Consider the following 72,089-nt stretch of genomic DNA (forward strand, 5'->3'; position numbering starts at 1 on the left):
TAATTAATAATAAATAACCTCATGCTGTGACCCCACACTAACACACACCACAACTCGTTATAGTCTCAGAGATGAAATTGAAATAAGTACAAGTCTTTGAATCCAGCATTTAAAAGTTATTACAACCCAAAATGATTACTTGATAAATTTACAGTTAATTGCCATTATCTACCACAAGTTATAATTATACATAATTTGATTTTCAAAAGTAGATGGTCTGAACTACAATAGATCTACCTCGGCAGCTATAGCAGCTACAACATCATCGGGAAGACGCGGGACGCTTCCCACGCGCTTGCGCTGGGTCTGCTGGACTCTGGCCATCTCTCCTAACTGTTGTTGTGTGATGAAGAAATAAAGCAAGAGTGAGCCTTACAGCTCGCAAGATAATACATAGTGATAACAATAATATAAGTATCTAAATGGATACTTACTAGAATCTTTATCGTAAGTAAGGTAATTACTTACTGGATATAAGTTTTAAAAGAAGATGAAGTTACCAATTACTTCACTATACTTATACCATTTTTTTTAAATCTACTTGAACTACTACTGTTCGAAGTATAATAAGATTCACGAGGTCATCCCATAGATGAGACCACAAATAAAACTTGAAAATATTTGATCTTTGAAATATTTTGAAAAGAGATGAAGTTACGAGATACTTCATTCAATGGATACACCAGTAAAAATGTTTGACCCTGTCAATGCTTCGGCAACCACCCATTAGTAGCCTTTCAATCGAAATGCTACGGGTAGTGTTGCAGAATTATCCAAATGGATGATGAACTCATTACGGGAGTTTACCGCGCCAGGAAGACCACTTACGATGATCAGTCGTAGTAGTACAACCCCACCATTTTCTACATGTAGAGGAGAACCTGTCGGATTTACTTGTCAACCGAACACTGAACTCCTAAGGAATGGACCGCCTTAGCGGAACTTCCAGGCCATTTGGGCCAATATGATAAGGCTGGGCCGGCGCTACTCGACCACTTACGCCACTCCTAGTTCAGATGAAATCCATGACTCTGAAACGTAAAGCTCGTTCCCCCTTTCCCCAAGTAGAAACTTGTTGATACGGCTTCACCAAGAAGTCGTATCTAGTTGGAAAGGAAAACTCACCGATATTTCCCAGGCGATGCCTGTTAATGGATTAACTTGTTCCAAGAATTTTACTTCCCGAATATTGGGTAAGTAATCAAAAACTCTTTTACAAAGACATCAACCTTGTTGTGAATATAAAATACACCACAGAGCCGGATTCCCCAGGTTTTGAGCGAGTATTTAAATCCCCTTAAAAAGGAAGATCTTAAATATAAAAATGAGTTTTGGGATCCGCTCTAACTTTTAAAAATCATTTTGAAGACTCGAAAACACTTTAAAGAGTGTTTGGAGTAAAACTGATTTAATGAAGTAAATCAGTCCCCAGTATATTTAGAAAATGTCTGAATATTATTATTTAAATAATATTCCCACAAAGAATTATCTTTATAAAAATAATTGAAGTAGAAGTATTAAAACTTATACTTGAAACGAGTATTAAATAATCAAAGATATACTTATATGAAAGTATTATCTTTATTTGAATAATCGAAAATAAGTTTGATTATTGACACCTTATTCTTTAATAAAATAAAGAATATATTGCAGTAATAAGCGGAGTCATAATACCTCGAATGAATATTATAAATAATATTCATAAAATAAAGGAGTCATACATCCTCAAATGAATATCCAAGTAATATCCAGTAATAATATAAAAGAGTCATAAGCCCTCGAATGAATATTCAAAATAATATTCAATAATAAAATAAAGGAGTCATAAGTCCTCAGATGAATATTCAAAATAATATTCAATAATAAAATAAAGGAGTCATAAGTCCTCGGATGAATATTCGAAATAATATTCAATAATAAAATAAAGTTAAAGTTATCGAATAAACCTTATTCGATTAATAGTTTGGAAAACTATAACCATATATATATATATAAATATATATATATATATATATCCATATCCATATATACAAAATCTACTCGGGATCCTCGACTCCCGGTTTTAGAAAATATTTTCACCTTTGGGTCCCTATACTAAGGGTATATGCAAGTTACCGCTATCCTCTAGCATAGGTATTATCAACTGAACCAACAGATATATATATGGAAAGAATGCGAAACAGGCATGCATATATATATACCATAGCAGCATGCTTCAATATATTGCATCATTTGCTAATTAACCAACATGCATCTATCGCAAGATAATGCAAATACATATATTCATCACAACTACAGTTATAACGGGTAGAAAACTTGCCTGAGCGACTTGGGGTGATAAAAGGCTCGGGACGAGTCTGGTAAACTATAAACAACAAGTAAGTTGGAATTAAACCAAAATCACTTGTAAATCTATACTTTAACTAACTTAGACTCTAACGCTTGTTTTGCGCTCACTGATTCGCTTAAGTCACTCGGGTACCCTCGGCTCCACCATTTTTAATAATTTAACCTTTACGAGTTTTAAGGCGATTCCTTCGCGGGTGTCTTACCAACTGCCTAACACACTTACCATAAACCGTGCATCGGAATCGAACAAACTACATATCAAAACGAAGCTCGTAACATGAGCTATCTAATCATGGCAGTGGTCATAATCTAGCAGGGGGTTCTCGGGTCCTAATGCTATGCACAAAAACAGTCCAAAGAAAATCGGACGTTACGACGGCTATGTTTACGCGATTTCCAATATTTTAAACCATTCAAAACCATCCCAAATCAACCTCAAATACAACATACAACCAACATCCATCCTTATCACATCATAACAACCCCAACCAATTCAATTTAATCAATCATACTTATGCCTAAACTTAACTTTAATCATACTTAAGTTCTTTTAATCAAAACCACAACATTTACCATTCCATTTCACTACCATTCCAAATCCCAAACTCTAAATCACCACAACAAGCTACAATATCATCCTACTAATTAAAATCATCTTATAATACATAGGGATCTAGGGTTTGGAGATGGTATACCTTCCTTGAAGTGGTGGGAGGAGCTAGGAAGCCTTAAGAAGCTTTGAGAAGTCTTAGGAAAGCTTGGATCTTCAAGAAAAACAAGAAAACTTCAAGTTAAAAAACTTGAAAACACTATTCATAGTCTTCTTCTTTGATTAAATGAAGAAGATTGAGAAGGAATTAATGGCTTAAACTCATGATATAGCCCTAACTAAGCATGAAGATGGTTAGGGAATTATCTTACCAATTTAGGAAGCTTGGATCTTTGATTTTGAATTTTTCTTGCCTTTTGAATAGTGAAAAGCCGTGAGCAATGAAGAACTAATGCCTTGGTTCTTTTTGATTTTTGATGAAGAATGAATTTACTTGGCTTGGTTGCTTGGTTTTTGTATTTGCTTTAGTCAATTACCTTCTTGCCCTTGAATTTGTGTGGTTCTCATTCAACCACACCTCCTTCCTTCCCTTGTCATGCTTGTGTCATCCTCATGATGTCATCCTCCCTTCCTTGTCCTCTTTCTATTGGTTGGATGACATCATTCCCACTAATCCCTTTGATTAACTTCCTAATCGTTTGCCTAATGACCGCTGATCTGTTATACGGTTCGCTTAACTTTCGTTCTCGTTTATCGTTTGAAGGATCATACCCGGGATCTTATTACTTAGGTTCCCTTAACCTTTCTCAATACATTATATTCCTTTTTATGATCCTCTATTATAATCCTTTAATTTAAATCCTTTTTATCATGTTACCTTATACTCAATTCTCTCCGTATCTTGTGGATTTCCGGGAAAAACCAAAGTGTTCGGAATTGGATTCTGACGATCTTTACATACACTTATATACTACATAGAGTACTAATAATATCCCAGAATATCCATAACAGAACCCCTACATAGTGTGGCGTGAAAAGTTTTCTCATTCAGCTAAAACACTATTCACAAGGGTTACAAAAAGTTGAAAATTTTGGGGTTATTACATAGTCCTCCTGTTTTTCTTGATTGCATCAGTTCCCTGACACCTTGTTTCCAAAGCATCCTATATCTCCTTTGTAGTCTTGCATTGAATTACCCTGTTTGACATGACATTATCAATGACACTATGCATCAAATGCCTTACCTTTGCATCCTTGGCAATAGATGAGATATCTTCAGCTATGTATTCACTTTTCTCCTTTGGTATGGTCTTTGCTGGCTGATCTGCAACTACAACAGAGAGCTTCGTTGGCTTATGCGGTCGTTAATAAATTCTGTCAAGGTATTCTGGATCTGTAGCTTCCAGAAACATAGCCATCTTCACTTTCCATATGGGATACTCAGAAGGTCTCAACATGGGAACCCTGATAGTCTCTTATCGACTGTGGGTTTGAGTCTTTGGAGTTTCTTCAGTTTTGGCGGGCTTGGTTGGATTTTCTGCTTCCTCAGACATGATTATTTTGGATCTTTACTGTATGTGTGTTAAAGATAGGCTCTGATACCACTTGTTAGGTCACACAACACTGTAGAAGGGGGTTGAATACATTGTAGAAAATAATCAAATCGATTTAGAATACAAGTAACAGAAAACAGATGTATTCGATATAATAAACTCTGTTACAATGGAACTGTTCTCTCTCATTGATGAACAAATATCACGAGAGATTCTAGGTTACAATGTATGATCTTCTCGATGATCATAACACATATAGTGTAAACCTATGTCTGTGTTTATATAGACACACAGTTACAAGATAACTTCTAATTGATATGGAATATAATTTTGTCTCCTAAAATATATCAATCAGATATCTTATACAAATCTTCTAGTCCTCTAACTCTTTCCATGCATATCTTCTTCTGTATTAGTCTCGATCTTCTTTCCTGTAAATCAGCTTCCTTCCTTAACTGTTATTCCTCCAGTACTTAAGTTCTGATATCCATCTTCTGATATTATCTTATGATAATCTAAGTCCTGATATCCTTAAGTCCTGACTTCCAGTAAGTCTTGATTCCAGTAAGAACTAATATTTCCTGTTTGTTAAGATCTGAAAACTAAACATGAAACATATTAGCCATGATATCTCAAATATATCCAACAAGATAAATACCAACAGCAAAGATTTACAGAGAAGCTCAGACACCTTGAATATTCGTTTAACTTCTCACCGGAGAAATGTTATAATGCCCGGTTTAACTCTTGTATATTCATAGGGGCATTATACTCGTTATCCGATAATTAAATCCTTAGACAAACAAAAGCTAGTTCATTGTATAGGATGTAATTTGTTGATTTTTGTAGAAGCTAGGAATTTTGTTGTTCTTAGATTGTAGCCGGTTAATTTATTTACCGGAGTGTAGCAACACCCCTCACGGATTTATATATGAATATATACTTCCCCGAATATCTTGTGTTCCTCATTTTATTTTTCCAAACACTATTCACCTCAAGAATATAAAACCACTAACCGAACACTAAAATTTATATCCGCAAAAGATTCGAAAGAATTTTTTAATTTAGTGAGTATTGTATTCAACCCCCCCTTCTACAATACTTCGGGACCTAACAGGCTTCTTGCAATCAAAAGTCCTATGACCCATTTTATCACAGTTGTAGCACTTTCCTTCAAATTTCAACTTCAAAATCCCTCACTTGGGTGTCAGTTTTTCCCTTTACCAGAAGTGGTCTTCTTGGGCTTGGAGCTTTTAACATGCTCCACCATGTTTGCCTTCTCAGTTGCAACATTCACTTTGTTCTCAGATCCTCAATTGTCTTCTTCAATACAAAGTCTGAGAATCAGATCCTCCATAGTCATCTCCTTTCGCTTGTGCTTAAGGTAGTTCTTGAACATTTTTCATGCAGGTGGTAGCTTTTCAATCACAGAAGCAACTTGGAAAGATTCACTAATGACCATTCCCTAAACATGAATTTCATGAATGATCCCCTGCAGTTCTTGCATCTGACTGGCCACGGTCTTAGAGTCTTCCATCTTATAGTCAAGAAAGCGGCCAATAATCCACTTTTTTGCCCCAACATCCTCGGTTTTATACTTATGGTCAAGTGACTCCAATAAGGACTCAGCTGTTGGCTTCGAGCTATACACCTTATACAACGAGTCAGGAAAGCAGTTGATCACATAATTATGACATTTGTAGTCGGAGTGCTTCCAAGCATATAGAGTCTGCGTGTTACTCTCATCAGTGAGTTATGACACCTCTTCCTTCAGGAAGCGATCCAGTTGTAACTTGGTCAAATAAAACTGCATCTTTTGCTTCCAACATTTGAAGTTCATTTCGAACTTCTTGGGTTTATCAGCGTGTACAGCAGGTATAACTGGCATAGCAGGTGCAACATGCACCGCATGTATGACAGTCGGTACGTGCGTCTATACTATAGGTGTATGTACACCAGTAGGCACCGCAGGTACAGTCGGAGGAACGAATGTTGCCGACGTATGTGCAAAAGGCACACTAAACTGTCTAATGACAGTATATCCCCCAGGCATATATCCCGAAGGCACATGTCCAACAGGTGTCTGACCCCCATCAGATACTGCAATTTATGCATTAGGGTTAGGCACATGCTGATGAACCCCATCAGATCCGATGATCTGTGTGTTGGGATCAGCTGTTGTGTTCATCTTATTGTTCACAGTATTATTCTCCATAGATCTATTACTCAACAAACAGGCAAAGACAGATGTATGAGTCACAAATAATATATGATAATAGCTTAAGATTGTTATCAATCTGCGATTAATACATATAATATAAGTATGTGCGAATAACCGAAATCAACAAAAGGATATGAGAAGAAGTTCTCGAGTCCAGTCATATAACTGTCTCCTTAAAGCTATAACGACCCTCACCGTGTGTGCGAGTCGTTAGCCTCCCAGGATAAAACGAGAAGACATCAATGTTACGAGAACAACACCTTCGGCGAACTAGAACGAAGCAATGGCAATGTGCTTGATGTCAATGTGCTTGGTTCTTGAGTGCTGCACCGGATTTTCAGTAATGGCAATGGCACTTGTGTTGTCACAGAATATAGGAATTTTGTCAACTGTTAGTCCATAGTCAAATAGTTGATTCCTCATCCATAGTATCTGTGCACAGCAACTACCAGCAGCAATGTACTCAGCTTCAGCTGTTGATGTAGAAACAGAATTTTGCTTCTTGCTGAACCATGACACAAGCTTGTTCCCTAGAAATTGACAGGTGCCAGTTGTGCTTTTCCTGTCTATTTTGCAGCCTGCATAATCTGCATCTGAGTAGTCAATTAGATCAAAACCAGACTCTCTAGGGTACCAAATTCCTAGATTTGGAGTCCCTTTGAGATATCTGAAGATTCTTTTAATAGCCATTAAGTGAGATTCTTTAGGGTCAGCTTGAAATCTAGCACAGAGACATGTAGAAAACATTATATCAGGTCTACTAGCAGTTAAATATAAAAGTGAGCCAACCATGCCTCTATAACTTGAAATGTCCACAGACTTTTCAGCCTTGTTTAATTCAAGCTTGGTGGCAGTGGCCATGGGAGTTTTTGCAGATGAACAGTCCATTAAGTCAAACTTCTTTGAAAGATCATAAATATATTTAGTTTGACTAATGAAAATTCCACCACTAACTTGTTTAACTTGTAAACCAAGAAAATAAGTTAGCTCTCCCATCATGCTCATTTCATACTTACTTTGCATTAACATAGCAAACTTTTTACAAAGCTTATCATTTGTAGATCCAAATATAATATCATCTACATAAATTTGAACAAGTATTGTAGAGCCATTAACATTTCTAAAGAAAAGAGTTTTGTCAACAGTACCTCTTGTGAAGTGATTATCTAGAAGAAATTTTGACAAAGTCTCATACCAGGTTCTAGGTGCTTGCTTTAGTCCATAGAGTGCTTTCAACAGATAATACACATAGTCTGGAAAGTTTGGACCTTCAAATCCTGGAGGTTGGCTTACATAAACTTCTTCCTCCAATTCCCCATTTAGAAATGCACTCTTGACATCCATTTGATAGACTTTGAAATTGGCATGGGCTGCATAGGCTAGAAAGATTCTGATGGCTTCAAGTCTGGCAACTGGAGCAAATGTTTCATCAAAATCTATTCTCTCTTGTTGAGAATAGCCTTTAGCAACCAATCTGGCTTTATTCCTTATGACAATGCCATTTTCATCCATCTTGTTTCTGAATACCCATTTTGTGTCAATAGAACTCTTGTTCTTTGGCTTGGGTACCAGCTTCCGGACTTTGTTCCTCTCAAATTGGTTTAGCTCCTCTTGCATTGCTAAAATCCAATCTGGATCCAATAGAGCTTCTTCTACTCTCTTAGGTTCCACCTGTGATAGAAAGCTACTACACAGACATTCATCTTGAGTAGCCCTTCTAGTTTGCACTTTAGATGTAGCATCACCAATGATCAGTTCAAAAGGGTGATTCTTGGTCCATTTCCTTTGAGGTGGTAGATTAGCTCTAGATGAGGTTGCCTCAGTATTGTCATGATGTGTGATAGAATGTTGATTGGTTGAAACTCCCCCTGAGTTGCTGATCCTTTGAAAGGAATTGGGAGCTCTATCAACTGATGAAGTGAATTGATTATCCGTTGATAGACTGTGATCAACGAATGCTTCATTATAAACTTTAACGGATGATGCACTTTGTCTTTCAACGGATGCTGCATTGCTTCTTTCAACGGAAGCTGAATTATGACTTTCAACGGATGTAGCATTCTGTGCATTATCCAAAGGCAGATTTTGAATTCTTCTTGAGATGCCTTCTTCATCATTCTCATCTTCACTATCATCACAATATATCTCAATATTGTCAAATTTGAGTCCTTCATGATGTCCCTCATCTGTTAGTCCATCAATCTTTTTATCATCAAACACAACATGCACAGATTCCATGACAATGTTGGCTCTTAGATTGTAGACCCTATATGTTTTTCCAGCAGAATAACCAACAAATATTCCTTCATCAGCCTTTGCATCAAACTTCCCTTTGTGATCAGATTGATTCCTTAAGATGTAACATTTGCAACCAAAAGACATGTAGAAAGTTTAAAGTTGGTTTTTTTCTCTTGAATAATTGATAAGGAGTCATGCCTTTTGCCTGATTGATTAGAGAAATATTCTGAGGGTAACATGCACAGTTAACAGCCTCAGCCCAAAAGTAAGTTGAGAGTTTTGACTCTTCAAGCATTGTCCTTGCAGCTTCAATTAGTGATTTGTTCTTCCTTTCCACCACACCATTTTGTTGTGGGGTCCTTGGATCTGAGAACTCATGCATGATCCCATTTTCTTCACAGAACAACTTCATGGTTGAATTCTTGAACTCAGTTCCATTGTCACTCTTAATATTCCTTACTATGAAATCAGGATGATTGTTGACTTGCTTGATATGATTGATAATGATTTCACTAGCTTCATCCTTTGATCCAAGAAAATAAACCCATGAAAACTTTGAGAAATCATCGACAATCACTAGGCAATATCTTTTCCTTGAAATTGACAATACATTGACTGGTCCAAAAAGATCCATGTGTAGCAGTTGTAATGGTTCATCAATTGCAGATTCAAGCTTCTTACTGAATGATACTTTCTTTTGCTTTCCTTTCTGACAAGCATCACACAGTCCATCCCTTGTGAATTCTACTAGAGGCATTCCTCTAACTAAGTCCTTTTTGACTAGATCATTCATTGTCTTGAAATTCAAATGGGACAACTTCTTGTGCCATAGCCAACTTTCAACTGAACTTGCTTTGCTGAGAAGACAAGTAATAGATTCTACATCTGTAGAGTTGAAGTCAGCTAAATACACATTCCCTTTTCTAACTCCAGTTAGAACCACTTTATTGTCCTTCTTACTTGTGACAATACAGGCTTCAGAATTGAAGGAAACTGTATTCCCTCTGTCACATAATTGACTGATGCTCAATAAGTTGTGTTTGAGACCATCAACCAATGCAACTTCATCAATAATGACATTTTCTTTTAAAATCAAGCCATATCCCATAGTGAATCCTTTGCTGTCATCTCCAAAGGTTATGCTAGGGCCAGCTCTCTTCTTAAACTCTGTAAGCAGGGTGAAATCTCCTGTCATGTGTCTTGAACAGCCACTGTCCAAGTACCATAGATTCCTTCTTTTTCCCTGCACACAACAAAATCAATCAAGTTGATTTTGGTACCCAAGTTTCCTTGGGTCCAGCCTTGTTAGTCTTTTTCCTAGACTTCATTCCTCCTGCATCTTTTGACTTAGGTAACTTTGGGTCAATCTTGGTCTCAGATGTAGTTGGTTGAAGTGTAGGGTTAGTCACAGAATCATTTAGCACATTTGATTGAATTTGATAAGGCATAGATTGTGCAAACATGTTATTCCACATAGGCATATTGTATGGCATTTGAGGCATACCGAATGCAGTAAAATAAGGATTATTAATATATGGCATGTTTGCAAAATGTGCATGGGGATTCTGATGAGACATAACAGGCATGGCATGCAGAGGTGACATAGACATGTTAGGCATGGAGGGATTTGAAGGCATGGGAGCATTCTTAACAGATTTGCAGTTATCAGATAGATGATTAACTCTTTTACAATGCACACAGCTTTTTCTAGGAGCATACCTATCAGGTGTGTAATTGTTATGTTTATTAATCCCTACCTTCCCATTTCTCTTAGATTTTCTTTTAGTTTCCTTTTTATCCTCAACCAACTTAAGCCTATTTTTCAGCTGATCTAAAGTCATGTGTCCTATATTCACCTTACTGGCATCTTTGGATGTGCTAGCTCCTTCTTTGACAAAGTTCTTGAAAGTTGAACCATCCTTCTTATTGAGATTTTTATTTTTAAAATTACTTGCCTGTTTTAATTGATGAGCCTTCAACGGATGCTCTTTTTCTTCCTTCAACGGATAACTTTCATCATCCGTTGATTCCACATCCGTTGACAATCCATCAATTAATTCTAACTCCTTTTTGTTTTTCTTCCAGGCATCCTCACAGAATGATTCAATTCCCTGAACCTTGGAAATATGAACACTAACATCCCTAGATGTTTTCCAGGCCTTGATTACCTCTTGCTCACTCTCTAACTGTTTAGAAAGAATTTCTACTTTCTTAACAGCTTCTTCTAGTTCACTCTCAACAGTCAATCATTTAAGTTTAATCTTTTCAAGCTTAATTACCTGATCCTCTAACACAGCATTCCTATCACTTAAAAACACATTATTCTCTTTGATCCTAGTGTTTTCTTTGGCTAGTGATTTAAGGGAAACTCGCAAATGATATAATTCATTGGACATATCATTTATGGCTTCATTGCATTCATTTTTAGAAAGATGAGAGAGATCAGTAGTAATTACCTGGTTGCTTGATGAACTAGTTTCATTTTCATCAGAATTAGCCATCAGGGCTAGGTTGACATATTCCATATCATCATCTTCATTGACTCCATCTGCTGCCCAATCATCTTGAGTGAGAAAAGCTCTTTCCTTTTGTTTGAGCAAATCAAAATACTTCTTTTTGTAATCAACTTGCTCAAATTTCTTCTTATCAGAGGTTGGCTTCCTACACTCACTTGCAAAGTGTCCACTAATGCCACAGTTATAACATTTGAACTTGGATTTGTCCACATGTTTTTGTTTGGCTTAGTGAATTTTGTATTTTTCCTAAACTTCATCTTTGCAAACCTCCTGGACAGAAAAGCCAGATGTTCATCAACATCATCAGAGTCATCCTGACTGGAATTGTCTTCATCCTCAGCTACTTGCTCTTTACCCTTGCTTGATTCTGATTTGCTTGTGCCAATTTTGAGACTTGGCATTGTCTTCTCCTCATTCCTAGCTTCAATTTTCTCACTGTCAGCTACGAGTGCAACTGTTCCTCCTTTTCTCTTTCCCTTTTCCAGCAGCTCATCCTGCTCCATTTCAAGTACATAAGTCTTCAAAATTCTATATAATCTTTGAAGTGTGAAGTTCTTATAATCTTGAGAATTTCTTAGAGAGACAGTCATAGGCTTCCATTCCTTTGGTAGAGACCTCAGAAATTTTAAGTTGGAATCCTTGACTTGGTACACTCTACCATACAACTTCAATCCATTTAACAGTTTCTGAAATCTGTTGAAGGTATCATTTAATGATTCTCCTTCTTCAAAGTGAAAATATTCATACTGTTGAATAAGAAGCTGCATCTTGTTCTCTCTAACCTGCTCAGTACCTTCACAGATGATTTGTACGGTATCCCAAACTTCCTTTGCAGTTTGGCTATTGATGAGATTATCAAACATATCTTGATCTAAGCCATTAAACAAAATGTTCATGGCTTTCTTGTCCTTGCGGATTTCTTCCATGTCTTCAATAGTCCATACTGCTTTTGGCTTGGGAATGGACTGTCCAACAGCAACTATTGCAGTAGCAGCTGTGGCCACTTTGTGAGGGATGTGAGGACCATTTTCAATACAGTTAATGTAGCTTTCATCTTGAGAAAGAAGATGTAAATGCATCTTCACTTTCCAGTGATGATAGTTATCTTTTTCCAGGACTGGAATCCTTATACCAATATCCTTCCTAGCAGGAGGATTCTTCTGTGCACTCATGATGTTAGCAGAATAGATCTTTAAAATCTTTGTATGTTAAGAGCTTGCTCTGATACCAATTGTTATTCCCAGTGGACTAACAATGAGATTTACAGAAGGGGGGTTGAATGTAAATCTCAAAACTTTTTCAAGTTTTGAGCAGTTTCTAAGGCTAAGTGTTTTAGTGAGCAAATGTGTGTAAATTGCTTGAGGCTAATATAGACAGATATATATTCAAACACAAATGTAAAGAACACAAAGAACTTAAAAACTTTTCTGGTGGATTTGTTGTTCCACCAGAGATGTGTTATTTCAGAAAATCTGTGATTCAAAGAATTAAATCACAGCTGCTTCCTAGTACAAACTAGATGATTTTCTCTCTGGATTTTTCTAAACAGCTCTTGAAAATTCACACCTAATTACTAGCTGCTACTTGGTTTATATATCACCAAGTTTACAAGTGAAGACAAAACTGTAAAATACAATTAAAAAGGCTCTTCACATGTTTCTTCTTCATTTCTCTATCCAATGCAATTTGGGTTTAGCTGTTAATCTTTGAATACTCCCTTGTTTGCACCAGAATGGAAATGCTGCATTTTCTTGATTCCTCCTAGAGGCTGCCACATTCCAGTTTATCTCTGTCAACCCATGTGCCTCTGTCAGCTTATGAATTGTCACTATCAACTGCTATTGAACTAAGCATCCGTTGAAGCTTTCATCCGTTGATGCCTTATCCGTTGAGGCTTTATCCGTTGAAACTTTATCTGTTGATGCATTAACAGTTGAAGTCTTATCCGTTGATGGATATTATCCGTTGAAGCTTTAGAGACATCCGTTGAAGCTTTGTTTCTTATCCGTTGAAGGTCTTCAATATCAGTTGATACTTCTTTACTTATACAAAATTACAAGGCATGAAATATTTACAATTAGTCCTCCTATTTGCATATCCACTAGTAGTCAACATGACTGATAATTTCCTACAATATCTAAGAATTATAACTTGAATCCAGAGAATGAAATGTGCTACAATACTTAACTTATTGCTAAGTAAAGCTACTCCTTCAACGGATAGCAAAGATGGTCTTATCCGTTGAGGCTACAAACACTAGATTTCTACTTAAGTGTTTTGTTTAACTTATCATCAAACTAATACACATATTCCTAACACTTTCATTATTGTTCCCATATTATTGATTGATCTTTTGAGCAAATACCCACTCTTTCGGGTTATTTACGAACCCTGGAATTGGGATGTTTTGAAATTAAAATGATTTGACATCAAAATACTCTACGGGTTGCATAGTTATTATGAGGACCAGTGATGAGCTGGATCCTATGGGCCGGGGATGGACCGGACCCTTAGGCTATAGTGCCTGGGTACCCTATATGTTGGTGGGTCTATACAGTTGGGTATAGATCTGCACTGTATCCTGACTGATTAGCAGGGTATAGTGCATATGTTGGTTCTAGTTTCCAGTCCAATTTATTATTGATCGCCATTAACAGCATTTTCTCTCGAAAAGTTTTATGCTAACAAAACTGGACAGAACCATGATTCAGGAGATGAATCTGTAATTTGCTCGTCACTTCTGTTTTATAACTCACGGCTGGTAACATCCAATGTTTATTCGCTCTATTACCTCAAATAAATAGAATTGTCTATAATTATTTCAAGATTTTGTCCGAAAAAATTCTTTTGATATTGATACTTGGAAATCACGTATATACTTGCTGGGCATTTTAGGCTCACTCTTGCTTTGTAAATTCTTATTTCTTTCAGAAACAAATGAGGATAAAAGTTAATAGCTTTTAATAGATAGCAGAAGTTAGAAAGATCACCGCTGCAAGAGAATGAAGATGTTAGAAAAATTAGACAAGATAATTAGTGCAAAGGTATTTAAACTTGTATCTTCATTTTGTGAATTGTAGATGGTTAGATTTTTGTTTCATACCAGAACTTGTAAAAGATCCGTAGTTAAGGGGTTATTTGTATATTCTTTTATTTTATGTAAAGATTGTTTAGTGACACCAAATCTTGACCCCGGATTTGGGTTGTTACCAGTTGGCATCAGAGCAACAGGTTATTGGTCCCTGAAATAAGAATAGGTGAGAGTAAGATATGAGTGATAGGCCGTATAAGATAGGAAAGATCTAGGCATACTCATGTTAAGTTTGAGTTGAGTACGAATTAAGGTTAGCAGATTTGACATGGAATTAGCAAGATAGGATTGTTGAGAAAAGTGTAAGGCGAATACAGCAACGCTATAGATATATTGAGTTCTCCGATCCTATAGTAATGAGTAGTCGACAGTTCGACGGCGATTGGGTATGTTACCCTACTTTTCAAGTGGTTTTAAAGAAAAATGCGATTGATGCTTGTGAGAGCTTTGTGTAAATAAAGCTAGGTGAGTTTTAGTATGATTTAACTTAGAATTATGTAGTAGGACGAGCTCCACGTTGGAGGCAACAAGTTGATAGATGCTGATGAAGAGCCAAAGTGCGGGTTGCAAAGGCACCACCATTGTGAAAAGATTCTTATCACTTATCGGGCGCTGCGTGAGGAATGATATCTACCTTATTAGGTATAGGAAAGACTAGCAAGAAGATGCGACCTTATCTGCAGACATGTTAGTCCCTAACAATGCAACAAGAATTACAGAAGGGGGGTTGAATGGAATTTTTGAAACTTTTTCAAAAACAAAAAGTGTTCTAACTTAAATATATATATATATATATATCAGTGTGAACTGATTTGCAGAATGCGGAATAATAACTTGAAATGAATCAAAACACAAGTAATTAAAAACACAGGTCTTTAAAAACTTTCTGGTGGATTTGAATGTATCCATCAGAGATATATAATATATCAAGAGAACTCTGTGTAGTAATTAGCTCACAGCTGCTTACAAATTCTAACAACTAAGATTGCAGAGAAATGCTAAAACTACAGCTTACAAATGTTTCTCTCTTGGTTGCTTAGTTACTTGTTCTATTTGCTACTTCTTGGTTTATATATCACCAAGATTACAAAGTAATAAGACAAGATAATAAACAAAAACTATCAAGTCTAATACTATGCTACTCCATTACTCTTTTCTAGCATCTTTGAATATCTTCATAATAACATGGAAATGACAATGCTTCTTTGTTCTCTAAAACCCAGTTGAATAGGCTTCCACATTCCATTTGCATACACTCGACGCATGTGACTGTGTTGTCACTGTCAACTGATGTTTGAATTCTTTATCCATCGGGTTCATGAACATCCGTCGAGTTCATGATCATCCATTGGGTTGTCTTGTTGATCATCTGTCGAATGGCATTGTTATTTATCCGTCGGGTAACAATCTGACACTTGACTTCATTTCATTTATGCAGAATTACAAGACATCATCTATGTACAATTAATCAACCTATTCTGCATATCTAGTTAAAGTCAACATGACTTGAGTACTACTTACATAATCTAAACAATGTGTATGCAGAAATGTGCTACAGACTTATTATTACATAAGCTACTCATTCGATGGATAATAAATCATCATCCGTCGGGACTATATTGAGTCATCCATCGGGACTATAATCCTTATCCGTCGAGTGCTACATTTTTCACTAAGTAAAATCTACCAAGGTGTTTTGTTAATGAAATCATCAAGTACACAACATATTCACAACAATCTCCCCCAATTTATGTCTACTGGAATTGTAGCCATAAATTAAGAGAAACTTGATGATAACAAAACACCCTAAAAATACAACTTTGAAAGTAAGTAGATAAAACTGTAAAGTTCTTCTATTAACAAAATGTACAAAGTTTTAGCTCACAGTCATTTTCAAGATGCTCCTCTAGCTTGAACAGATTTATCTAGTTTCTTGAAGGTCTGGATCTCTTTCCAAGCTTTCTGTTGTTTTCTTCTATCTGATTTTGGAGCTTTCTGTGGAATTCCAGTTCATCAGATTCTGAGAGATTTAGCTTTTCTTGCATCTCCAAAAGAGTCTCATTGCTAGAGATTCTCAATTGGTCTTCTAATCTGAAAAATCTTCTAACTCCTTTGTCATCCATGAACTCCATCAGCCAGTAGGGCCTTAGATGCACTCTTCTCCCTGTATAAGGAATAATTAGAGTATTTGGGAGTGCATCTTTACCTCTAATACTCCTCAGTTCTTCAATCTTTTTTAAAACCAGTCCTCTTGCAGTTACATTGAACCCAAAGTTCTTCTTGAAAGATGAATAAACCTTTATCAGTACAGCTTAGCTTTCTTTAAGGATCCTGTGAAGTGGCCATTGAATCTCCTTTCCTCCCTTGTACTTGAAAACTAACCTTTCATGTAGATTTCTGTATGCATCAATCCCTCTCATTTTTTCTAGTTCATCTAGATAGAGATTTAGATCAGAGAATTCATTGATGTCACACAAGTACATGTAATCTCCTTTGTTGACTTTAGATTGAGCTTTGACTAGAGATTTGGATTTGAGAGGTGACAACTTCACTTTCTTGACTGCTCTTGACTTTGTTCTCTTTGGCTTGTTAAGGATTGGCAGATTGAAGTCAGGAATTGGTAGGCTCTCCCAGTCTTTTGGTTCATCCTTAGGCGTAATAGGTTCACCATGAATATTCCTTTAAGGATCCACCACCTTGATGTCTTCAAATACCATAGAGGGTTTTGATGCTTGAGTTGTAGTTGGAGTGGATTCCTTAGGAAACTGATCCTCCAATTCCTTGCCAACAAAGTTCAATTTCCTTTTGGTTCTTTTGGCCAATTTCTTGTATCTCTGAGATTTCTTCTGTTGTGGTTCAAATTGCTTCTTTAGATCTTGAGATTCAGTGATTTCAGATGGCTGAGCAGGAATTTGTTGTGTTGATTTCAAAGCTTGTAGCTTGGCCAAGATAGCAGCTTGCTCTCTCTTTTGTTTAGCCTTTTTAGCATCTAGAATAGCTTGCTTCTTTTCCTGCTTTAATTTGGCCTTTTCTTCTCTCTTTGCTTGAGCAAATTGAGGATGTCCAGCCACCACACAAATTTCTTTCCCATTCCTGAAAACTTTAGCAATCCACTTTTTTAAAGCTGAATCAGCTGGATCCTTGTAGAAGGCAATTGATCTTGACAGAAGCTTCTTCTCATCAGGCTTAGGTGTCTCATACACTGTATCCAAAGGGTTCTTTAATGATGATTTTGGATAGTTTACCCTTGGCTTCAGAATTATTTTAGCCTTTGGAGATTTGATGCAGGATGGCTATCCGCTTTCCAGAAAGTTCATGCTCATTTCATTCACAGAGATTTGTCTGACTTGAGAGTGATGAATGGCTGACTTTTCTGGCTTCTTTACTAGCCCAAACTTCTTCTGAATGTCCTCATCAATCTTCTCCCAGTTGATTGGCTTCAACTGCTCTTAAATTGGCTGCTACTTCATTGATCAAATCAATACTGTCTATAACTGGTGGCTTGGTAAAAGCAATTGTAGGCACACTTACTTTACTGATTTGAATATGAAGCTTCTCCCCTTCACTTGGTCCTTTCTCCCCCTTTTTGTTATCATCAAGTTGAGTAGAGGAGGAGGTTTGTGCAGCCACCAGTTTCTGAAGCAAGTCTGTCTGTTGAGCTTGATGCAGATGAATGGCTGTTAGAGATGCTTCCATAGCTGTCATCCTTGTATCCAAGGCATCTATCTTTGTGGCAATATCAGAATTTTTCCTGAGTTGTCTCTTGATGTTAAGCATTGTAGCTTCTGAAAGCTTAGAGTCCATTTTGTCATAAATAGCCTTCTTCATCTCATCAATATCTTCTTTGATGGTGTTGACATCTCTAGCATGTTGGAAGCCTTGAATTTATTATAGTTGCAGAGAAGCAAGATGTACTTGAAGGAGCTTCTTGGTGTTGGCATTTGTAGTGGTTTGAAGAGCAGAATTTGTCTGATTTATGAGTTGGATCAGGGTTTTCTTGAAATAGTGTTCATCACAATGTTTTGAAAATGCCCATGATGGCATGCCTGATCTTGAACTGGAACCTACTTCTCCCCTATGTCCAATGGCTCTTCTTCACTATCTTCACCTTCATCCCCAAAGAAATCTGATGAACCACCAGTCTCATAATCAACATCACCAGCTGTAGAGGGCAAAGCTTTGATGGCATCCTTAGCTCTTAGCATTGACTGAGTGGTATGCACCAAATTGAGCATCCTTTCTGCATTGTCATTACCCGGTTCAGCTAGAAGTTGATAAGCTGGAACAAGGTGAGTAAATGCCTCAGCATCAAGGGAGGTGGAGTCTATAACAGCTTGAGGATGCTGAGATTGTCCCTCCCTGTCTGCATCCTGGACATTCATTAACTCACTAGCAATGACATCCATCCTTATAGCTCCTGTACCTGCATTTCTCTCTTGTTCTCTCTTTTGTTGCATCAGGGTCTCACCCTGTCTCCCCACCCTCACACCCTCACCTTCACCATCTAAGGTGGGACTCCTCTCACTCTTTTTTGCCAATCCTGAAGAAATGGATTGCATATTTTCACTCTTTTCCTCTCCTTTTTCCTGGGGGAAACCCAGACTCTCACTCATGATACTCTCTTCCCTCAATCCTAAGAGTGACTGGACAACCACTAAGTCTTCTGTACTAGAGATAATGGATGAAATTTGAAGTTGTGCAGAGACACCCGACGGATGAGGAATATCCATCGGGTTAGCAGTTTGAGTATCCGACGGATAAATGCTGTTAAGCTTATCTGTCGGGATACAATCACTACTCGACGGATGAGCAATATCAATCGAGAGAGTAGAAATGAATGAACTTGGAATTGAAACTATTGTGGACTCTGTGCTGATTGATGAGATTTTGGGCACAGATGTTTCAACAGTTCCTGAAAGAATTGGCAAGTGAGCCAATAAATCATCCAAAAGATTATGCTCACTTGCACTAGATTTTGGCTTCCCCAACAAAGTTAAAGAATGGGAATCAGGAATTGATGTGTTGATCATATCCACATCCAGAGAGTTTGTGGGAGAATTTGGTGTTTGAGGTGCTTCTATAACTAATGATTTTGGCTGTGACTCCACATTTATTGGAGCCACATCAAGCTGAATTTGTGAAGGTGCAGTGATTGTATCTTTAGCACCAGTTTGCACAGTGTGTGAACCTTGTGCATCCCCAAGGGTTTTTGATTTCTTCTTTCTGGCATAAGTTTGGGGTGAGTTAGTGTCCCTTACCCTTTTGGCCTGTGCTCTTGGTTCAGAGCTTTGTTCAATAGTCACATCCTTTTGGGAGGATGCAACTAGAAATGAGCTTTTGTCCTTATTAATCACTGCAGTTTGTTGTGAAACTGCAGTGTGGCTAGGCTGGGAACCACTCAACTCTCCATCCATATTCTCAGGGTTTCTTTTATGTTCACACTGTCCCTCACTTACCTTACCCACCTTCACACTCCCCTCTTTGATTTTGGTAGATTTTTCAACTGGCATCTTTTAAAAGATACCAGAGGGGGCTTTCTTTGACTTGGATTTAGAAATTTTGGATTTGGTAGCTTGGGTAGGCAACTGTTGGGTCATTGACACAGTTGCCATAGCTATACTAGAATTTAAAGAAATTTGTGAGGTTGGAATAGTATAGACAGATGAACTTACCTCACTTACCTGAGGTGCTTCCATTATAGGGAAATAGAAGAGTGGCACCTCTCTATGATGATTTGCCCTGTTCAAATCTGCAATAATTCTTCTCTCTTGAACCCAACAATCTAATTTGTTGTTTGGGTTCTCAAGTAAAATTTCCTCAGAGAGGTGGTTAGCTAACATCATGAAAAATCTAGCATGACAAATTTTTTTACCCCTCTTATTTAACTCTCCTAATTTAAATCCCAACTCAAACAAAGTAAGATCAATAAAATTAAAGAACTTATCTGTAACTAGCATGTAAAGCATGTTAAGCATGGAAATAATGACAGAATCAAAATTACTGATTTTACCGGAAAAGACCTTGGTCACTACATCACACATGAAACTCCATTCCTTTCTAAGACCCAATCTCCTAATGTCACTTAACTTAGAAGTAGAGAGAGCATATTTCATGGAATTAAGCATATTAACTATATAAATGTCTGTGTATGGTGAGGTCACAATATTATCAGGAATCTTGAAATATGCTTTGATAACATCACTATTAATACAGAATTCCTTACCTTTAATGGTGAGTGTGATGGTCTTATCTGTCGAGTTGTATGAAGAAGTAGTCAACATCTCTTCAACAACCTCACAGAAGATGGTGGGTGATTCTAGCATTGCATAGCTGAGTTTGCAGTTCTTTACAAAGTCCATCATTTTGTGGTAGTCACTTGAATGTTGAATCCCCTTGTTTACTAGAGCTGTGAAGTTGTTCTTCTCATAGATGTATCCAGTTTGTGACATGATCTTGAGTACTGGTGCCATTGTCAAAGAGTGGAAATTGCAGAGATAGAGATGCTAATTGCTTTTGAGAAAGAGAGAATTTAGAGCAGAAAATTTGAGAATGATAAAAAACAAGCAATGGAAATGAAATAAGCTTTTATACTATCTCAAAAATAACTGTCAAAAATAATAAAGTAAAATAAAGTAACTAATGAAAATTGCCTAAAATAGCCGTTTAAAAATAAACTGTAAAAATTCCATCAATTATCGTTGTGTTATGCTTACAAACTGTATGTATACTCGATGGATAATGTTCAGGAAATTAATGGCTAAGATTAAGACAATTCGACGGATGAGGATAAATTGTTATCCGTCGAGTTATAAAATATTTCAGAAAAATAATTGATTTTTATTTACAAACAGTATTCCGACGGATGATCAAACTCGATGGATAAAGATCATCCATCGAGATGTAAATTTTGACTTAGCCAAAATTCCATCTAAGACTGAAAAATCAATTAAATTTTTGGCTGCATAACAACTTGCAAATTATCTGAAAAGATTTAAGAAAAATTTAGCATACCTAACTCACTTACCAATCTTGAAAAGGTGGATTCATCCAGTGGCTTGGTAAATATATCTACAAGCTGCTTTTCACTTGGAACAAAATGTAGTTCTACAGTACCATTCATTATATGTTCCCTTATGAAGTGGTACTTGATGTCTATGTGCTTTGTTCTTGAATGTTGTACTAGATTTTCAGTGATGACAATTGCACTTGTGTTATAACAGAAAATGGGAATTCTTTCCACTTGCAGACCATAGTCTAGCAGTTGGTTTTTCATCCACAAAATATGTGCACAACAACTTCCAGCAACAATATATCCAGCTTCAGCTGTAGAAGTGGAAACTGAATTTTGCTATTTACTGAACCATGTCACAAGCTTGTTTCCTAGAAATTGACAGGTTCCTGTTGTACTTTTTCTATCAATTCTACAACCTGCATAATCTGCATCTGAATAACCAGTTAGATCAAAACCAGAATCTCTAGGGTACCAAATGCCAAGTTTTGGTGTTCCCTTGAGATATCTGAAAATTCTCTTAATAGCTACTAAGTGAGATTCTCTAGGATCAGCCTGAAATCTAGCACACAAATATGTAGTAAACATTATATTTGGCCTACTAGCTGTTAAGTACAGAAGTGAGCCAACCATGCCCCTATAACTTGAAATATCCACAGACTTTTTAGTAGTGTTTAACTCAAGCTTAGTTGCAGTGGCCATGTGAGTTTTTACAGATGTGCAATCCATTAGATCAAACTTCTTTAAAAGATCATAAATGTATTTAGTTTGACTAATGAATATTCCATCACTAACTTGCTTAACTTGCAAACAAAGAAAGTAAGTTAGTTCTCCCATCATACTCATTTCATACTTACTTTGCATTAATTTGGCAAACGTTTTGCAAAGTTTTTCATCTGTAGAGCCAAAAATAATGTCATCTACATAAATTTGAACAAGTATACTAGAGCCATTAACATTTCTAAAGAAAAAAGTTTTATCTACAATACCTCTTGTGAAGTAATTTTCAAAAAGGAACTTTGATAAAGTGTCATACCAGGCTCTAGATGCTTGCTTCAGTCCATAAAGTGCTTTCAAAAGATAGTAGACATATTCTGGAAAATTTGGATCTTCAAAACCAGGAGGCTGACTGACATAGACTTCCTCCTCCAAATCTCCATTCAGAAAGGCACTTTTGACATCCATTTGATAGACTTTGAAATTGGCATGGGCTGCATAGGCTAAGAAAATTCTGATGGCTTCAAGTCTTGCAATAGGAGCAAATGTTTCATCAAAATCTATTCCTTCTTGTTGACAATAGCCCTTAGCAACCAATATAGCTTTGTTCCTGACTACTATGCCATTTTCATCCATCTTTTTTCTGAATACCCATTTGGTGTCAATTGGATTCTTTCCTCTAGACTTGGGCACCAGCTTCCATACCTTATTCCTCTCAAATTGGTTTAGCTCCTTCTGCATAGCTAAAATCCAATCAGGATCCAACAAAGGTTTTTCTACCTTCTTTGGTTCTTCCTTAGAAAGAAAGCTGCTGTACATACATTCTTCTTGAGTTGCTCTCCTTGTTTGAACTCTAGAAGATACATCACCAATGATGAGCTCAAAGGGGTGATCTTTTGTCCATTTTCTTTGTTAAGGTAGATTAGCTCTAGATGAAGAGGCTTCATTGTTGTCTTGATGTGTGATTGAGTTTTGTTTATTAGAAACTCCCCCTGAGTTAATGGATCTTTGATTTGAGAAGGGAGAGCTTTCTGTAGGTGATCTATTCTGACTTCCAGCTTCTTTTGATGACTCGACGGATGATGAATTTTGAGTACCGACGGATGAGGCTGGTTGTCTCCCGACGGATAAGGCAGATTGTCTCCCGAAGGATGAAGCATTTTGCAACTCGATAGATGTTGAATTTTGTGCTTCATTGGTAGTGGATTTTTCTGCATTATCCTTTGACACTGTATCTTGATCACTTTCATCATCACTGTCATCACTAACCATCTCCACATTGTCAAATTTGAGGCTCTCATGGTAATCTCCATCTTGCAGTCCTTCAATCTTTTTATCATCAAACACAATATGTATTGATTCCACAACAATGTTGGTTCTTAGATTGTAGACTCTATATGCTTTACCAACAGCATATCCAACAAAAATTCCTTCATCTGCTTTAGCATCAAACTTCCCATTCTGATCAGTTTGATTTCTCAAGATATAGCATTTGCAGCCAAAGACATGAAGAAAATTAAGAGTTGGATTCTTGTTCTTGAACAATTGATAGGGAGTCATGCATCTTGCTTGATTAACCAGATAAATATTCTGAGTGTAGCATGCAGTATTTACAGCTTCAGCCCAGAAATATGTCGGTAGTTTAGATTCTTCAAGCATTGTCTTTGTAGCTTCAATAAGTGATCTGTTCTTCCTTTCTACTACTCCATTTTGTTGTGGAGTTCTTGCTGCTGAAAACTCATACAAAATCCCATTTTCTTCACAAAATGCTCTCATGACAGAATTCTTGAACTCAGTTCCATTGTCACTCCTGATTCTTCTAACTTTAAAATCAGGATGATTATTGACTTGCCTTATGTGATTGATGATGATTTCACTAGCCTCATCTTTAGAATTTAGGAAATATGTCCAAGAGAACCTTGAGAAATCATCTACAATTACTAGGCAATATCTTTTCCTTGAGATGGACAACACATTGACTGGTCCAAACAAATCCATGTGTAGCAGTTGCAAGGGTTCTTCAATTGTTGAATCAAGCTTCTTTCTGAATGATGCTTTGATCTGCTTTCTTTTTTGGCAGGTATCACACAATCCATCCTTAGAAAACTCCACTTGAGGAATGCCTCTAACCAGTTCTTTCTTTACTGGTTCATTCATGGTCTTGAAGTTTAGATGGGATAGCTTCTTGTGCTATATCCAACTTTCATCCTGACTTGTTTTGCTGAGAAGACAAGTAACAGATTCTGCATTTGATGAGTTGAAGTCAGCTAGGTACACATTTCCTTTTCTCACACCAGTGAGAACCACTTTGTTTCTCCTCTTGTTAGTCACAACACAGGCTTCTGAGTTGACGGTTACTGGATTGCCTTTATCACAAAGCTGGCTGATACTCAACAAATTATGATTGAGACCATCCACTAAGGCAACCTCTTCAATGATGACATTATATTTTGAAATCAAGCCATATCCCACAGTATAACCCTTGCTGTCATCTCCAAAAGTAATACTTGGGCCAGCTCTCACCTTGAACTCTGTGAGCAGGGTAGAATCATCAGTCATGTGTCTTGAACAACCACTATCCAAGTACCATAAATTCTTTATGTTTCCCTGCACACATCAAAATCAAATCAAGTTGATTTTGGTACCCAAGTTTCCTTGGGTCCTGCCTTATTAGCTTTCTTTTTCTGTTTCTTAGGCTTTATCTCATTTGTTACGACCGGTACTTTCGTGTAATATTATTTGTGGATTTGGTACAATAATAAAGCCGAATAAAATATATTCAATGATTGTACGTTTGTGTGAGTGAAAATTTCTGCACTATAAATTTGCTTTATGTAGTATATGATTTTTCAAAGCAAGAGTTTATTTAATTTCTTTATTTTTGATTTATAAGGAATATTCTAAGCCTTGGAAAATTTTCTTTTAAAAAGTATTTTGTTCACAAATTGTGAAAATGATTTTAAAAAGTCTCTAAAAATCCAAGTTATTTTATGGTATAAATTTTATAATTTTTGAACTTGTATTTTATTTTATAAAAATAAATCTTTACAAATTTTATTTGTTATAATCAGCAAATTACATAGCTATCCTTGCATGCAAATACTCTTCCATTTAACTTAGGGGCAAGGAAGACATTTCCAACCCCACTCACTTTCATTCTACTAACCAAGTTACCACTTTGTCCTTGCATGCAAATCTACCTAACTTTAGCTAGAAGGATACTTGTGTCATTTCTTAAATCCACTCACTTGGGGTCAAATCAAAAGCATAAAAACCAAACAAATATGATTACCACTTCATTTTTCACTCCACCATTCCACACCTCCCTCCTTCTTTTTCCCCTCCTCTCGGCTCTCCCCTCTCACTCTCGGCTAAAAGCAGAAACCCCCTCCCCATTTTTTTTTCTTCAATCCTCAACCAAGCTTCCACTCTTTACACAAGTAAATGTTACTTCTCATACCATGATCACTCATATTTCAAAGAGTTTTGAGTAGAAAGTTTAAGTTTAAAAGGTTGCATGTAAAGGTTACTTCCCATACCATGATCACTCATTTGGAAAGATTTTGTTAGAGAGCCTTAATTTCAGTAGGAATAATGTGTTAATATTGATTTATGCTTCTTGTTGCATGGTAATAATTCGTGGTTATCTTTTATAAAAAAATATATACCTTGTTGTTTCAAAAGCATGAAAATTTGTGAGTTGTGAAGTGTAGTTTCTTTTGTTTTGCCATAATTGTACCTTAGGTAAGGATGATCTCACCCAAGGGTATTTTGAGAATAAGGGAGTTAGTTCAGTACATTACCATGTATAAGTCTTGGTTTAAGTATTGAGTTGTTGTTAGTTGAGTTTGTCAAGTCAAAAACCTTGGAAAATGAGAGTTATAGTTTCTGCAGAAAATCAGTTTAGTACCCTGAGGTTTAGAGTGAGTTTTGACCATATCATTGATGTGCACTTTGAGGCCCAAGCTACCAGAAGTTATTATTGGGAGTATATAAAAGGTTTTAGGAGTTGGTTGGAGGTTTGCATGTCATTTGGTTAGGTGCCCAAGTAGAATAACAAAATCTGTCCAGCAGGGGACAGTTTTGTTGCAACTTAGAAATAGGAAGATTTGACCATGTCAAGGGTAGGACCTCATTAGGCCCTATTAGGCCTTAGTTAGAGGGAGTGTCAGAGAAGTTTTTCCAACCATAGTTCATAGGATATGAGTTAGAACCATGTGTCACAAGTTAATTCAAGTCAGGGCGTTTTCTGCCCAGAAAAATAGGGGAACCTTGGACTTTTAGCTTAGGCCCAAGAAGGCCCAAGCCAGGCCCTTGAGCCACCTCAAGTTTGTGAGATGACCTTAGGTCAGGAGAGTCTTGTGTAAAAGTTTTGAAGGAAAAATTATATTTTAAGAGTGTCTAATGCACTCAAGAAACTATAGTTGTCATTCTGAAATTTGCACCAGTGAGCACTTTCACTTATCACATAGTTTTAGAACACTTAGAAGTGAGTATTAGGTCGACCACCATAGTTGTAAGATAGTAGAAGGTCAGTAGAGCAAAAGGCACAAGTGAGGGTCAATAGGTTTTGGATAATTTAGGAAAGGCACATCGAGTTAGGAAGCCAAAATTAGAAGACCTTGTCTAGTTCAGCGACCAAGTGACTTAAGATGTGAGTCAAGATCATCCAAGCCTAGTGTTGCATTATGGTATATATGGTGTTATTTGGTGTTAATATATGATATGTGAATATGTGGCTATGTGTATACTTTTGTAATTTAAAAGTGAATATAAAATTAAGTGCGTATAGGCCTAAGTTCCATCCGTGTTTAATTTCGGAGTGTAAATAGGTTAAGTTACTGAGAATATATTATAATGAGGATTATTATTTATGTAGGATCTCGAGACGAGGGAAAACTTGCCATAAAGGTCGAGTGAAGCTCCAGTTGTTGCTCCTACCAGTCAGACCAGACCAGCCTTTCTCAAGGCAAGTGATTCAACTTGACCTTCGTATTTACTGTAAATAGTTCATATATATCAATGCAATTGTCCTGAGTCATTTGATATGTTTTAAATCAAGCGTATCTTTCGTTTATCTTTGAATTATATAGAAATTCCATGAACCCTCGAGTATGTATTGCAAGTAGTTCAAAAGCCTTTTCATGATAGTTAAATGCCATGATAAAATGAAGAGTTGATATATTACTTGATTGATCCTCTTGATTAACATGCTGATGATTCCTAAGTATTGATATCTCATCCTGATACTTGAATCCCTATAGAACCTTACCTTGAACCCTGAAAGTCAAAAACTTATCAAAGTGATCTCTCATTGATTGATACCCCTCTTTCTTATCCTAAAGCTTGACAACTCTGATATATCCTGAGCTAAAGAATCATTTCTTCATACCATAACACCCATAGTATTCATGAAACTTATCTTCTTAATGATCCAACACATGTACCTTGACGATAATCCATTGCTTTAAGCCCAATTTGGCACTTCCTTTCATAATATCCAATAGCCTCAATAAATTCCCTTGTCCAAACCTTGATACATGAAAACCATTCAGATACCCTAATAGAGTATAGTTTTGTGAATCGTGGCCCTGAGATTTCGTACCATATTTCCCGTGTTTCGAGTTGATCTATAATCCCTTAATAAAAACAAATATTTACTGTTAAAAGAGATTTTGTTATAATTCGGCATCAGTTTTTGAAATAAATTAAATATGGGTTTTCAGTCCCAAAGGGGGATAAATGTTTTCCTTGAATAGTGGATCTGGACTGAGACGCGAGTCCTTTCCACACTTATATTAGGCTTAAAAGTTGCCTAGGGATTCCCGTTAATGTTTTAGAACCCAGCGAGGTTTGGGATTACTTCGCGGCTGATCACCGGCTGTAATCTGTAGCGTCATAAAATGATTTTGATTAAGACATGATTTTAAAATTGTTTGATACAAGCAAAATGATGCCATCTCACATAGATTTATCTCTCGTTATCAATGGTTATGTCTTTCCATTGTCATTCTTAAAGGTATATCTCGATTTATGTTTGTATCGTACTATTAGCACTTGTTGAGCATTTGGCTCACTTCTTGCTTTACCCTGATATTACAGCTAGCAGCTATGGTTAGATTCAAGCAGACTGCCCGTAAGATCTGTGATGCTGATGCTTATGTTCGAGCTCAGGTAGAATAAGTAATAATAGTTTGTGTGAGGACTCGGTAATTGTAATCATATGTAATAGATGGTAGTGTTGGGCTGTTCCAAACCCTAAACTGTAAGATCTTGGAGTTGGTTGTGTATTCTTTCCTTAAAATGTCGTAATAGCTATATTTATTTTGCTGTTTAAGTTGGGAGTGTGACAGGTTTTGGTATTAGAGCTACGGTTTAGAGTCCCTGGACAGCCCTAATAGGTTATAGGATATGTGTGTAGGTTATGGATAATATGCGAGAGAGTAGGTTAAGTAAATTATTATTAATACTCCTCTTATTGGTTGTCAGCAAAGGGCGCATTCCTCGTCATCCTCTGGGTCAGACGACACTATTGCTTTCACAGTGTATGTTGAGTTGAGGCGCGAGTTCGACATGCTTCAGGGCAAGTACGACCGACTGATAGACCGACTGAAGAACGTGTATCCGGACAGCCGAAACTACGAAGGGAAGCCCAAGGAGCAGATGACTGCGAGACTTGAGACCTTGGTTCAGTACGTCAATACTAAGCTTGAGGAGATGCCAGCGCACCGGGACCGTACCAGCCAGTATGTCATTCAGATGGTGGCGGATGAGCTCCAGAGCATTGTGAAGACGCTTCGAGAGGAAAAGACTACAAAGCCCCATTCAGATGGAGTGGAGCCTTAGTTCTTTCCATTTACCTTTCATGTTGTTGTACTGTCAGACTCTGTGGAATCCCCAGTTGTTTCCGTTTTTCCTTTAAATAAGCCTGTTATTCCTAGAAATAGACTATGTCCCAATCCTATGTACTGTGACCCTTAAAATTTCAATAATTATGTTCTATTGTTCCATTTGCTCTCAACTGTTATTTTACATTTTTATATGCATCATCATATCTGCTTAATTTGGAAACTTGACCCCATATGTAAATAAGAATGCCATGCGAAACCCTCGAATCATTTTATCATTCATATCTATTTTGACATAACTCTTATTTCAGGATTATGCCTCCCAAAAAGAAGAACCCAACAACCACATCCACCACAGACCCAAACATTCTTCGATTACTGGAAACCTTGCAACAGCAGACCAATGCTATAGCTCAACAACAACTAACTCTTCTACAACGAATTGAAAACCAAGATAACCGAGAGCCACACCAACCACCTGAACCACTAGTACCACCTAGACAAATTGTCACTTTCAAGGCTTTTCAGAATGTGAATCCACCTGTATTTCATGATACCACTGATCCAGTGATAGCTAACACATGGATCAAGGAGATGGAAAGGGCTTTTGAGTTGGTACAGTTAGGAGACGATCAGAAGACGACGTATGCCACTTACTTCTTGAAGGGAGAAGTCATCTATTGGTGCGAATTAGTAAAAGCTATGGAAGTCACTCAGCAGGTTTCTTGGGAGAGATTTAAGAAGTTATTTCTGGACAAGTATTACCCTAAGTACATGCAGAATCAGATGGAGCTAAAATTTCTTGAGTTGAAGCAAGGGAACATGACTGTATTGGAGTATGAGAAGAAGTTCACTGAGTTGTCAAGGTTTGTGATAAAGTATACCAGCACTGAGGAGGAAAAAGCAAAGAAATTTCAGCAAGGATTGGAGCCTTGGATCAGAGATAGGGTGGCTATGTTTGAGCTTGAAACTTATGCGGGAGTAGTACATAAAGCTGCTCTGATTGAGAATAATAGGATGCAGTCAAGGAAAGAGAGGGATAACAAGAAGAGGAAGGTTCCATTTTGTGGAGAAAAGTATGAAGCCGGAAGTTCACAAGATCGAAATGTAAAAAGGATTGGTTTCCAGAAGGGCGGAAATTTTCAAAAGAAAGGAAATTTGGGTAAAAGGCAAGAATCGAAGGGGAACAATCAGGCAAGCCAAGGGCAAGTTGGAGAAAACAGGTTCCAGAGGCCAGAATGCAAGCACTGCGGAAGAGGGCACCCCAGAGTGTGTAATAAGCTGAGCATGACATGCTACGTGTGCAATCAGAAGGGACATTTGGCGAATGAGTGCAAGATGCCGAAGCCAGGAGTCACGTGTTACAAGTTTGGGAAGACTGGACACATAGCTAGGGAGTGCAAGGCAACCGGACCAGTCAAAGCTCTGATGAATGTGGAAAATACTAGTGCGAGCGTGCCAACTGAGGTATTGGCATTACCTCCACCACCTACACCAACCCCGTAAGCAACAGCAAGGACATTTGATTTGAAGATGAAGGATGCTGTACAGAATTCGGAGGTGATAGCAGGTACACTTTTACTCAATAATGTCAAAGCTAAAGTATTGATTGATTCGAGAGAAACAAGATCTTTCATATCAGAATCTTTTGTTGATAAGCTCCAATGTGATAAAATGGTTATGAGTGAGGTAGTAAATGTGGTAATTGCGAACCAAGAGAAGATTCCTGTGAATCAATTTTTTCCAAAGTGTGAGATTAATATTTCGGGGTATAAGTTTTCAGCCGACTTGATACTCTTCAAGTTGGGAGAGTTTGACATAATTTTAGGAATGGATTGGTTAGGAGAGAATAACGCTCAGATTAATTGTAAGACCAAGAAAGTGTATTTAAAGACGAAGAGTGGAGAGAAGGTAGTATTTAAGGGGCAGAGGTAAGAGCAACTATTTCTTACAATTGTTCAGGCTAAGAAGCTACTTAGAAAAGGTTGTGAGTCGTTCCTAGCTTATGTAGTGGATTCAGAAAAAGGCAGCCCCAACATGGAAGATATTCCTGTAGTTAGCGAGTTCCCGGATGTGTTTCCTGACGAACTACCAGGCTTACCACCAGATCAACAAATCGAGTTCGAAATCAACCTTGCTCCAGGAACGGAACCAGTTTCAAAGGCCTCATATAGGATGGCACCAGCAGAAATGAAAGAGTTGGCTAGCCAGCTACAAGAATTGTTAGATAAGGGAGTGATACGGCCAAGTGCGTCGCCATGGGGAGCACATGTTCTGTTTGTAAAGAAGAAAGATGGGAGTATGCGTCTATGCATAGATTATCGGGAGTTGAATAAGGTAACGATCAAGAACCGCTACCCGCTACCAAGGATAGATGACCTTTTTGATCAGTTGAAGGGAGCAAAATGCTTTTTGAAGATTGATTTGAGATCGGGATACCATCAATTAAAGATCAAAGAAGAAGATGTTCCCAAGACCGCATTCAGGACCAAATATGGGCATTATGAATTCGTAGTAATGCCGTTTGGATTGACCAACGCTCCGGCCGCATTTATGGATCTGATGAATAGGGTATTTAAGAAGAATTTGGACAAATTTATCGTGGTATTCATTGATGACATCCTTATTTATTCTAAATCGGAAGAAGAACATAAGCAGCACCTCTGGATAGCATTGGAGATACTCCGACAAGAGAAGTTGTATGCCAAGTTTACCAAATGTGAGTTTTGGTTAAAGGAAGTTCAATTTTTGGGGCATGTCATTGGAAATGAGGGAGTTAAAGTGGATCCGGCAAAGATTGAGGCAGTTATGAGTTGGGAGAGGCCAAAGACTCCTACGGAAGTGCGAAGTTTTCTAGGATTGGCCGGATACTATAGAAGATTCGTCAAGGATTTCTCGAAGATCGCCACGCCATTGACCAAGTTAACCAGAAAGAATCAAAAGTTTGAATGGAGTGCAGAATGTGAAGATAGCTTTCAAGAGTTGAAGCAGAAGTTGGTAACAGCTCCGGTGTTGGTACTTCCAGATGATCAAGGGAACTTTGTAATATTCAGCGATGCTTCACATAAGGGTTTGGGTTGTGTGTTGATGCAACACAGTAAAGTGATCGCGTATGCGTCAAGACAGTTGAAACCGCATGAGTTAAAGTACCCGACGCATGACTTGGAACTAGCCGCCATAGTGTTCACACTTAAGATTTGGAGACATTACCTCTACGGAGAGAAGTGTGAAATCTACACGGATCACAAGAGTTTAAAGTACATTTTTACTGAGAAAGAGCTCAATATGAGGCATAGGAGATGGCTGGAATTGATCAAGGACTATGACTGTTCGATAAATTACCATCCTGGAAAGGCGAATGTAGTGGCCGATGCTCTGAGTAGGAAGGAGAGACTGAATATGATGATAACATCAAAAGAGTTATCTGAAGAAATCGAAAGATTGGAACTGGAACTTTGTGCTTATGGAAAAGTCGAGGAAGTTTGTCGTGCAATGACCTTTCAGCCAACACTAGTGGAAAAGATAAAGAAGTGCAATGACCTTTCAGCCAACACTAGTGGAAAAGATAAAGAAGTGTCAAGAAGAAGTAATGGAGAAAGAGAAGAATCAGTTATCTGGAGAGGAGATTAATACTCAAAGGGATGAGCAAAGGATACTAAGGTTTTCATCCAGAATATGGATTCCTCATGTACTTGAATTAAAGAATGAGATCCTCCATGAAGCCCACAATTCGAAATTTTTAATCCACCCGGGAAGCACCAAGATGTATCGAGACTTAAAGAACTTTTGGTGGCCAAATATGAAGCGAGACGTGGCAGAATGGGTTGCGAAGTGTTATACTTGTCAGAAAGTGAAGGCAGAACATCAATGACCAAGCGGATTAATTCAGCCCCTGAAGATTCTAGAATGGAAATGGGAAAATATCTCTATGGACTTTATAGTAGGACTACCGTGAACGAAATCCGGACATAACGCAATATGGGTTATAGTTGATCGTCTTACGAAGTCGGCGCATTTCCTTCCAATAAATGAGAAGTCGTCACTGGATAAGTTGGTTCATCTGTATGTGCGCGAAATCGTACTAAGGCATGGAGTACCCGTATCAATAGTTTCAGACAGAGATCCCCGATTAAATTCGAGATTTTGGAAGCAATTTCAGGAATGTCTTGGCACGAAGTTGAATATGAGCACGGCGTACCACCCACAGAATGATGGCCAGAGTGAAAGGACAATTCAAACAATTGAAGATATGTTGCGCAGTTATGCAATTGATTTTGCAGGAAGTTGGGACGATCATTTTCCGTTGATTGAATTCTCTTACAACAACAGCTATCATTCCAGTATCGGCATGCCACCATACGAAGCTTTGTACGGGCGAAAATGTAGATCACCAACAAATTGGGATGAAGTAGGGGAAGGAAGAATTCTCGGCTCGGAATTGGTACAACAGTTGCATGACTCGGTCAAGTTAATTCAGAAAAGGTTGCTTGCTGCTCAAGATAGACAGAGGAAGTATGCGGATCCAGCGCGTAAGGATGTTCAATTCCAAATTGGCGAAGCTGTGTTGCTGAAGGTGTCACCTAGAAAAGGGTTGATGAGATTTAGCAAGAAAGGGAAGTTTGCACCTAGATACATAGGTCCTTTTGAGATATTGAGTCAAGTGGGAAAGGTGGCCTATGAGTTGGCCTTACCACCTCAGTATCAGCATGTGCATAATGTGTTCCATGTGTCGTTACTTAAGAAGTACAATCTTGACGCTAACCATGTGATAAAATATGAACCTGTAGAAATTCAGGCAGACCTGTCATTTGTGGAGCAACCGGTTTCAATACTCGACTGGCAAGTAAAGAGTCTTAGGAATAAGTCAGTAAAGTTAGTGAAAGTACTTTGGAGGAACCCTAAGGTCGAAGAGTCGACTTGGGAGTTAGAGTCTGATATGCGTTTCCGGTATCCTCATCTGTTCTCTTAGATTCTGGGGACAGAATCCCTTAAGGGGGAGAGGATGTTACAACTGGTACTTTTGTGTAATATTATTTGTGGATTTGGTATAATAATAAAGCCGAATAAAATATATTCAATGATTGTACGTTTGTGTGTGTGAAAATTTCTGCACTATAAATTTGCTTTATGTAGTATATGATTTTTCAAAGCAAGAGTTTATTTAATTTCTTTATTTTTGATTTATAAGGAATATTCTAAGCCTTGGAAAATTTTCTTTTAAAAAGTATTTTGTTCACAAATTGTGAAAATGATTTTAAAAAGTCTCTAAAACTCCAAGTTATTTTATGGTATAAATTTTATAATTTTTGAACTTGTATTTTATTTTATAAAAAAAAATCTTTACAAATTTTATTTGTTATAATTAACAAATTACATAGCTATCCTTACATGCAAATACTCTTCCATTTAACTAAGGGGCAAGGAAGACATTTCTAACCCCACTCACTTTCATTCTACTAACCAAGTTACCACTTTGTCCTTGCATGCAAATCTACCTAACTTTAGCTAGAAGGATACTTGTGTCATTTCTTAAATCCACTCACTTGGGGTCAAATCAAAAGCATAAAAACCAAACAAATATGATTGCCACTTCATTTTTCACTCCACCATTCCACACCTCCCTCCTTCTTTTTCCCCTCCTCTCGGCTCTCCCCTCTCACTCTCGGCTAAAAGCCGAAACCCTCTCCCCATTTTTTTTCTTCAATCCTCAACCAAGCTTCCACTCTTTACACAAGTAAATGTTACTTCCCATACCATGATCACTCATATTTCAAAGAGTTTTGAGTAGAAAGTTTAAGTTTAAAAGGTTGCATGTAAAGGTTTTAGTGAAACTCAAAATATAATCTTGATTCATAAAAGGTTTTAGTATTGGGAGTATATAAAAGGTTTTAGGAGTTGGTTGGAGGTTTTCATGTCATTTGGTTAGGTGCCCAAGTAGAATAACAAAATCTGTCCAGCAGGGGACAGTTTTGTTGCAACTTAGAAATAGGAAGATTTGACCATGTCAAGGGTAGGACCTCATTAGGCCCTATTGGGCCTTAGTTAGAGGGAGTGTCAGAGAAGTTTTTCCAACCATATTTCATAGGATATGAGTTAGAACCATGTGTCACAAGTTAATTCAATTCAGGGCGTTTTCTGCCCACAAAAACAGGGGAACCTTGGACTTTTAGCTTAGGCCCAAGAAGGCCCAAGCCAGGCCCTTGAGCCACCTCAAGTTTGTGAGATGCCCTTAGGTCAGGAGAGTCTTGTGTAAAAGTTTTGAAGGAAAACTTGTATTTTAAGAGTGTCTAATGCACTCAAGAAACTATAGTTGTCATTCTGAAATTTGCACCAGTGAGCACTTTCACTTATCACATAGTTTTAGAACACTTAGAAGTGAGTATTAGGTCGACCACCATAGTTGTAAGATAGTATAAGGTCAGTAGAGCAAAAGGCACAAGTGAGGGTCAATAGGTTTTGGATAATTTAGGAAAGGCACATCGAGTTAGGAAGCTAAAATTAGAAGACCTTGTTTAGTTCAGCGACCAAGTGACTTAAGATGTGAGCCGAGATCATCCAAGCCTAGTGTTGCATTATGGTATATATGGTGTTATTTGGTGTTAATATATGATATGTGAATATGTGGATATGTGTATACTTTTGTAATTTAAAAGTGAATATAAAATTAAGTGCGTATAGGCCTAAGTGCCATCCGTGTTTAATTTCGGGGTGTAAATAGGTTAAGTTAGTGAGAATATATTATAATGAGGATTATTATTTATGTAGGATCTCGAGACGAGGGAAAAATTGTCATAAAGGTCGAGTGAAGCTCCAGTTGTTGCTCCTACCAGTCAGACCAGACCAGCCTTTCTCAAGGCAAGTGATTCAACTTGACCTTCATATTTACTGTAAACAGTTCATGTATATCAATGCAATTGTCCTGAGTCATTTGATATGTTTTAGATCAAGCGTATCTTTCGTTTATCTTTGAATTATATAGAAATGCCATGAACCCTCGAGTATGTATTGCAAGTAGTTCAAAAGCCTTTTCATGATAGTTAAATGCCATGATAAAATGAAAGTTGATATATTACTTGATTGATCCTCTTGATTAACATGCTGATGATTCCTAATTATTGATATCTCATCCTGATACTTGAATCCCTATAGAACCTTACCTTGAACCCTGAAAGTCAGAAACTTATCAAAGTGATCTCTCATTGATTGATACCCCTCTTTCTTATCCTAAAGCTTGACAACTCTGATATATCCTGAGCTAAAGAATCATTTCTTCATACCTTAACACCCATAGTATTCATGAAGCTTATCTTCTTAATGATCCAACACATGTACCTTGACGAGAATCCATTGCTTTAAGCCCAATTTGGCACTTCCTTTCATAATATCCAATAGCCTCACTAAATTCCCTTGTCCAAACCTTGATACATGAAAACCATTCAGATACCCTAATAGAGTATAGTTTTGTGAATCGTGGCCCTGAGATTTCGTACCATATTTCCCGTGTTTCGAGTTGATCTATAATCCCTTAATAAAAAAAAATGTTTACTGTTAAAAGAGATTTTGTTATAATTCGGCATCAGTTTTTGAAATAAATCAAATATGGGTTTTCAATCCCAAAGGGGGATAAATGTTTTCCTTGACTAGTGGATCTGGACTGAGACGCGAGTCCTTTCCACACTTATATTAGGCTTAAAAGTTGCCTAGGGATTCCCGTTAATGTTTTAGAACCCAGCGAGGTTCGGGATTACTTCGCGGCTGATCACCGGCTGTAATCCGTAGCATCATAAAATGATTTTGATTAAGACATGATTTTAAAATTGTTTGATACAAGCAAAACGATGCCATCTCACATAGATTTATCTCTCGTTATCAATGGTTATGTCTTTAAATTGTCATTCTTAAAGGTATATCTCGATTTATGTTTGTATCGTACTGATAGCATTTGTTGAGCATTTGGCTCACTTCTTCCTTTACCCTGATATTACAGCTAGCAGCTATGGTTAGATTCAAGCAGACTGCCCGTAAGACCTGTGATGCTGATGCTTATGTTCGAGCTCAGGTAGAATAAGTAATAATAGTTTATGTGAGGACTCGGTAATTGTAATCAGATGTAATAGATGGTAGTGTTGGGCTGTTCCAAACCCTAAACTGTAAGATCTTGGAGTTGGTTGTGTATTCTTTCCTTAAAATGTTGTAATAGCTATATTTATTTTGTTGTTTAAGTTGGGGGTGTGACATCATTTGACTTAGGGATTTCAGATTCATCCTTAGTCATTCGGGTTGGGCCTTTGAAACCATTCATTACAACATAATTGTCATGCATATTTTGATTAACAGGGAATGGCATGCTATTAGTAAAATGTTATTCCAGTAAGGCATGCTAAATGGCATTTGTGGCATACTAAATGCATCATAATAAGGATTAGGTGCAAAATGGCATATTAACAAATTGTGCATTCATATTCTGTGTAGACATAGCATTCATAGGCACATAAGGCATGGCATTCACTGTAATAACCCCAATTTTTGGAATTTTTTTGAAACCCTTATGAATAGTGATTTTGCTGATTATGCTGAATAAGAAAACTTTTCATACCACACTTTGTAGAGGTTCTTTTATTGTTATTCTGAGATCTTATTAGTACTCTATATGGTATATAAGTGTATGTAAAGATCGTCAGAATCCAAATTCGAACACTTTGATTTTTCCCGAAAATCCACCATATACCGAAAGAATTGAGTATAAGGTAACATGATTAAAAGAATTTAAATTCAAGGATTATGAGAGAGGATCATAAAAGGAATATAATGTATTGAGAAAGGTTAAGGGAACCCAAGTAATAAGATTCCCGGTATGATCCCTCAAACGATAAACGAAAACGAAAGTTTAGCGAACCGTATAACAGATCAGCGGTCATTAGCCAAATAATTAAAAGCTAATGAAAGAGATTAGTGGGGATGATGTCATCAAACCAATGAGAAGAGTACAAAGGAGGGAGGGTGACATCACATGGTGACATAAGCATGACCAAGTAAGTGTATTGTTGGATGATTGTGAGCCACGCAATATTTACCATGGTAATAACCTAATTAACAAGCAAAACAAACACAAAAAATCTAAAGCAACCAAAACAAAAACATTTTCTTCTTCCCCCACTCTTTGCTCTCGGCTTTTCCATGAAAAGCAAAGGAGAAAATTTCAAAAATCAAGCTACACACCTTCATAATTCAAGAGGTTTGTTTTTTTAGCTTCCATAATTCATAACTAAGATGAGCCATAAGTTTAATCTCAAGATTCCATGTTTAACATAGCTAATCAATTCATCTAAGTTCTTGGTGAATAGTGTTTTCAGGAAACTAACTTTGTGTTTTCTTATGTTTTCTTCAAGATCCAAGCTTAGTAAAGATAGTTAGTGGTTATTTAAGGCTTCCTAAGTGATTCTCCACTCTCCAAGGAAAGTATAACCCCTCCAAACCCTAACTATATTTGAGTATTAGGTTTGGTTTTGTTTGTTATAGTTCATGAGAGCATGATTCTTGTATGTTTAGAGTTTGGATGGAATTATAATGATTTTGGGTTATAAATCTTGGTTGTTGGTTGATGAACCTTAAGTATAATTAGTAGCTCTTGTTTGAGATTGAATAAGTTGGAAAAATCATGAGGTTATGGACTGAGTTAGTAAGGTTTGGATAAAGTTTGGTGGTATTGGTGGTTATGGGTTGATTTGTGGTTGATTGTGGTTGATTGGAGTAGTTTAAAATTTGGTAATCGCGTAAACATAGCCGTCGTAATGTCCGATTTACTTTAGACTATTTTTGCTCTTAACATTAGGACCCGTGAACTCACTGCTAGGTTTTGACCATTGCCATGATTAGATAGTTCATGTTACGAGCTTCATTTTGATATGTGGTTCGTTTGATTCTGATGTACGGTTTAGGAGAAACGACCGTTTTAAGTAACGGCGTTTCGCGAACGAACCATTACCCCTCGCCTTACTTTGAAACATAGGTTAAAGACCTTAAATGACTAATCGGAGTATGAAACATTTATGTAAAGTGTATTAGGCAGTTGGTAAGGCACTCGCGAAAGAATCTCCTTAAAACCCTTATTGGTTAATTTATTAAAAATGGTGGAGCCGAGGGTACTCGAGCGACTTAAGTGAATCGTTAAGCGCAAAAGCGAACGTTAGGGTCTAATTGGTTAAAGTATAGATTCATAAGCGACTTTGGTTTAATTCCAACTTATATGTTGTTTATAGGTTACCAGACTCGTCCCAAGCCATTTGTAACCCCCAGTCGCTCAGGCAAGTTTTCTACCCGTATAACTGTTGTTGTGATGTATATGTGTATATGCATGATCTTGTGATAAATACATATTTGTTATTAGCAAATTCTTGCGATATATTGGAGCATGTGATATGGTATATATGCATGCCTGTTTCGTATTCTTGATTTATATATCTGTTGGTTCAAATGCTTATTAGTTGCATAATACCTATGCTAGAGATAAGCAGTAGTTGCGTATACCCTGAGGATAGGGGACCCAAAGGTGAACCCTTTTCTAAAACCGGGAGTAGATGTTTTCGTATATATGATATATATATATATTTATATATATATATATATATATTGATATAGTTTTCAAAACTATTAATCGAATAAGGTTTATTCGATAAGTTTATATTATTTAATGAATATTACTTGAATATTCATTCGAGGACTTATGACTCAGTTTATATTATTTAATGAATATTATTTGAATATTCATTTGAGGACCTATGACTCCGATTATTTACTGAATAATATTCTTTATTTTATTAAAGAATAATGTGTCGATAATCAAACTTACTTTTGATTATTCAAATAAAGATATTACTTTCGTATAAGTATATCTTTGGTTATTTAATATTCATTTCAAGTATAAGTTTTACAACTTCTACTTCAATTATTTTTATAAAGATTATTCTTTATGGGAATATTATTTAAATAATAATATTCATATATTTTCTAATATATCGGGACTGATTTATTTCATTAAATCAGCATTACCCCAAACATTCTTAAAAATGTTTTCGAGTCTTCAAAATGATTTTAAAAGTTAGAGCGGATCCCAAAACTCATTTGTATAGTTAAGATCTTCCTTTCGAAGGGGATTTAAATACTCGCTCAAAACTTGAGGGATCCGGCTCGGTGGTGTATTTTACATTCGCAACGAGGTTGCTGTTTTGATAAATGAATTGATTACTTACCCAACGTTCGGGAAGTAAGTCCATCTATTGAGTCGGCATAAGCAACATGGGCTCAGTGGGCGTCCATGAAAGTGTAAGTGGCTCAGTGGGAGTCCATCAAATGCATAAGTGGCTGAGTGGCAGTCCAGCATAAGGTCCTATTGCGGCCAGGGTGATGACCAGTGGGGAATTCGTCCATCTACTAGTAGAAAAGGTTACTTATTGGTATCTTTGCCTGATCAGCAAGATATCAGGTTTATGCCAAGGTTTTCTCCTTTCCAAATTCATTGGATATTGCAACTCTGTTTATAATTTTCATAACAGAGGTTTTCAAGGAGTGTATGAAATGTATATATATATATAGGTGTATATATATATATCGGGACTTAATGAAGTATCTCGTAACTTCATTATTTATAACGATATTCAAAGATTGAATCTATTCAAATCTTGTCTTGTAGTCTCATCTATGTGATGAACTTTTGAAACTGATTATAACTTGAACGGTGGTAGTTCAAGTAGTATTTGGGAAAGATATAAGTATATTGGGGTATCTTGTAACTTCATCTTTTTAACTTATATCTGGTTATTGATTATCTTATGCATGACAAAGATTTTCAGAAAAACGTTGAGACAAGGTTAGATATATGAGATCACCTTGCAACGATATTTTTATACAGTTATAAACTGGAACTCTGTGTATATTATACAGGTCAGAGGATTTCAAAGATTGTGAAAAGTATATATGTATATATACTGAATATTTTGCGATTTGGTCGCATAAGAGATCAAACTTGGTTCATTTCTTTTGACCAAGACTTTCATAAGTACTATGAGAATGCTCATATATTATTAATTATTCTACATATTATTTTGGTGGGCTTGTTGCTCACCCTTGCTTTCTTCTTTCATCACACAACAACGGATAGACAAGATGAACAAGATCGAGCTCCCAAGTCGCGAGCGAATAGGAAATGTTCCGCAGTTTCCTGTAGGCGTTGATGCCATTGTAGCTGAGGTAGGATCTACCAATAGGCTAGGCTTTCAACTTTTGATGTACCAGACTTATGTATATTTATGAATTGTAATAATGGCAAAGAAATGTAAATTTATTCAGAAACCCTTTTAAGGTGTATTGGCATATAATTTTGGAATAAAATGACTCGTGTTATTTTTGGATATTCATCTCTGAGACTATAACTTGTGGTGTGTGTGTTTATTGTGGGGTCACAGTACAGAGTAGTTGATTGTTTATTTAGATTGGGTGTTATTAAGGGAAATGGAACTCGTGACAACCCGGATCCCCGACCCCGGATTTGGGGGTGTTATAGAAATGGTATCAGAGCTAAGCGTTATAAACCTCAGAGATGAAGTGACGTTAAAATAATAAGTTCACTAAGATAAATAAGAACTCTTGCCAAGTTCATAGTCGGACTACCTAATGTAGTACTGACAGTTAAAACCCTTAGGGGAACCCTTATAAATATCGTGATAGAGGCGTAGTTCGTTATCATATATGGTAGCGGGACTCCGAACCCTGAGGTTGAGGAGCAACAACGCGATGATATTTTATTAGGTATTGGAGATCAGATTGTGGATCCGATAGAGCGTCCTAACACGGGACCAGATGATGTTCATATTGAGGATGTAGCGGTTGAGGATGTTGTCCTAGAAGGGATTATTGTTGAGAAGGATATCGTGAAGGATCCTGACAAGAATGAATAAAGGACCACTGAGGAATTGATGACCATGGTTAGGGCGACTACCAGAGGTAGGATTGGTCGGTCACTACCGGAGGTTCGTTTAAGTTTGTAAAGATAGTAGCCCCTTTAACGCGGCTTACTCGTAAGACTGAGAAGTTCGAATGGACAGAGAAATACGAGAAAAGATTTTAACAACTAAAGCAAAGGTTGGTGGCGGCCCCTATGTTGGCGTTGCCGGATGAAAAAGGAGATTTTGTGAATTGTAGTGACGCTTCGCATAAGGAATTAGGGTGCTTCTTATACAGCACAGCAAGGTAATCGCGTACGCGTCGAGATAATTAAGGGAATATAAAGTTCGATATCCCCACCCATGAGCTTGGGCTCGTGGCAATAGTTTTGCCCTAAAGATTGAAGGCACTACTTGTATGGAGAGAAGTGCGAGATTTACACAAGCCATAAGTGCTCTAGTGCATTTTCACGTAGAAAGAGCTCAGCATACGCCAGAGGAGGAGGTTAGAGCTAATCAAGAATTATGATTGGGAGATTCTTTATCATTCGGGGAAAGCCAATGTGGTGGCTGATGCCCTTAGTAAAAAGGAGAGACTCAAGATGAAAATGTCTTTGGGAGAGTTGACAAGAGATTTTGAGAAAATGGAAATACAAGTGAAGGTAACCGGAGCCGGTACCGAAAAGCTGTTTGAGATTGCAATACAGCCCGAATTATTGGAGAAAATCATATTGTGCCAAGAAAAAGTGATGAATGAAGGCAGAGAGCCAATGACTGGAGAAGAGATTAATACCGAGAAAGATGATAAGGGAATAATAAGGTATTCCTACCGAATTTGGGTTCCAAACATTTAAGAGCGTAAGGACTGGATCTTAGACGAAATCCATAGCTCGAGGAATAAGATTTAGGGCAAACCCCGAATGTGATAGTCAGGGAGGTTGCCATTAAGAAAGGAGGAGCCCATAACATAATGAAGTGGAAAATAAGGATTTTAACGTATAAGATAACCCCAAGTATGGGAGAAGGATGAAACATTTCATACTAAGGAAACAGAAAGTCGAGTAAGGAAAGGAGACCTGAGACGGTACTCCTATACGACAATTCATGGACCTGTCTAAAGAGAACTTAGACTATTATCCCCAACCACCACCTTGAGGAAACAATGCGGTAGGAAATCTTTTAGGACCTTTAAGTCACTAAGCTCTCGGAGTTCCAAGGAACAAGTGAACCCAGTCGAGGCAAGAGCCTGGCTAAAGGAAATATAGGAATCATTTGAGATTCTAAATGATTAACGAATCACAAAAGACTGTTTTGTCACTTACCCTCCTAAGAGAGAGGCCACCCGCTGGTGAAAGGCCAAGGAAGGCACAGAGCAAGAGATTATAATAAACTGGTTTAATTTCAGTCAATTGTTTTCAGGAAAGTACTTCCCAAGGTTATGGAGATAGTGTAAAAGCTTTAGAGCTAGAACAAAGGCAGACGAGTATGATGAATTATGAATCTAAGTTGTAAAAGTTATCAAGATTCGTTTTGAAGACACGAATCAAGAATGATGGGATGTTTGAAATCAATGCTTATGTTGTGTTGGTTCATGAAATAATGATAAGAGAAAGAAAAGTATGCATTCGTCAGGATGAGGGTGATTCACCATGAGTTAAAATTGATGGTTGAAGGCATAAGAGATACATATATTTTATCCCCTGTAAGTTGGGAGGATTCGAGGAAACCTTGAGATAATTCGAAGGATAAATAATGAGACGCGGATAGACTGAGGAGACAAGGAAGTAAGAAATTAGGAAAATTTGATGAAGGAAGTGACCTTCAAGAATGTGAAGTGTAAGACCGGTGGCTCGATACCTAGAAAGGGAGACGCCAGGTATGAAAGATATCCCAACATTGAGGTGACTGTAATAACCCCAATTTTTGGAAATTTTTGAAACCCTTATGAATAGTGTTTTTGCTGGATGAGAAAACTTTTCATGCCACGCTATGTAGGGGTTCTATTATTGATCTTATGGGATATTATTAGTACTCTATGTAGTATATAAGTGTATGTAAAGATCGTCAGAATCCAATTCCGAACACTTGGATTTTTCCCGGAAATCCACTAGATACGGAAAGAATTGAGAAAAAGGTAACAGGATAAAAAGGATTTAAATTAAAGGATTATAGGAGAGGATCATAAAAGGAATATAATATATTGAGAAAGGTTAAGGGAACCTAAGTAATAAGATCCCGGGTATGATCCCTCAAACGATAAACGAAAACGAAAGTTAAGCGAACCGTATAACAGATCAGCGGTCATTAGGCAAACAATTAGGAGGTTAATCAAGAAGGTTAGGGATGATGAGGTCATCCAACCAATAAGGAGAGGACAAAGGGGGGAGGATGACATCATGAGCATGACATAAGCATGACATAAAGGGAAGGAGATGTGGTTAGTTTATAACCACACAAAATCAAGGTTAAATTGGTCATTAACCAAAAACAAACAACAAAAATCAACCAAGCTAAGCCAAACAAATCAAAAAACACAAAATCATTTCATTCTCATCATCTTGCTCTCGGCTTTTCATCTTTTTCAAAGGAAGAAAAATCAAAAATCAAGTTCCAAGCATTGTTAAATCACAAGGTAATTATCTAAGCTTCCTTGTACATAGATATGGATATGCTATAAGTTTAAGCTCCAAATTCCTTCACAATCTCTTCCAATAAATCAAGGAAGAAGATGGTGAATAGTAACCTTCAAGAAATAACTTTAGTTTTCTTGAATTTTTATGAAAGATTAAGGTTATACAAGCAAGGATCAAGGTTCTTTAGGCATTCAAAGCTCTTGTGTTGTGTTAAAAAGCTTCAAGGAAGGTATAATCTCTTAACCAAGCTTTGTTATTGAATGTTAAGAGCATAATATGAGTATTATAGTTCATGAGAGGCTTGATGGTTGTGTATGTAGAGATTAGTGGGTTTTGGGATGTTTTTGGAGTTGTAAATCTTGGTTGTTGATTAATGAACTTAAGTGTAGTTTAAATTCATGATAAAGAATAGTATAAATTGTTAATGTTGAGTTGTTGGGGCTGTTATGATAAAGTATGGATGGAGTTTGGATTGGGTTGTGATTGTGGGTTGATTGTGAGATGATTTGGAGTTGTTTAAAATTGGGAAATCGCGTAAACATAGCCGTCGTAACGTCCGATTTTCTTTGGACTGTTTTTGTGCATAGCATTAGGACCCGAGAACCCCCTGCTAGATTATGACCACTGCCATGTTTAGATAGCTCATGTTACGAGCTTCGTTTTGATATGTAGTTCGTTCGATTCCGATGCACGGTTTAGGAGAAACGACCGTTTCAAGTAACGGCGTTTCGCGAACGAAACTTTTCCCCTCGCCTTACTTTGAAACATAGGTTAAAGACCAAAAAGGGTTAATTAATGTATGAAACATTTATGGTAAGTGTGTTAGGCAGTTGGTAAAACACCCGCGAAGGAATCGCCTTAAAACTCGTAAAGGTTAAATTATTAAAAATGGTGGAGCCGAGAGTACTCGAGTGACTTAAGCAAATCAGTGAGCGCAAAATGAGCGTTAGAGTCTAAGTTAGTTAAAGTATAGATTTACAAGTGATTTTGGTTTAATTCCAACTTACTTGTTGTTTATAGGTTACCAGACTCGTCCCGAGCCTTTTATCACCCCAAGTCGCTCAGGCAAGTATTCTATCCGTTATACTGTTGTTGTGATGAATATATGTATTTGCATTATCTTGCGATATATGCATGTTGGATAATTAGCAAATGATGCGATATATTGTAGCATGTGATATGGTATATATGCATGCCTGTTTCATATTCTTGGAATATATATCTGTTGGTTCAGTTGATAATACCTATGCTAGAGGATAGCGGTAACTTGCATATACCCTTAGTATAGGGACCCAAAGGTGAAATTATTTTCTAAAACCGGGAGTCGAGGATCCCGAGTACATTTTGTATATATGGATATGGATATATATATATATATATATATATATATATATTTATATATATATATGGTTATAGTTTTTCCAAACTATTAATCGAATAAGGTTTATTCGATAACTTTAAACTTTATTTTATTATTGAATATTATTTCGAATATTATTCGAAGGCGTATGACTCCTTTTATTTATTTATCTGAATATTATTTGAATATTCATTCGAAGGCTTATGACTCTTTTATATTATTTATTGAATATTATTTGAATATTCATTCGAAGGCTTATGACTCAGTTTATATTATTTAATGAATATTATTTGAATATTCATTTGAGGATCTATGACTCCGATTATTTGCTGAGGTATATTCTTTATTTTATTAAAGAATAAGGTGTCAATAATCAAACTTATTTTCGATTATTCAACTAAAGATAATACTTTCATATAAGTATATCTTTGGTTATTTAATACTCGTTTCAAGTATAAGTTTTAATACTTCTACTTCAATTATTTTTATAAAGATTATTCTTTATGGGAATATTATTTAAATAATAATATTCAGTCATTTTCTAAATATTCTGGGGACTGATTTACTTCATTAAATCAGTTTTACTCCAAACACTCTTTAAAGTGTTTTCGAGTCTTTAAAATGATTTTCAAAAGTTAGAGCGGATCCCAAAACTATTTTTATATTTAAGATCTTCCTTTTAAAAAGGGGATTTAAATACTCGCTCAAAACCTGGGGGATCCGGCTCGGTGGTGTGTTTTATATTCGCAACAAGGTTGTTGTCTTGGTAAAAGAGTTTTTGATTACTTACCCAATATTCGGGAAGTAAAATTCTTGGAACAAGTTAATCCATTAACAGGCATCGCCTGGGAAATATCGGTGAGTTTTCCTTTCCAACTAGATACGACTTCTTGGTGGAGCCGTATCAACAAGTTTCTACTTGGGGAAAGGGGGAAACGAGCTTTACGTTTCAGAGTCATGGATTTCATCTGAACTAGGAGTGGCGTAAGTGGTCGAGTAGCGCCGGCCCAGCCTTATTATATTGGCCCAAATGGCCTGGAAGTTCCGCTAAGGCGGTCCATTCCCTAGGAGTTCAGTGTTCGGTTGACAAGTAAATCCGACAGGTTCTCCTCTACATGTAGAAAATGGTGGGGTTGTACTACTACGACTGATCATCGTAAGTGGTCTTCCTGGCGCGGTAAACTCCCGTAATGAGTTCATCATCCATTTGGATAATTCTGCAACACTACCCGTAGCATTTCGATTGAAAGGCTACTAATGGGTGGTTGCCGAAGCATTGACAGGGTCAAACATTTTTACTGGTGTATCCATTGAATGAAGTATCTCGTAACTTCATCTCTTTTCAAAATATTTCAAAGATCAAATATTTTCAAGTTTTATTTGTGGTCTCATCTATGGGATGACCTCGTGAATTTTATTATACTTTGAACAGTGGTAGTTCAAGTAGCTTTATCAATGATATAAGTATAGTGAAGTATTTGGTAACTTCATCCCTTGTTTTAAAACTTATATCCAGTAAGTAATTACCTTACTCACGATAAAGATTCTAGTAAGTATCCATTTAGATACTTATATTATTGTTATCACTATATATATTATCTTGCGAGCTGTAAGGCTCACTCTTGCTTTATTTCTTCATCACACAACAACAGTTAGGAAAGATGGCCAGACTCCAGCAGACCCAGCGCAAGCGCGTGGGAAGCATCCCGCGTCTTCCCGATGATGTTGTGGCTGCTATAGCTGCAGAGGTAGATCTATTGGTAGATCAGGCATTCTACTTTTGAGAATCAAATTATGTATAATTATAACTTGTGGCAGATAATGGCAATTAACTGTAAATTTATCAAGTAATCATTTTGGGTTGTAATAACTTTTAAATGGTGGATTCAAAGACTTGTACTTATTTCAATTTCATCTCTGAGACTATAACGGGTTGTGGTGTGTGTTAGTGTGGGGTCACATCATAAGGTTAGTATTATTAATTAAGTGAGGTGATATTGTGGAAAGAAGGACCGTGACGACCTGGATCCCTGACCCCGGATCTGGGGGTGTTACAGAAATGGTATCAGAGCTAAGCGTTATAAACCTCAGAGATGATGGGACGTTAAGATAATAAAGTTCACTAAGATAATAAGAACTCTTGCCAAGTTCATAGTCGGACTACCTAACGTAGCACTGCCAGTTAAAACCCTTATGGGAACCCTTATAGGTATCGTGATAGTAACATAGTTTGTTCTCGTATAGGGCAGCGGGGCACCAAACCTTGAGGTTCAGGAGCATCAGCATGAGGATGTTTTATTACAAGTTGGAGATCAAATTGTGAATCCGATGGAGTACCCTAATGAGGGACCGGATGAGGTTCAGATAGAGAATGCTGCGGTTGAGGATGTTATTCCGGAAAGGATTGTGGCTGAGGAGGATCTCATGGAGGATCCTGATGAGAATGAAGAGAGGACCGTTGAGGAACAGATGACCGTAGTCAGGGCGACTACCAGAGCAAGAATGGCCGCGAGGGTGGCACTAGAGGACGAAGAGTTACCAAGGGCACAAAGGTTAATGAGGGCAGAAGGAGTGGGGCCTTCCACGACCCCAATTATACCAGTATCAGACCCTCTTCCAGAGGCTCCTGTAGACATCCATGAGGTTCCACCAATTCCTGTTCCCTCCCCTGTACAGAGCCCAGCACATACTGAGGAAATGCCACCTTTATCCCCTGCACCATTGTCACCTGATACCGTGCTTGGTTATCCATTTGGATCTCCTGGGTCTGCACCACCTGCCCCCCATGGACTGCTAGATGCTACCACTCAGGCTTCTCTTATCGCTGATTATCATATGTCTTTGGGTGGCCTGTCAGAGGCCCGAAATGTTAGGAGTGATCTGTTGGATCGACTTACTGCAACAAGGATTGAGGGTGGGATACTTCTGGCAGGATTAGCGTATAGCATGGAAAGGATTGAGGCTACCACCCGTGTTACAGTTAGGGGCCATCTTGAGGGTCAGGTTGATCCAGCTCTACTTGCGACTATCTTAGACCTCATCACCTCTGTGATGGAGCAGGTTAGGGATGTCGTGCGTGCTCGCATCTCTTAATCCATGGTAGTGCGCAGAGCCAGAGCAATCAAACAAGGGTCTCATGTAGCACCGCTTTTGGAGGATTAGCCTAAGTTATGAATGATTAGTTTTAATGACGAGATGACTACCTATGGTAGTACTTTTGGGATAGGAGCGATAAGTTCATATGATGTAATCCTCTTTAATATGTTCAGTTGTTGTACCCTCGAACAAATGGTTATGTATATATTCATTAATTTCAGTTCAGATCAGTTTGATTGTGATAAATCACATTGTTAATTGCTCTATTAACACTTAAGAGAGTGTCATGAAGTTTATCGAACTTAAGAATTCATAATTTGCAATCGTGCAAGGACTAAACGAGGGGAAGACTTAAGCAAAGTAAGTAAGACAAATATCCGGAGATTCTCAAAATTTTCCAAGTAATATGCCCCCACAAGGAATAAGATTAAGGGCAAACCTTGAACGTAATAATCAGGGAGGTCGCAATTAAGATATAAAGAACCCGGAATATAATAAAGTGGAAAATGAAGATTTTAAATTAAAAGATGACTCCAATTATGGGGAGTAGGAAGAAATATTTAGACTGAGGAAACAAAAGTCGAGTAAGGAAAGGAGACCCGAGACGGTACTCCAATACGGCAATTCATGGACCTGTCTAAAGAGAACTTAGACTATTATCCCCAACCACCACCCTGAGGGGACAATGCGGCAGGAAATTCTTTCATGACCTTTAAATCGTTAAGCTCTCAGAGTTCCAAGGAACAAGTTGACCTAGTCGAGGCAAGAGCCTGGCTAAAGGAAATATAGGAATCATTTGAGATTCTAAATGATTGACGAATCACAAAAGACTGTTTTTATCACTCACCCTCCTAAGAGAGAGACCACCTGCTGGTGAAAGGCCAAGGAAGGCACGAAGCAAGAGATTATAATAAACTGATTAAAGTTCAGCCAATTGTTTTCGGGAAAGTAATTCCCAAGGTTATGGAATAGTGTAAAAGCTTTAGAGCCAGAACAAAGGCAGACGAGTATGATGAATTATGAATCTAAGTTGTAAAAGTTATCAAGATTCATTCTGAAGACACGAATCCAGAATGATGGGATGTTTGAAATCAATGCTTATGTTGTGTTGGTTCATGAAATAACGATAAGAGAAAGGAATATAAAGGCAAGACAGTTTGAGGAATGATAAGGGAGTTGGGCATGAGGAAACCCTAAAGACTCGTAGAAATAGAAATAGAAGAGTATGTAATCGTCAGGATGAGGGTGATTCACCATGAGTTAAAATTGATGGTTGAAGGCATAAGAGTTATGTATATTTTATCCCCTTTAAGTTGGGAGGATTCGAGGAAACATTGAGATAGTTCGAAGGATAAACAATGAGACGCGGATAGACTGAGGAGGCAAGGAAGTAAGAAACTAGGAAAATTGGATGAAGGAAGTGACCTTCAAGAATGAGAAGTGTAAGACCGGTGGCATGATACCCAGAAAGGGAGACGCCAGGTATGAAAGATATCCCAACATTGAGGTGACTGTTGAGATAAACAACAAAAGTAAATAAGGAATTATTAAGAAGAAGTTCACGTTGAACATGACCAATATCTTCCAGAACATCCATGTTATCATTACCAAATCAGGAAAGAAAAGCGGATGACCATTGTTATCTCTTGGAGGCCATATGGATTGACCTCAATATTGAATAAGGATGCTATTATGAAGTTAGGTATAGACTATCGAGGTGGGAATGATGAATAAGATAATCTATCAAGGATATATGACTTGATTTATCCATGGAAGGATGCAGGTACCTTTTAAAGGTGGAATTAAGGATAGAACATTGGTAACTTAAAATGAATCCTAGGGGAATGCATACAGGTTGGCATTTCACCCTTAATAGGGATAGTATGAGTTTTGACAGTATGAATTGGAAAATATTAAGGTAATGATGACCTTTAAGTATCAGTGGAGAAAATTTTTCAGAAACATATAGATAATGGTTCTAGTATTAGTAAAGGGTATGTTGATATGCCCTGTATCTAGGGAATACAGGAGGAACGAATCAAGGATAACCTTAGAGGTTTTACAAGGAGAAAGGTAATATTCAAAATTCTCAAGAATAGAAATGTTGATAAAGGAAATATGACGTAATTATAATGTTGCCAAGTGGGGCACGTGTTAAACCACGAGAAAGTATGGATCGAACCAGTAATGGTCGAAATTATTCAGGGCAATTAGGACTTAAGATAAAAGATGTTCTAATTATGATTGAGAGTCAGTCATGACAGTGATTAACCTCTAAAAGACTGAGGCAATAACTTATGGAAAAATGGTGATTTTTTTTTACTCATCAGATTTCAAGGAAAGCATTTTCACATAAGCTGTGATTGAAATAAGGTAGAAATTTATTTGGAGGTGGTTAATGTGACATTGACTGTAAGGAAATTTTACTATCAGGAAAGGCCAAAGAGGTGGCCGACACTTTAAAGGTAAGTGGATAATTATAGGCACGTGTGCCAAAAGAATACAGTGATGATGGTTAAAAATGTGAAGGTTGAATTATGGTTTGGAAGATCGACATTCCTTCTGATGACTGTGCAATACCCAACCGTAATAGTAGTTGGTAAAGGTTTAATTCGTGTAATCGCCATGAACGGGCTATCTATCTTAGAAGATCCTATCTTGAGATAAGCCAGGACCATGTTTCAAAAAGGACTAGATGAATTCTTGAGTTAATTCTTCTATTTAGGGCGTATGATTAAGAATGGTATTAACCTGCTATCGTTGCTTAGATTGAAACTCTTCTGCACTTTTATCTGCTTCATGTCATGTATGTATGTCAGGATCAGGAGTGTTCTTCATGAATCAGGAATGGTGATTATGTTACCTCCTTAGAAGGATTTGATACGAGATGTATGGACTCCGTATGGTTAGCTATTAAGACTTCATGGAAAATAAATGACTACAGTGGGTCAGTGGTGGACCATAGTAAGGCAGCAATGATTCTGCGAGTAATGAGCTGATTACAACCATGAGAGTTGTATTGGAATGGATGTTGAGATTGAGTACCACTAATCGGGTCGTGGTAATGTGTAAGTTATCATTGATAGACTAATTAAGTAGAGTATTTACCTATTGAATATTTATTCCTTCTTATGAAAAGAGAGTCGTATTACTATATGAGGAAGGTTGCGGTGCAAGCATAGAATTCTAGTAACGATGATGTCTAGAATGAGATCCCAGATTCGATTTTCGATGTCGAGGGAGTTTCAAAGGTGATTGTGTATAAGCTCGAGGAAGAGCATGGGTCCATAGAATGATGGACGGAATGGCGAAAATATTTAGGCATGTGAAATACGATGCTATAACACTTGATGTTGATATAAATATATATGTTTCGTTCTCCTATGACAGACCTCTATAGTTCAGAGGTAGGTTCCAAGCCAGATATTTTGTGGCAGTATATATTTTTTTCATATATACCATTCTCTTCAATTCGTTCTTTTCTCTTCTTTTCATTTCATATAAGCTGAGAAGAACAACCCTTCCAGAAGGGGAGGTATTGCCGAATGACTATCTATCTGTGTGATAGAAGCCGAGTAGGATACCAGCTATTGTTTAATTGCTTGTCAAGTACTAAAGGCTGGCCACCTTCTGTACTAACTATGCGATATAACAAGTGTTCATGATCATAGTGATCTCTCAACAAATTCCTTTACTTCTATATGATTAATCAAACTTTGAAAAATAGAAACAACTGAAAAAGGAGTAATAAAGTGGTGGTAGTATGCGGAATGGGAACACATTCGTGATACTAAGGTTGACGTGGTTATTAAAAGGTTATAGAACGCTAACGAGCAAAAGTATAACCAGTATAATATTAGGAACGGAAGGCAGTAGCGATTACGAACTGGAAAAGAATGGGTATTGAGAAGCAAAAGCTCTAATGCTAAAAGCTATAATGAGAGTCTGTGTAATAGACTTGAAAGAATTTGGAATGATCACTTAATTCGGATCGAGTTATCTTACGACAATAGATCATGTGTCATTATCGAGATGTCGCCTTATGAGATCCTTGAGGGAAGACAATGTCGATCTCCCTTATGTTAGGATGAAGTTGTAAAGCGCAAGATGCTCGGACCCGCAGTAGTCCAAAGGACCAAGGATATGATAGATCTAATCAGAGGACGGCTGGTAGTAGCCTAAGATGGACATGATAAGTATGTTGACTTGACACGAAAGGATAAAGAGTATGAAATAGAGGACCTAGTAATGTTATAGGTATCCCTTGGAAAGGATTGATGAGGTTCGGAAAGAAAGGAAAGCTAAGTCTACAATTTGTTGGACCCTCGGATATATTAAGACGTTTGGGAAGTTAGCACATGAGCTAGCCCTACCCCCGATCATGTAGTAAGTTCATAGCGTGTTCCACGTATCAATGTTAAGGAAGTGTAATTCAGATGCCAGATAAATAGAGGCATGTGAGCACATAGACATGCAACCAGACGTAACCTATATGGAGCAACCAGGAAGGGTTATAGAGTGAAAAGGAACGAGTGCTTAGGAGAAGGGTTATCAAACTAGTATGAGTTTGATGGTAGAACCACAATGTGGGAAAATTGACTTGAGAGTTAGAAAGTGCAATACTAAGAAAGTATCCCTATTCATTTCTATCTGATTCCGGGACGGAATCCTTTTAAGGAGGGGAGACTGTAATAACCCCAATTTTTGGAAATTTTTGAAACCCTTATGAATAGTGTTTTTGCTGGATGAGAAAACTTTTCATGCCACGCTATGTAGGGGTTCTATTATTGATCTTATGGGATATTATTAGTACTCTATGTAGTATATAAGTGTATGTAAAGATCGTCAGAATCCAATTCCGAACACTTGGATTTTTCCCGGAAATCCACTAGATACGGAAAGAATTGAGAAAAAGGTAACAGGATAAAAAGGATTTAAATTAAAGGATTATAGGAGAGGATCATAAAAGGAATATAATATATTGAGAAAGGTTAAGGGAACCTAAGTAATAAGATCCCGGGTATGATCCCTCAAACGATAAACGAAAACGAAAGTTAAGCGAACCGTATAACAGATCAGCGGTCATTAGGCAAACAATTAGGAGGTTAATCAAGAAGGTTAGGGATGATGAGGTCATCCAACCAATAAGGAGAGGACAAAGGGGGGAGGATGACATCATGAGCATGACATAAGCATGACATAAAGGGAAGGAGATGTGGTTAGTTTATAACCACACAAAATCAAGGTTAAATTGGTCATTAACCAAAAACAAACAACAAAAATCAACCAAGCTAAGCCAAACAAATCAAAAAACACAAAATCATTTCATTCTCATCATCTTGCTCTCGGCTTTTCATCTTTTTCAAAGGAAGAAAAATCAAAAATCAAGTTCCAAGCATTGTTAAATCACAAGGTAATTATCTAAGCTTCCTTGTACATAGATATGGATATGCTATAAGTTTAAGCTCCAAATTCCTTCACAATCTCTTCCAATAAATCAAGGAAGAAGATGGTGAATATTAACCTTCAAGAAATAACTTTAGTTTTCTTGAATTTTTATGAAAGATTAAGGTTATACAAGCAAGGATCAAGGTTCTTTAGGCATTCAAAGCTCTTGTGTTGTGTTAAAAAGCTTCAAGGAAGGTATAATCTCTTAACCAAGCTTTGTTATTGAATGTTAAGAGCATAATATGAGTATTATAGTTCATGAGAGGCTTGATGGTTGTGTATGTAGAGATTAGTGGGTTTTGGGATGTTTTTGGAGTTGTAAATCTTGGTTGTTGATTAATGAACTTAAGTGTAGTTTAAATTCATGATAAAGAATAGTATAAATTGTTAATGTTGAGTTGTTGGGGCTGTTATGATAAAGTATGGATGGAGTTTGGATTGGGTTGTGATTGTGGGTTGATTGTGAGATGATTTGGAGTTGTTTAAAATTGGGAAATCGCGTAAACATAGCCGTCGTAACGTCCGATTTTCTTTGGACTGTTTTTGTGCATAGCATTAGGACCCGAGAACCCCCTGCTAGATTATGACCACTGCCATGTTTAGATAGCTCATGTTACGAGCTTCGTTTTGATATGTAGTTCGTTCGATTCCGATGCACGGTTTAGGAGAAACGACCGTTTCAAGTAACGGCGTTTCGCGAACGAAACTTTTCCCCTCGCCTTACTTTGAAACATAGGTTAAAGACCAAAAAGGGTTAATTAATGTATGAAACATTTATGGTAAGTGTGTTAGGCAGTTGGTAAAACACCCGCGAAGGAATCGCCTTAAAACTCGTAAAGGTTAAATTATTAAAAATGGTGGAGCCGAGAGTACTCGAGTGACTTAAGCAAATCAGTGAGCGCAAAATGAGCGTTAGAGTCTAAGTTAGTTAAAGTATAGATTTACAAGTGATTTTGGTTTAATTCCAACTTACTTGTTGTTTATAGGTTACCAGACTCGTCCCGAGCCTTTTATCACCCCAAGTCGCTCAGGCAAGTATTCTATCCGTTATACTGTTGTTGTGATGAATATATGTATTTGCATTATCTTGCGATATATGCATGTTGGATAATTAGCAAATGATGCGATATATTGTAGCATGTGATATGGTATATATGCATGCCTGTTTCATATTCTTGGAATATATATCTGTTGGTTCAGTTGATAATACCTATGCTAGAGGATAGCGGTAACTTGCATATACCCTTAGTATAGGGACCCAAAGGTGAAATTATTTTCTAAAACCGGGAGTCGAGGATCCCGAGTACATTTTGTATATATGGATATGGATATATATATATATATATATTTATATATATATATGGTTATAGTTTTTCCAAACTATTAATCGAATAAGGTTTATTCGATAACTTTAAACTTTATTTTATTATTGAATATTATTTCGAATATTATTCGAAGGCGTATGACTCCTTTTATTTATTTATCTGAATATTATTTGAATATTCATTCGAAGGCTTATGACTCTTTTATATTATTTATTGAATATTATTTGAATATTCATTCGAAGGCTTATGACTCAGTTTATATTATTTAATGAATATTATTTGAATATTCATTTGAGGATCTATGACTCCGATTATTTGCTGAGGTATATTCTTTATTTTATTAAAGAATAAGGTGTCAATAATCAAACTTATTTTCGATTATTCAACTAAAGATAATACTTTCATATAAGTATATCTTTGGTTATTTAATACTCGTTTCAAGTATAAGTTTTAATACTTCTACTTCAATTATTTTTATAAAGATTATTCTTTATGGGAATATTATTTAAATAATAATATTCAGTCATTTTCTAAATATTCTGGGGACTGATTTACTTCATTAAATCAGTTTTACTCCAAACACTCTTTAAAGTGTTTTCGAGTCTTTAAAATGATTTTCAAAAGTTAGAGCGGATCCCAAAACTATTTTTATATTTAAGATCTTCCTTTTAAAAAGGGGATTTAAATACTCGCTCAAAACCTGGGGGATCCGGCTCGGTGGTGTGTTTTATATTCGCAACAAGGTTGTTGTCTTGGTAAAAGAGTTTTTGATTACTTACCCAATATTCGGGAAGTAAAATTCTTGGAACAAGTTAATCCATTAACAGGCATCGCCTGGGAAATATCGGTGAGTTTTCCTTTCCAACTAGATACGACTTCTTGGTGGAGCCGTATCAACAAGTTTCTACTTGGGGAAAGGGGGAAACGAGCTTTACGTTTCAGAGTCATGGATTTCATCTGAACTAGGAGTGGCGTAAGTGGTCGAGTAGCGCCGGCCCAGCCTTATTATATTGGCCCAAATGGCCTGGAAGTTCCGCTAAGGCGGTCCATTCCCTAGGAGTTCAGTGTTCGGTTGACAAGTAAATCCGACAGGTTCTCCTCTACATGTAGAAAATGGTGGGGTTGTACTACTACGACTGATCATCGTAAGTGGTCTTCCTGGCGCGGTAAACTCCCGTAATGAGTTCATCATCCATTTGGATAATTCTGCAACACTACCCGTAGCATTTCGATTGAAAGGCTACTAATGGGTGGTTGCCGAAGCATTGACAGGGTCAAACATTTTTACTGGTGTATCCATTGAATGAAGTATCTCGTAACTTCATCTCTTTTCAAAATATTTCAAAGATCAAATATTTTCAAGTTTTATTTGTGGTCTCATCTATGGGATGACCTCGTGAATTTTATTATACTTTGAACAGTGGTAGTTCAAGTAGCTTTATCAATGATATAAGTATAGTGAAGTATTTGGTAACTTCATCCCTTGTTTTAAAACTTATATCCAGTAAGTAATTACCTTACTCACGATAAAGATTCTAGTAAGTATCCATTTAGATACTTATATTATTGTTATCACTATATATATTATCTTGCGAGCTGTAAGGCTCACTCTTGCTTTATTTCTTCATCACACAACAACAGTTAGGAAAGATGGCCAGACTCCAGCAGACCCAGCGCAAGCGCGTGGGAAGCATCCCGCGTCTTCCCGATGATGTTGTGGCTGCTATAGCTGCAGAGGTAGATCTATTGGTAGATCAGGCATTCTACTTTTGAGATTCAAATTATGTATAATTATAACTTGTGGCAGATAATGGCAATTAACTGTAAATTTATCAAGTAATCATTTTGGGTTGTAATAACTTTTAAATGGTGGATTCAAAGACTTGTACTTATTTCAATTTCATCTCTGAGACTATAACGGGTTGTGGTGTGTGTTAGTGTGGGGTCACATCATAAGGTTAGTATTATTAATTAAGTGAGGTGATATTGTGGAAAGAAGGACCGTGACGACCTGGATCCCTGACCCCGGATCTGGGGGTGTTACAGTGACTGTTGAGATAAACAACAAAAGTAAATAAGGAATTATTAAGAAGAGGTTCACGTTGAACACGACCAATATCTTCCAGAACATCCTTGTTATCGTTACCAAATTAGGCAAGAAAAGCGGATAACCGTTGTTATCTTTTGGAGGCCATATTGAATGACCTCATTTTGAATACAGATGTTATTGTGAAATTAGGCATATACTATCGAGGTGGGAATGATCGAATAAGACACCCTTATCAGGGATATATGACTTGATTTATCCATGGAAGGATGCATGTACCTTTTTAAAGGTGGAATTAAGGATAGAACATCGGTAACTTAAAACGAATCCTAGGGGAATGCATAAAGGTTGACATTTCACCCTTAATAGGGACAACATGAGTTTTGACAAGTATGAATTGGAAATGATCAAGGTAACAACAACCTTTAAAGAGCAGTAAAGAAATTTTTCAGAAGTACATAGACAATGGTTCTAGTATTAGTAAATGGTATTTTGATATGCCTGTATCTAGGGAATACAGGAGGAACGATTCAAGGATAACCTTAGAGGTTTTACAAGGAGAAAGGTAATAATCAAAATTCTCAAGAATAGAAATGTTGATAAAGGAAATGTGATGTAATTATAATGATGCCAAGTGGGGCACGTGTTAAACCACGAGAAAGTATGGATCGAACCAGTAATGGTCGAAATTGTTCAGTTCAATTAGGACTTAAGATAAAAGATGTTCTAAGTATGATTAAGAGTTAGTCGTGACAGTGCTTAACCTCTAAAGACTGAGGCAATAACTTATGGAAAAATGGTGATATTTTTTTTACTCATCAGATTTTAAGGAAAACATCTTCACATAAGCTGTGATTGAAATGAGGTAGAAAATTTATTTGGAGGTGGTTAAAATGACATTGACTGTAAGGAAATTTTACTATCAGGAAAGGCCAAAGAGGTGGCCGACACTTTAAAGGTAAGAGGATAATTATAGGCGCTTGTGCCAAAGGAATACAGTGATGATGGTTAAAGCTATGAAGGTTGTATTATGGTTTGGAAGATTGACATTCCTTCTGATGACTGTGCAATACCCAACCGTAATAGTAGTTGGTAAAGGTTTAATTCGTGTAATCACCATGAGCGGGCTATCTATCTCAGAAGGTACTATCTTGAGATGAGCCTGGACCATGTTTCAAAAAGGACTAAACGAACCTTTGAGTTAAGTCTTCTATCGAAGGCATATGATTAAGAATGGTATTAACCTGCTATCGTGGCTTTGATTGAAACTCTTCTGCAATTTTATCTGCTTCATGTCATGTATGTATGTTAGGATCAGGAGTGTTCTTCATGAATCATGAATGGTGATTATGTTACCTCCTTAGAAGGATTTGATATTCCATGTATGGACTCTATATGGTTAGATATTAAGATTTCATGGAACGTGAATGACGACAGTAGGTCAGTAGTGGACCATAGTAATGCAGCAATGATTCTGCGAGTAATGAGCTGATTACAACCGTGAGAGTTGTATTGGAATGGATGTTGAGATTGAGTACCACTAATCAAGCCGTAGTAGTGTATAAGTTATCATTGATAGACTAATTAAGTAGAGTATCTACCTATTGAATATTTATTCCCTCTTATGAAAAGAGAGTCGTATTACTATATCAGGAAGGTTGCGGTGCAAGCATAGAATTCTAGTAACGATGATGTCTAGAATGAGATCCCAGATTCGATTTTCAATATCGAGGGAGTTTCAAAGGTGATTGTGTATAAGCTCGAGGAAGAGCAAGGGTCCATAGAATGATGGACGGAATAGCAAAAATATTTAAGCATGTGAAATGCGATGCTATAATGCTTAATGTTGATTTATATACATATATGTTTTGTTCTCCTATGATAAACCTCTATAGTTCAGAGGTAGATTTCAAGCCAGATATTTTGTGGCAGTATATATTTTAATATATATACAATTCTCTTCAATTCGTTCTTTTCTCTCCTTTTCATTTCATGTAAGCTGAGAAGAACAACCCTTCCAGAAGGGGAGGTATTGCCGAATGACTATCTATCTGTGTGATAAAAGCCTATTAGGATACCATCTATTATTTAATTGTTTGTCAAGTACTAAAGGCTGGCCACCTTCTGTACTAACTATGCGATATAACAAGTGTTCATGATCATAGTGATCTCTCAACAAATTCCTTTACTTCTATATGATGGATCAAGCTTTCGAAGATAGAAGCAGCTAGAAAGGAAGTAGTATCAGTACGGTGGTATTCTAATTCTAACACATTCGTGATACTAAGGTTGACGCGTGTATTAAAAGGTTATAGAATGCTAACGAGCAAAGGTGTAACCAGTATAATATTAGGAACGGAAGATAGTAGCGATTACGAACTGGAAAAGAGTGGGTATTCAGAAGCAAAAGCTATAATTCTAGAAGCTATGATGAGGGTATGTGCAATAGACTTGAAAGAAATTGGAATGATCACTTAACACAGATTGAGTTTTCTTACGACAATAGATCATATGTCATTATCGAGATTTCGCCTTATGAGATCCTTGAGGGAAGACAATGTTGATCTCCCTTATGATATGATGATGTTGCAGAGCGCAAGATGCTTAGACCAGTAGTGGTCCAAAGGACCAAGGATATAATAGATTTAATCAGAGGACGGCTGGTAGTAGCCCAAGATGGGAACACGAAGTATGTTGATTTGACACGAAAGGACAAGGAATAGGAAGTAGGGGACCTAGTGCTGTTATAGGTATTCCCTTGGAAAGGATGGATGAGGTTCGGAAAGAAAGGAAAGCTAAGCCCATGAATTGTTGGACCCTTTGAGGTATTAAGACGTATTGGGAAGTTAGCATATGAGCTAGCCCTACCCCCGAACATGTAGCAAGTTCATAACGTGTTCCACGTATCAATGTTAAGAAAGTGTAATCCAGATGCCACACAAATAAGGGCATATAAGCGCATAGGCATGCAACCAGACGTAACCTATATGGAGCAACTAGGAAGGGTTATAGATTGAAAAGGAACAAGTGCTTAGGAGAAGGGTTATCAAACTAGGCAGAGTTTGGTGGTAGGACCACAATGTGGGAAAATTTACTCGAGAGTTAGAAAGTGCAATGCTAAGAGAGTATCCCTATTCATTTTCTATCTGATTCCGGGACGGAATCCTTTTAAGGAGGGGAGACTGTAATAACCCCAATTTTTGGAATTTTTTTGAAACCCTTATGAATAGTGATTTTGTCGATTATGCTGAATACGAAAACTTTTCATACCACACTTTGTAGAGGTTCTTTTATTGTTATTCTGAGATCTTATTAGTACTCTTTATGGTATATAAGTGTATGTAAAGATCGTCAGAATCCAAATTCGAACACTTTGATTTTTCCCGAAAATCCACCAGATACCGAAAGAATTGAGTATAAGGTAACATGATTAAAATGATTTAAATTCAAGGATTATGAGAGAGGATCATAAAAGGAATATAATGTATTGAGAAAGGTTAAGGGAACCCAAGTAATAAGATCCCGGGTATGATCCCTCAAACGATAAACGAAAATGAAAGTTAAGCGAACCGTATAACAGATCAGCGGTCATTAGCCAAATAATTAAAAGCTAGTCAAAGAGATTAGTGGGGATGATGTCATCAAACCAATGAGAAGAGGACAAAGGAGGGAGGGTGACATCACATGGTGACATAAGCATGACCAAGCAAGTGTGTTGTTGGATGATTGTGAGCCACACAATATTTACCATGGTAACAACCTAATTAACAAGCAAAACAAACACAAAAAATCAAAAGCAACCAAAACAAAAACATGTTCTTCTTCCCCCACTCTTTGCTCTCGGCTTTTCCATGAAAAGCAAAGGAGAAAATTTCAAAAATCAAGCTACACACCTTCATAATTCAAGAGGTTTGTTTCTTTAGCTTCCATAATTCATAACTATGATGAGCCATAAGTTTAAGCTCAAGATTCCATGTTTAACATAGCTAATCAATTCATCTAAGTTCTTGGTGAATAGTGTTTTCAAGAAACTAACTTTGTGTTTTCTTATGTTTTCTTCAAGATCGAAGCTTAGTAAAGATAGTTAGTGGTTATTTAACGCTTCCTAAGTGATTCTCCACTCTCTAAGGAAGGTATAACCCCTCCAAACCCTAACTTTACTTTGAGTATTAGGTTTGGTTTTGTTTGTTATAGTTCATGAGAGCATGATTCTTGTATGTTTAGAGTTTGGATGGAATTATAATGATTTTGGGTTATAAATCTTGGTTGTTGGTTGATGAACCTTAAGTATAATTAGTAGCTCTTGTTTGAGATTGAATAAGTTGGAAAAATCATGAGGTTATGGACTGAGTTAGTAAGGTTTGGATGAAGTTTGGTGGTATTGGTGGTTATGGGTTGATTTGTGGTTGATTGTGGTTGATTGGAGTAGTTTAAAATTTGGTAATCGCGTAAACATAGTCGTCGTAATGTCCAATTTACTTTAGACTGTTTTTGCTCTTAACATTAGGACCCGTGAAATCACTGCTAGGTTTTGACCATTGCCATGATTAGATAGTTCATGATACGAGCTTTGTTTTGAAATGTGGTTCATTTGATTCCGATGTACGGTTTAGGAGAAACGACCGTTTTAAGTAACGACGTTTCGTGAACGAACCATTACCCCTCGCCTTACTTTGAAACATAGGTTAAAGATCTTAAAGGACTAATTGGAGTATGAAACATTTATGTAAAGTGTATTATCAGTTGGTAAGGCACTCGTGAAAGAATCACCTTAAAACCCTTAATGGTTAATTTATTAAAAATGGTGGAGCCGAGGGTACTCGAGCGACTTAAGTGAATCGTTAAGCGCAAAAGCGAACGTTAGGGTCTAATTGGTTAAAGTATAGATTCATAAGCGACTTTGGTTTAATTCCAACTTATATGTTGTTTATAGGTTACCAGACTCGTCCCAAGCCATTTGTAACCCCCAGTCGCTCAGGCAAGTTTTCTACCCGTATAACTGTTATTGTGATGTATATGTGTATATGCATGATCTTGTGATAAATGCATATTTGTTATTAGCAAATTCTTGCGATATATTGGAGCATGTGATATGGTATATATGCATGCCTATTTCGTATTCTTGATTTATATATCTGTTGGTTCAAATGTTATTAGTTGCATAATACCTATGTTAGAGATAAGCGGTAGTTGCGTATACCCTGAGGATAGGGGACCTAATGGTGAACCCTTTTCCAAAACCGGGAGTAGATGTTCCCGAATATATGATATATATATATATATATTTATATATATATATATTGATATAGTTTTCAAAACTATTAATCGAATAAGGTTTATTCGATAAGTTTATATTATTTAATGAATATTACTTGAATATTCATTCGAGGACTTATGACTCAGTTTATATTATTTAATGAATATTATTTGAATATTCATTTGAGGACCTATGACTCCGATTATTTACTGAATAATATTCTTTATTTTATTAAAGAATAATGTGTCGATAATCAAACTTACTTTTGATTATTCAAATAAAGATATTACTTTCGTATAAGTATATCTTTGGTTATTTAATATTCATTTCAAGTATAAGTTTTACAACTTCTACTTCAATTATTTTTATAAAGATTATTCTTTATGAGAATATTATTTAAATAATAATATTCAGATATTTTCTAATATATCGGGACTGATTTATTTCATTAAATCAGCATTACCCCAAACATTCTTAAAAATATTTTCGAGTCTTCAAAATGATTTTAAAAGTTAGAGCGGATCCCAAAACTCATTTGTATAGTTAAGATCTTCCTTTCGAAGGGGATTTAAATACTCACTCAAAACTTGAGGGATCCGGCTCGGTGGTGTATTTTACATTCGCAGCGAGGTTGCTGTTTTGATAAATGAATTGATTACTTACCCAACGTTCGGGAAGTAAGTCCATCTATTGAGTCGGCATAAGCAACATGGGCTCAGTGGGCGTCCATAAAAGTGTAAGTGGCTCAGTGGGAGTCCATCAAATGCGTAAGTGGCTGAGTGGCAGTCCAGCATAAGGTCCTATTGCGGCCAGGGTGATGACCAGTGGGGAATTCGTCCATCTACTAGTAGAAAAGGTTACTTATTGGTATGTTTGCCTGATCAACAAGATATCAGGTTTATGCCAAGGTTTTCTCCTTTCCAAATTCATTGGATATTGCACTCTGTTTATAATTTTCATAACAGAGGTTTTCAAGGAGTGTATGAAATGTATATATATATAGGTGTATATATATATATCGGGACTTAATGAAGTATCTCGTAACTTCATTATTTATAACGATATTCAAAGATTGAATCTATTCAAATCTTGTCTTGTAGTCTCATCTATGTGATGAACTTTTGAAACTGATTATAACTTGAACGGTGGTAGTTCAAGTAGTATTTGGGAAAGATATAAGTATATTGGGGTATCTTGTAACTTCATCTTTTCAACTTATATCTAGTTATTGATTATCTTATGCATGACAAAGATTTTCAGATAAACGTTGAGACAAGGTTAGATATATGAGATCACCTTGCAACGATATTTTTATACAGTTATAAACTGGAACTCTGTGTATATTATAAAGGTCAGAGGATTTCAAAGATTGTGAAAAGTATATATGTATATATACTGAATATTTTGCGATTTGGTCGCATAAGAGATCAAACTTGGTTCATTTCTTTTGACCAGGACTTTCATAAGTACTATGAGAATGCTCATATATTGTTAATTATTCTACATATTATTTTGGTGGGCTTGTTGCTCACCCTTGCTTTCTTCTTTCATCACACAACAACAGATAGATAAGATGAACATGATCGAGCTCCCAATTCGCGAGCGAATAGGAAATGTTCCGCAGTTTCCTGTAGGCGTTGATGCCATTGTAGCTGAGGTAGGATCTACCAATAGGCTAGGCTTTCAACTTTTGATGTACCAGACTTATATATATTTATGAATTTTAATAATGGCAAAGAAATGTAAATTTATTCAGAAACCCTTTTAAGGTGTATTGGCATATAATTTTGGAATAAAATGACACGTGTTATTTTTGGATATTCATCTCTGAGACTATAACTTGTGGTGTGTGTGTTTATTATGGGGTCATAGTATAGAGTAGTTGATTGTTTATTTAGATTGGGTGTTATTAAGGGAAATGGAACTCGTGACAACCCGGATCCCCGACCCCGGATTTGGGGGTGTTACATTCATGTTGGAAAAATGAGGTGACACAGATATGGAAGTAGGCATGACAGTTTTGCAATTAACAGACAAATGGTTTATACTACCACAATTGACACAGATTTTTATAGGAGCATATTTATCAGGTGTGTAGTTGTTGTGCTTGTTAATTCCTACTTTACCATTTCTATTATTTTTCTTTTTAGCCTATGTTTTAACCTCAATCTTTTCAAGTCTGTCACTCAATTGCTTGACAGTCATATGACCAACATTAGCCTTCTTCTCCTTCTTCACTTGACTAGATTCTCCTGGAACAAAATTCTTGGAAATTGATCCGTATTTCTCATTTAACTTGACAAGCTTGGCTTTACTCACAGGCTTGCTCACAGTCGACGGAATGAGGATTTATATCACTCGACGGACAACACTTTTTTTTATCCGACGGATGACCCTCATCATCCGTCGAGTCTACATCTGTTAGCAATCCTTCCACCAAATTGGATTCCAGCTTCTCCTTGTTCTTCTTCCAGGATGCATCACAAAAGGACTCAGTACCTTGAACTTTGGTTATTTGAGCATGAACATCTCTTGATGTTTTCCATGACTTAATCACCTCCTGTTCTTATTCAAGCTGCTTCTTCAAGATCTCTTCTTTCTTCAAGGACTCAGTTAATTCATCCTTAGCAATTTTACACTCAATTCTTAATTTTTCAAATTCAATGAACTGAGACTTTAGCACATTATTCCTCTCACTTAAAAACAAATTGTTTTCTTTGATTTTTATATTTTCCTTAGTAAGAGACTTAAGTGTAACACGCAAATGATATAATTATGTAGACATGTCATTTATTGCGTCATTACACTCAGCTTTAGAAAAATGTGTAAGGTTAGTGGTGATTACCTGATTGCTTGAAGAACTTGTCTCTGTTTCATCAGACTTGGCCATTAGGGCTAGATTGACATAGCTGACATCTTCATCTTCATCCAGACCATCTGCTGCCCGGTCATTTTTTGTGTAATGAAAGCCCTTTCCTTTTGTTTGAGCAACTCAAAGTATTTCTATTTATAATCCACATGCTCAAACTTCTTTTTATTGGAATCTGACTTTCTACACTCACTGGAAAAGTGCCCTGCCAAGCTACATTTGAAACACTTGAACTTTGATTTATCCACCATATTTCTATTTGGCTTAGCTGCTCCAAAGTTCTTCTTGAATTTGAGCTTGGCAAATCTTCTGGAAAGAAATGCTAGATGTTCATCAATATCTTCCATGTCATCTTGGCTCAATGAATCTTCATTTTCTGCTATCAACCCCTTGCCCTTATTTTCACAGACCTTTGAAGTTGATTCAACAGCTTCCATCTTCATCTCCTTCTCTTTCTCCAACTCAGCAACTAGTGCAATGGACCCTTCTTTCTTCTTTCCTCTCTCCATCCTCTCATCTTGCTCTATTTCAAGCTCATAAGTCTTCAGGATGCCATACAGTCTCTCCAAAGTAAACTCCTTATAATCTTGAGAGTTTCTCAATGAGACTGTCATTGGTTTCCATTCCTTTGGAAGAGATCTAAGGAACTTCAGATTGGAGTCTTTTGTCTGATAGACCCTTCCATGCAACTTCAGAGCATTTAGTAGTTTTTGAAACCTACTAAATATGTCAGTGAGAGACTCACTTTCTTCACTATAAAAATGCTCATATTGCTGAATCAGTAGTTACGTCTTGTTTTCTCTAACTTGCTCAGTACCATCACATATAATCTGTATAGTATCCCAAACATCCTTGGCAGTTCTGCAGTTGATGATGTTGTCAAACATGTCACCATCAACTCTATTGAACAGGATATTCATGGCCTTCTTATCTTTCCTGACTTGTTCAATATCAGGATCAGACCATTCATGCCTTGGCTTGGGGACAAATGGCTCATTTCCAGTTGCAGCTCTCATTGGAACATGAGGGCCTCTTTCTATGCAATCTACATAGGCCTCATCTTGAGAAAGTAAATGAATATGCATCTTTACCTTCTAATGATGGTAATTATCTTTGTCCAGAAAAGGAATCTTGACTCCAACATCCTTCTTGTTCATCTTGCTATTTTGTTGTGATCTTTAAACTCTTTGTTTATCAAGAGCTTGCTCTGATACCAATTGTTAGTCCCTAGCAATGCAACAAGAATTACAGAATGGGGGTTGAATGGAATTCTTGAAAAATTTTCAAAAACAAAAAGTGTTCTAACTTAAATATATATATATATATATATATATATCAGTGTGAATTGATTTGCAGAATGCAAAATAATAACTTGAAATGAATCAAAACACAAGTAATTAAAAACACAGGTCTTTAAAAACTTTCTGGTGGATTTGAATGTATCCACCATAGATATATAATATATCAAGAGAACTCTGTGTAGCAATTAGCTCACAGCTGCTTACAAATTCTAACAACTAAGATTGCAGAGAAATGCTAAGAATACAGCTTACAAATGTTTCTCTCTTGGTTGCTTAGTTACTTGTTCTATTTGCTACTTCTTGGTTTATATATCACCAAGATTACAAAGTAATAAGACAAGATAATAAAACAAAAACTATCAAGTCTAATAATATGCTACTCTATTACTCTTTTCCAGCATCTTTGAATATCTTCATAATAGCATGGAAATGGCAATGCTTCTTTGTTCTCTAAAACCCAGTTGAATAGGCTTCCACATTCTATTTGCATACACTCGACGTATGTGACTGTGTTGTCACTGTCAACAGATGTTTGAATTCTTTATCCATCGGGTTCATGATCATTCGTCGAGTTCATGATCATCCGTCGGGTTGTCTTGTTGATCATCCGTCGAATGGCATTGTTGTTTATCCATCGGGTAGCAATCTTGCACTTGACTTCATTTCATTTATGCAGAATTACAAGACATCATCTATGTACAATTAATCAACCTATTCTGCATATCTAGTTAAAGTCAACATGACTTGAGTACTACTTATAGAATCTTAACAATGTGTATGTAGAAATGTGCTACAGACTTATTATTACATAAGCTACTCACTCGATGGATAATAAATCATCGTCCGTCGGGACTATATTGAGTCATCCGTCAGGACTATAATCCTTATCCATCGAGTGCTACATTTTTCACTAAGTAAAATTTACCAAGGTGTTTTGTTAATGAAATCATCAAGTACACAACATATTCACAACAAGAAAAAATGTTGAATTGTATTAGTAATTGTAAGTATAACATCAAAGACGACGACGAGAACGTCAAAGAAGTACCAGACGCCAGCGTTGGGGCAGAATTGTGGATAAAAATGATATGCAATGGTAAATGAAGTTTCGTCGACTAATAAATGCGAACGGAATCCAAGGAGAAATAGGAAATATACCAAAGTGGGGAGACCCATACATGGGCATTCCTTTAATTAGATATCTCACTGGTGGATTATAAAAAATAGCAAGTAACTTATATAGTAATGACGACCAAATATTTGACTTTGAAAATTTTAAAATGAGATTCCGAAAAAGATTTTCTTAATTAACTTTCAGAAGATCTTTGCATAAAATGAGTTTCACAATTTGGTTGTCGAAGTACTATTTAAGTTCTTGTTATTATAAACATAAAATGACCTAAAAGAATAATGGATCTAGACTCAGTGTTGTTAGTTAGGAGGACCAAGTAGACCCACTAGTAGAAAAAAAGTTTAAAGTTTCTCCGTGAGAGATGATTGTAAACTTTGTTTAATAATATTAATGATTGAATCAACATGTTAAAATATTATTTACCCAATTCATGAAATTATTAAAATTTAACAAGATTCGTGATTCGAACAGACAGAGGATAGTTGATGGAAAGGGAAGACATTTCCAGATGATTGAAGAAGAATAGTGTTCCTATCAATGAAGTTGGGACGTTGCGTGATCGATGGTTATTCTACGCAGTAGAGATGAAAACGGAAGTAGTAATTATAAAATTCGTAAGGACGTGTTTATGATCAAATCATGAAAGTATTTAATGTGAAGGCATTTCCAGACGACATTCTGAAGTTATGATGTGACCTGAATTGTGAAATTGTTAATCAAATGATCACTGAAGGTAGACGTGAGTGAAACGTGGACAGTGACCAACACTGACATTCTTTCCTCTAATAAGATAGTATATGTTCTTCTTGATTATTGAATACGTATGAGCTTCTTCTATTGATAAATCATATGAGGTGAAAATGAAAGAAAATTTATTGTATTCCTTCTGAATTGTTTCTCTTTTCAAATTATTGCTTCCTGATTGAGACAAACAGTGTTGTGATGTGATGCTTTGTCAAAATGACGAAGAGTCTGGTGGGACGCCACCTAATCATGTGTTGTATGCCATATAGTAAGAAAGACTGGCCATCTTGAGTACGAATATGGTTGTCTCATTCATATCTAAATTCTCATTCATTCTTATTCCTTTAACTATGATTCATTTACTTACAAATTCTCCCAATTACTTTGTTGTAATGTTGTTCTTTACCTAGTTTTTTAATCAAAATCATATACACAAATTCCCCTCTTGTGTAGAGTCTATTATTTGACGATTTTAAAAGAAATGGAATAGTCCCATGTAGAAGGTAGAATTACATGTCGAATATAGGTATGATTGCAAGCCGATAAATAGTGGACATGTGCGAGCAATGAAGAATGGATACACCGATAACGTGGTCGTGGTAAAGACACCAAGTCAGACAGTTGTTCTTGTTACAAGGATCTCATCAGTACAGTAGATTGCGTTAACCCGATGCACTTCAAATTAGAAGATTTTGATGAGAAATGAATCGTTAATGAACCGTAATAATTAAATTAATTATAAAATAAGGAAGTAAAGCTGTGTACATCAGACAAGAGAACGAGTGGCAGGATGACAATCGAAGATCAAGGAATTTTTAACAATGACTCCGACAGGAAATGAATACGTGAAACACCTTTTCGTCGCGGGAAGAAATTTACCATGAAGATTTAGGATCGAAGAAAACTCAATTGCGAATAAAAAGTCGAACGTGTTCTTCAAGAAATTATGAAGTTCTCTAACTTGAGTAAGTAAGTTAGGGTGAATTTAATACCCATAACTGGGTCAGTGACGAAAGTTCGATACGGGAACATAAGTGGAGATGAAGTAATGGTGATTCGACTGTGAAACCTTTTAAGAAATAATGATCTGATGATTGAGTTTTCACCAGATTTTGATGATGATAATTGAGACCATGCATGATTACTGAAAGATAAACAGATTAGTTAATGAAATTGAGTGTGTGTCGTCAAAAATAAAGGATTTGTAAGATTAGTGAAGAATGTAGTATAATTCTTAAAAGTAACTATACACAATTAGTAATGGCAAGAATAAGTTAAAAGACTCCATTAAAGATACCGAACCAAGTGTCTACTAAAGTGAAATCCGCCCCTTTTCATTCGAAATAATTTTTTTGAGAAACTACAAGATAATTTTTAAGTTCACTAATAATATTTTGTAATATTCTGAAAGAACTGAGAAAATCATGATTATATTATTCATTGTTGGTTTAAGACCTTATTCCAATTCAAAATATATATGCTATACTAGTTAATAGTACATGTGCTGATCAAAATGATACATTTTGAATTATGGTGAATTGATGAGTTTGGTAGATGGAAGTGGATCGATATGCTTGTGGATGGTTTGGTTGGATAATAGTGTCGGCTTAAGTCCGACTGGTAGTCGATGATATAGGGGAAGTGCTGCCCAAATTTTCAGAAATTACCCTACTTTTAAGGATAAAGAAGTATATTTTCATATGTTGTTGAGATTCTCATTAGTACTCCAAATGAATGCGATATCGGTTCAGGAAAAAGGGTTGTTATGACCAAACCGACTTTATGTAATTGGTCTTTGATTTCATTTAGCTAGTCATCACTTGGTTTAATTAATCGATTAAAAGATTTAATTGTTTAACTTTACCAACTAATGATTAGTTAAATGGAGATCGATTCCAATTAGATTGAGTCAAGCTCTGACATGATTTTCAGATCCGAAATCAAAAAAATTAGGAATTTGGAGGAAGTAATGGCATTAAAAGAAATCAAAAATTTAGAAAAATTAGCATGATGTTACTGCAGGCATGTGCACTATCTTATCTAGATGAATATGCCTTTGCAATAAACAAGAAGAGTATTTTCAAGAACTGAAGGCTCAAGACAAAACAACAAGATTTTATCATCTGTAATAGCGTTCCAGGAAGGACTTGGATGTATACCTATATCGAATGACGATTTAATGGAAGTTACGGTAAAATAGTGGATAACTTGCAAATACAAGTATCCGATATAAGAAAGAGACTGACGAAGTCCGCATGTGAACTCAGAAAAAAAATGTTGATCAATTGGAGAAAGCCGGATATGCTATCAATGATGATTTAAGCGAGGCTAAGAAAATATCTATCGATGAATTTCGATAATTCTATTGGTAAAAATAAATTAAATATTATAAATAAAAGCCTTCATTCCAGTGTTAACTTCAGAGATGGCTTCTCTAATAATGAACATATTAGTATTATCAAGAAAAAGAGATTCCTTATGTTTAAAAAAGTTAATGAATGATGAGAATGGAGAACTAATCAAGAAAAGAAGTGGAATTAAAAGGATGATAAAGAAATTTTATAAAATAGTTCAGTATATAATCCAGTTATGAACGTCAGTTGTGTTAGAACTAATATGAGAAAGAAGTGAAATGCCAATAATTGGAGATTGGAATTTCATTCAAAGAATGCGCGTAAACAGGGAAGATTAAATAAAGGTATTAATGGTGAACTGTTAGAGAAGAACGTTATAATAAATTTCATTTCAGAATTCTTTAGAATTAAAGTGAAGTCCAGAAGGTTCTAACGAATGAATTGCCAAGGTTACCTCGGAGCCTAAGGTAAAATTTCTCATTGGTTACGACAC

Source organism: Apium graveolens, chromosome 4 (genome assembly GCF_009905375.1).
Source record: "Apium graveolens cultivar Ventura chromosome 4, ASM990537v1, whole genome shotgun sequence".
Classification (NCBI taxonomy): Eukaryota; Viridiplantae; Streptophyta; class Magnoliopsida; order Apiales; family Apiaceae; genus Apium; species Apium graveolens.